This window comes from Triturus cristatus, chromosome 3_2 (assembly GCF_964204655.1).
Source record: "Triturus cristatus chromosome 3_2, aTriCri1.1, whole genome shotgun sequence".
Taxonomy (NCBI): Eukaryota; Metazoa; Chordata; class Amphibia; order Caudata; family Salamandridae; genus Triturus; species Triturus cristatus.
The window spans coordinates 924,285,580-924,357,668 of NC_140584.1; positions in this window are offsets into that span (position 1 = coordinate 924,285,580).

A 72,089-nucleotide genomic window follows, 5' to 3' on the forward strand; every position below is an offset into this window, starting at 1 on the left:
TGCCCGCCCCTTCCTCGCCCTCTTGTCCCTCTCGTCGCGCCTTGCCCGCCCCTCCGCTTACCCAGCAGACGGAGGTACAAGGAAGGGGGTTAGGCTCTCTAACATGTTATTTTGTGTTGCAGGAGGAGTTACAGGGCGATCCAGAGTCTGCATATACCAAGGGGTACTTCATGCAGCAGCACAGCGTGGTGCTAAGCCAGGATACCCAGGGATGTCTAGAGTGTCCCCTGGAAGAACTACGGCGCCCCGTTTAGTCCTACGGGCGGTTGTGGGTCTGAGCAACCGGGGGCTGCCAGCATACGCTCCGCCCACCTCTTTTGGGGGGGGGGCGTGAGTAAGCATGTGGACTGGTGGTCCACGGATGGGAGGGGTGGCCCCTCCCAAGGTTTGGTATGCACCATTCGGCGACTGCCATGGTGTAATTTAGGCTTATCAGACGGGCAGGCTGCTAGGGGTTGGCCTGCCCTGGGATCGGATCGCCCGTAAGATAACCCACCATGTTTGCATATTGGTTATGCTAATAAACCTGCAGCAATATTTCTCCACTTACAAAAAGTGTCGTGTGGTTTATTTATGTATTTACTATGTGTTATGTGACAACAGTTGCCGATATTGGCACTATGTGCAGTGGCAACCACAGCACAGAGAAAGGTAGCGCCAGGGGACCAGGGACTGCAGTAAATGTGGGAGCTGTGGAAAGGCTTCATTCTTATGCGGCAGGGTATGCAAACATGGGGCCCTCATGAGCAGTGAGCACAGGAGATGCAAAAAGCCCTCAGTCCAGGAATTGCAGGGAGATGTAAAGGCCCAAGCTGCCGTAGGGATATTTGAAATGGCAATGAGAGCCAGGGCCCTCGGGGTGACCTAGAGCTGTAGGGGGTGCAGCGAGTGAACCAAGCGCTGCAGCGGCAGGGTATGAGTGCTGGAGGCCCATGAACCGCAGGGAGAACAAGGTCTGAAGGGAGGACACGAACGGCACGAGACGAACAGGAGAGCAGGGTCCCAGAAGATGCAAGTGCGCAATAAATGGAATACAGCTCACAGCCTAGGACCCTCCACGACTTCAAAAGCTGAAGGGGAACCAGCAAGTAAAAGTAGGCCAAGATCTGCAGCGGCAGAGCAGCTGCGAAGGGCACAGCGAAGATTCAGGTTAGAGAGGCTCACAGGGGCTCCGAAACCAAGCATCCCAGGGTAGCCTAGAATCTGCATTGAGCTCTGGATTAGCATAGAGGATCTGAGTAGCAGTGAGTGGCAGACCCGGCACAGCCACTAACAGCAAACAGAGCCAGGAGCCGAATGGAGGGCTGGAGTGACCGGGAGGCCAGGAGGGATCGGGAAGAAAATAACTGCAAGCTGGATGCACGCGCAGCGTCAGCAGCCCAAGTGTTGCATAGAGTTTACAATTTGCAAGGAGCCCAAGAGCAGCAAGTGTCGGACAGGTGAGCAGAGGCCAAAGCTATGGGTGTCGCAGGGATCTAGAAACTGCAGGGAATGCTGGTCATTGGAGTGCAGGTTGTTGCAGGCCTGCTGTCTGGGCATTATGCCTCTTCACACAGGAGTGAGCATTGTGCTATATTGCATGAGTCCGCAAATCTTTGTCCTTGTGTTTATTATTACGCGTCTCCTGTCGATTCACGTTCACTGGTATGCAGTATTCCGTTTCATGACACTAGTCAGTGCTCTAACAGCTAGGCCTCTGAGAATCTCTTGGTAGGATCTGCATAATATCCTGTGTGCTCCATTCCCCGTAGGTCTGAGTTGGGGTCTGGAATGCTGAAAGTGAATGATGTAATAGAATGTTGGTGTGTAAGGTGGAGGGGAAGTCAAGAGGTAAGGGCATCTTAAGGGGTGAATGGAGCCTGGCAGGACCTGCCTCCTGTTACTATAACCTACGGGTCTAACATGAATAACTCACAGCCAGTGGCAGTTGGTGGCATATAATAATGGTGAGGCACACAGTCAATCTCACAAACACACACACACATACAGTCACAATCAGAAACACGGCCACACAAACACACAATCAAAATATATAGCGAGTTAGGAAGGTATCATATTTAACAAATAAAAATAAAAGTTTCACTTACCTCTGCCTGCAGCACATACTCATGTTCTCCAGTCTGTGGCTCCAACTCCTCCGAGCTCGTAGTGACATCCCAAAGCAAACTACATTATCCAATCCAGACGTTGCTCTCATGCTGTGAAGCAGCATGAGTGAAGCCTCTAGATTTGCTGGAGCAGGCTAGCTCAGCCTCAAAAAGGCCCTGGAGGCCTGTGCCTGCTCTCCAACCAGGCGCGCAACACCCATTGGGCTCACCGCGCTTCAGCCCCCCCCCCCTCATGTGTGTCAGCCCGGCTGAGACAGCTTCGGGGGCTGGCGTCCGTCTAATTGCAGCCGGACCCAAGTACTTCACAGGTCTTTAAAAGACCATTTACTCGTTAATGAGGCTTTTGTTGTGTTTTCACCCTTTCTTACAGCCACTCTGCCTATGGCTCGAAGACTTAGCCCCCCCCCCCCCCCGAAATGTGGCTCTACTTGCCCACCTGTCTCCAACCCAGATGTCTAACACAGCTGGGGCGGAGAGTTTGATTTGGGCATGTCGGACTGGCCACAGCAAGCTAGCCGGCTGAACCGGCATGCGCACTTTAAACAGAAAGGGGCCACTCCTGCTTGCTGCCAATCAGCAGCAATGACACACTGGTCCCACCCAGCCCTCACTCTCCATTGGTTAGAAAGCTGTAAAAATAAAATGGTAATAAAATAATTCTTTTTTTCCAGCTTTCTGCGCAGCAATGAAGGGGGGCAAAGCTCCTCCGCTCTTGCATGATGACCCTGTCTTCTAACTTCAACATTCTGTCTTAGGCTGGAGGGCACCTCCGTGCTCCTATGGAAACCTGCATGGGTTTTCAGAGGGCTTATTTCACTCGCCCACATGACTGACCTTCTGAGCCCGGGGATTATATTCATTGCCACTTCAGGTAAAAAAGATCCTGGAGCCGTGCCTGGCGACCGCCAGTTTGCAGATGCATCTGCATCGATCCATCCCCAAACCCATCTTTGTCATAGTGATATCTGTCGTCAGTGCTTTAGGACTTTAATGAATTAGCCCAATAGAAAAGATCCATTATTATTATTACTTTATTTTTCTGTAGAAGCCATTAAAGCTGAAGGAGATGTTCTAGATGGCGGATGAAACCGAGAGGCCTCCCGGCGCAGCAGCGGGGCTCGGGTGACACATGTACACGGTGTCTGGCCTAGTCGCGACGTGTCTGGATGCGACAAGCGGAGAACAGCGCTGGCTGTGTCTGTCAGCAGGGAGTGCGCTAATTAACCATACACCGTTCTCCTATTTCAACAGAGGACGTTGTCCCACAGCTCCCATTGTTGCAAAGCACAACAACATCGCGTGGGGGAGGGCTCAGGACAGAAAAACATGCTGTATGGTCAGAATGTATTTTTGGCAGTGTTTGCATCGTGGGCCTCACTTCCGTTGTCTTTAGTTCTGGGTTGACACTGGAGCTGTCGCCCCACATAATGCGATCACCAGAAAAGGAGCTTTAAGAACCACTACCGACCGAGGAAATTCGACTTGCGCCCAGATGTTGATTCCGCAGAAGTTGTGTGCTTGCATTTTTTGACTCGTATGGAAGGCATATGCTCAAACATACCAGGGTTATGATGACAAGCCATTGATCCAGGCTACAGGCTCATCTGTATGGGTCTGAACAGTTTATTATGAAAAGTTACAACAACAGCAAAAGACCTGATTTATTCATTGGCAAAAGCATATGTCAAAGCCTATGTTAAAGCTTTAAGGGTGGATTGTCAATTATCCCTTAAGCAAACTGAATTCCTTAAAACTTGGGCAGAGGGGTGGCTATTGGAGGATGTATGGCGCCTTCGTAACCCTACTAATCGTGAGTACTCCTTTTATTTCCTGCCGCATCTACTTCACACTCGACTGGACAGAATCTTCTGTTCTGCCGCTATCACTCCACAAATCCACTACACCACTTATTTAGGCAAGACCCTATCGGACCACAACCCATTAGAAATTACGCTGGAATGGGGGAAGATCGCCACCTCTGTCCCCACCTTGAGACTGTGGCCGCAACTACTGGAGGATTCGGTCTTCAGACAGCGACTAGACACAAGTATTTCCGATTACTTCAACGAAAACTCTAACTCCGCCTCATCCCGCTCCATTGAATGGGATGCATTCAAAACAGTAATTAGAGGTACATCTATAGGGGTAATGGTGGGGGCAAGACAGGAAATAAACAAGAAACTCAAAACACTAGAAGCCACTCTACAAGAACTGGAACGGAACGCAAGTGACGCCGGTGCCAGTCAAACCCCACTACAAGAAGGTAGGATCAGATATGCTGAACTCCTTGAAGACCTACGTTTAATAGATTAAAGGGCATACACCCAACGTTCTCACGCTGAGGCAGATAAGTCAAGCACATTGCTGGCTCGCCTTCTGCACAACGTGCCTCCCCCGTTGGCTATATCAGAAGTATCGCTGCCGGATGGCTAAAGAGTGCACAAACAGCGATAAACAAAGCACTCAAGGACTACTACGAGAAGATATATAGCGCGCCAGTACCAGTGCCGCCAGACCAAACGAACAGATTCCTGGATGGCCTACCCTACCCTACCCTATACTGACTAGGGCAGCCCGGACAGACCTGGAGGGTCCCATCACTAAGATAGAAATTAAGGAGGCCATAGGAGAACTCCCACACAACAAGACACCGGGATTTGACGGATTGCTGGTGGAATTTTACCACAACTACGTAGGAAAGTTAACACCACACTTAGAGCGCTTATACGAGGCAGCACAAGAAACAAAGACGCTCCCGTTGTCAACGATGCAGGCGCTAGTCATATCTCTCCCTAAGCTGAATAGGGACCCACGGGATATGGTGGGATATCGCCCCCTGTCCCTCCTATCCACGGAATACAAGATACTTAGCAAAATACTGGCCCGCCGACTGCTTCCCTATCTTCCTAAACTGATACACTTGGACCAATGTGGCTTTGTCCTGGGACGTAATACGTCTTTGGACATACAACGTCTGCATTATGTCATGGAGGCGGCAGCCAAACTTTCTGATAAAAACGGGATGCATCTCTCTTGATCTCCAGCAGGCGTTTGACACAATACACTGGGAATACATGTTTCTAATACTGACCAAATTTGGCATACCATCTAAATATATACAATGGGTCAAACTCTTGTTCACTGTCCCCACAGCCCGGGTACGTATGGGATCTCATATTTCTGACCCGTACCCGGTGGCGAGAGGAACTAGGCAGGGGTGCCCCCTCTCACCAATCCTGTTTGTCCTGGCCCTGGAGCCCCTCCTTCTAAAACTCTGGATGGATGCCAGGGACAGGGGGATTCTCTTAGGGGGAACTCAACATGTGGTATCAGCCTATGCGGATGATTTCATACTATACCTCCATGACTTGACAGGGGGACATTTAGCCCATCCCCTCTATTTTTCGGCAATTTGAATTCATCTCTGGGTTAGCAATTAATGCTATGAAACCGCATGCATTTTACATGTCACACAGGGAAAACCCGGAACCTATCCCCTTTGGCACTATAAATCTGAATGTTGCACCACACACCTTAAAATATTTGGGAATCCAAATATATCGGACATCTCAGGATTTGCTTGAGGGCAACCTCATGAAAACTATCGGATCGGTAAAAACTCAGATCACGTTCTGGACGTCACTTCCCCTCTCAGTGATGGGGAGAGTAGCTATATCCAAGATGGTCCTACTCCCCAGGTTGCTATATTACTTTGCTAGCCTGCCGCTCCTAATCCCTTACAGCATTTTTCACACGCTAGACGCCCTACTCACGGACCTCATATGGGGGAGGGGTCAAAGGAGAATCAGCCTAGCGAAACACAGGCTGAGGCCCGAGGAGGGAGGACAGGGGTTCCCCGATTTCAGAGTACAGTGCATAGCCAACCAGTTGCCATGGTTATCGTATTGGCTGGCTGGGCGTAACCTGCATGAAATTGACTACACGCCACAGACACTAGCCCAGATATCGCTGTACACACTTCTCTTGCCAGGTGCCCGGTTGCCTCCTGCGGCCCCACCTTTACCTAAAGTCGCCCTGGTCTACTGGAAACGGTCTCTGCAATACACCAAGAAAGTTACCCCCTACTCTGATAATATCCCGCTACTAGGCATACCAACCACCACGGGACTGATAACAAACCGTTGCATCCTTCAATGGACGCAGAAGGGGGTGGAAACAATAGGTAGCTTATTCACAGATGGCGTGCTATCAGATCACAATAACTTTGCTCAGACCCAGGGAGTCCCCCAGACACTGTTCCTACTCCAAGCTGCAATCACACATTATGTTAAAAAACATTCGTCCCCTAATGGGGTAGAACCCACAAAACATGAACTGGTACATGCAATACACTTGATGTGTAGGGGAAGACACTTGATCCGTTGGCTCTACAGGGGCACTCGGGCGCACGCAGGAATTTCACTGGACCCTCTGCACGCGAAATGGGAAGGGGACATTGGGCAGAGCCTCACTGATAAGGAATGGGCGGCTGCCCTAGAAATCCCCAAGAAAATATCCCGAAATGTTAAATTCAAATAAATCCCATATATGGTGCTACACAGAGCATATCTCCCACCGCACCGCCTGAACTGCATATACGCAAACGCCCAGCTTAGTTGCCCTAGGTGTGGGACGGTAGATGCGGACTTACCTAACATGCAATGGAGCTGTCCAAAATTGTGGATGTTCTGAGCTAAAATAGGAGAAATACTACGGGACACAACAGACACATTGATATGGGTTGCAGCAGAAAGCTGCCTTCTGGGCATACACCCTCGCCCGAAGAACCAGAAAACGCAATATAGATTTACGGACTTGGCCATATTATTAGCAAAGAGGGCCTTTACCATGAGATGGAAATCTGCCTTCCCTCCTCAGATACACTCATGGCATGCAGAGATGGTCTACTGGGAGAAACGCTATCTATTGGAACACTGTACAGAATAAAAGGTGGCAACAAGTGTAAGGGTGAGCCTTACGGGAGGGTGGAGGTAGGGAGGTCTGTTTTGTTAATTCAAGATTGTAACGATGCTGTAAACGTGGGCAAGTTTGTTAACCCGTTACCAATACGAGGGTCACCATGGGGCATGGATGTGCGCCATTGGTTTTAAAAAAGACTGTTTGAAGGAATGGGCATGCAGACACAACAGAACTCTATAGCAGAATACAGAACTATCTGTATGTGTCTTGTATGTGTCTTGCCAATGGCCACTGTCGTTTATACCAGTGTAAATGATATGGTTGGATGTATCATTAATAAGTAAAAAATTCAATAAAATTGTGTAAAAAAAAAAGGGTGGATTGTCAATACACTGTCTTAACACTTGCAGACAGGTGCAGTAGATTTTACAGGTTACTATTGCAGGCAAATACTTTGATGTTATACCCACCATGACAAACATTCCGGGTATACGTTTTTCACTGAAAATCCTTACTATACCGTTTAAAGAAGGGTTGTATATTGGCCAACTTCAATTTTTTACATATTTGTAATTTTATGACTACTGAGCGAGTGGCTGTGCCTAAATATTGATACCCTTGGGTACCGATTTTGTATTGAGCAGAAGCTGTGTGCCTACACTGAAAAAGAGTGCCGGAGCTGCATTTTTTGCCTTGTGGGAATGCTTATGCTCAGTACAGCAGGACTGAGTTGGTTACGGTAACAAGCCTCGGATCAAGGCTGTGGGCCTGATCTGTTTATTATTCAAAGTTGAGGTAAAAACAGTAGTCCTCACTTATTTTATTGGGAAAAGCATATGTTGAAGCCAATACGCCTGTAAATGTGGATTGTCATTAGACTATGTTAAAGATTGTGGACATGTATGTTTGGTTCAGAGAATCGCACAAATTTCCATCGTAGGCAAGGATTTGGGAGTTAGTTACCTGTAACAAAATCTTGGGGTAGAAGAGTTGCACTTTGAGAATCTGTGTTATGCCGTTAACTGTAATTTTGTACATATTTGTCATTTTCTGCCTGTATACCAATAGTTGCCTTGAAGGAAAGCTTATACGACAAGTTGTAGACTTGAGCTGGGTATGGGGACAAGCCGTTGATAAAAGCTAAGGGCCATATTTATGAAAATGTAACGGAGCACAGCATAGCAAGTCACCTAGCTGCGCTGTGCAGCATTACAGGAAAAGGGCAGGAATGCGACATATTTACGGCACATTTCTTCCTTTTCTCAGTGCTGTCGCACAATGGGCGGCCTAGCACAAAAGCAGGCACCCTTACACTTTGGTGCAAGGGTGACTGCGTTGCATGCAGAATCGTTTTTGTGCAGTAAGGGGCACCTTTCTGCACAAAAGCAACCCCCTGAGGCATTTTCCCTTATCTTTGTGTACTGCAGAAAGCAGCACACATAGAAAGAGGAAGTAACAAGGAGAAATAAAGATATCATATTTCTCTATCTTACGCCTCCCCTGGGAAGGCGAAGCATTTTGCCACATTCCTAGGTCTACCAGTAATGGTAAATCTGGGAATGCCAATAAAGTTTTGGGCACGCACCACCACTTGGTCAATCAATGTTTAAACAGTTCAAACAGTTGTTGTGTGCGAGCTGGGGCTTCGCTGTCTGGACAACTCAGCGATTCAAATGAAGATCAATACTGCAACTCCCGTTGGGAGTTGTCCCCCTGCGCACCACATGATATTACCCGTTGGTATATCCAAATAAATACAAACTCCAAACAAAATTTTGAAGAAAATCTTTAGTACTCCATTTCAATTTAAGTTCATTGAAAATGTATTCAACTTATATTTTCATTCCATCCAAAGGATTAATGCAACATATCCCTATGCATTTCGGGCATAACTTGCCCTTCGTTAGGGAAACATTCTGCGGAAAAGTAAAAATATGGGCTAATTAGGATAACATGTCAACCAACTACCCCAACATTGGTCTTCCTCTCCTGCTATTTCATTATATGGTGCCGATGGTTCAAAGTGTATGTTAAAATCCCCAGCCACAAATCAAAAGATGAAGGACAGAGGAATCAGCTGATTTGGAGCCACTCCTGCTATATACATTAAAAAGAAGAATATTTGATTTATCAGAGGTAGAGATCAAATACCCAGCTGGTCTGGACAAATGATAGGTAATTGGTTAACATGGTACCCTTACGAAATCTTAACCCAAATTAGCAACCCACGAGATGGTCTGCCTGGTTAATACTTGCATGCTGAGACATAAAATGGTTTTAAAACCCTGCCAATATGAAGGGGAGATCTCCCAGGTTTCTTGAAGCATGATTATGTCCGCTGTTTATATGAATTCTGCAGAATCCTCTTGAACAAGCTTACTACCCAGCTCCGCAATGTCCCAAGAAATCATTGTCAAGTTATTCGTAGGTATAGGGGGCATTTCGGCAGGAATCCTGTGTGTTAGACTCGGACGGCAGCTACTTCCCCTGCATGCTATAATCATTCCTTAGAGTGTTGAAGCAAACCTCCCTCTGCTCATGCCTTTGATGAATAGTAATGGGCCTTGGGCCCTCTGGAGTTGGGGGTCACACTATGATTTCCCCCAACTGCACCCTTCAACACACAGGCTGGGATTTGAGCACGGTGTGGTTTTAAAAGAACATATGGAAATTTCACTGGGTGGGGGGATGTGAAGATCGATGCCCCTTTCTTCAAAGACAGCCATATCAGCCCATACAGCATTCCTTTGGACTGTTCTTTTCCAGATTGTCTTGGTCACATCCCCAGTTGAGTTTAACAGAGATGGTTCAAATTTTACTCAATCCAGGTCGTCTGTGGTTATGTTCTTAAGTGCTGGGATATGAGCAAGCACCCACAAGTTCCCTTTATTGAAGTGATTTATCCCTTCTGTTTCAGTGCGGCCGGGGGGACTATGATGGACGTTTGGCTGGGGAGCGGGGGTTGAGGTATTGTCTGTGTTGGAGGGGAAGAGATTGGAAAGAGATTTCCAGAATTCGTGGGATCTTGTACTTTATTGCTACTCGGTGACTTGGGAGGCGGAGAGGTTCTTTTAAGCAGGCACTGCTTTTTGTCTGTTTTTTTAAACCTTTCTTTGCCCTTCTTGTCAGGCAGGAAGATGAGAGTGGCTCAGGTTGAGTTCGCTTTCTGATACGGCTTGTACCCCTCTTGCGGTATCATTATTGTATTCCTGCTGTAGTGAGTGTGGTGATCACTGCCGAGATATATGTATTATTGCTAATGGTCCTTCATGCTATAACTCTCAACATGAGAGCAGTGTCATCCTATCTACTGCATGACAATAAGAACACAAGTCTAAAATAGGCTCTCACCTCTCAGTGTGATTAATAAAGAACAGACAAAAACGATCCTTGGGAGTCCGCACAAGTTAACATTTGTTGTAGAGCTAATGGTGCATTAATGCAAGATGTTCACTGGAGCAGGACTAGGGTACTCTGGGGCAGTGTTTAAGTTACTTGGATGTTATGTGCCCTTATCGAACACCCTTATATGAGGCGGGAGCTCAGGGTGGTTTTCAATGACCAGAAGTACCTCCCACGACGCAAAAGGATAGAGACCTCTGATATGCACCTCTGGGAGGATACGCTTGTCAAACATATTGACGATAGAGGTTATTTTTGTCAATGAACTTCTGACATACATTCAAGCTCCTTTGCAGCTTTAGGTCCACAGGCTGGAAGCACAAGTGTTCTTTGATGTGGTTGGGAAACTCCCGCCCAGGAGATCCCCCACTTCCCTCTCCATGGTAAAAGAGCCAGGCTCTTCTTCTCCATTAGGTGACCTTTGACCCGCCTTTAGCAGAGGAGGGTTTTTTGTGGGTTTACAGACAAAGCGTAAATGATGACACTGTCCTGTGATTTTATGCAGTTCCTCATGCGAAAAGCTCAAGGTTGGCCGAGCAGCGTTGTTCCCCATCGCTGCAGCCATCCATGTCTGCCATGGAAAGCGGCACCCCACAGCAGCCCTTACTGTGGATCAGTTTGTATTTCCTGGTAGCCAGTTCACCCTAAAATAGCTTCCATTTCGTGAAAAATATGGCTGGGCAATCAGGTGGCCCCACCCAGACCCCTAACTCCAAAGGGACTGCTTTTCCAAACACGTAGGGAGGGAGCTCGCACCTGCTGGAGCTGGTCTGCTCTCAGATTATATGGACGCCAGTTTGGGGTAACGGGCCTTAATCCAGTTACGGCAACATTGGGCGTGGTCTCAGCCTTCGCTTTGTGTTGGCCACCCTATGAGTCACAAACATGGCAAGTAATCGCCGTGTTATCCAAAGGGGCAATCAAAAATAAAGCACCTGAAAAAGCAATACTTACTGCCATGCTTATCATGCATCTGTGACAGGAGCAGAGAAACCTGCTGAGGGCAGGGAGAGGGGAGGTATTGGACCGTGTAAGGAACGGAAGGCCACACTATCCATAGGATTTATTTCCCTGTGAGCCCAAAATTTGAGGGACCCTAATACCGAGCCCCCCCAAGTACAAATAGAGTGCAGCACAGTGCTCCCCGGTACACTCTTGTGCCCTGGGTACCTGGGACCGCTTTGTATTTCTGCGTGTCGATGAACAGCAATACAAGCAGCGCGCAACACCCATTGGGCTCACCGGGCTTCAGCCCCCCCCTCCCCCCCCCCCCTCATGTGTGTCAGCCCGGCTGAGACAGCCTCGCGGGCTGGCGGCCGTCTAATTGCAGCCGCACCCGAGTACTTCACAGGTCTTTAAAAGACCATTTACTCGTTAATGAGGCTTTTGTTGTGTTTTCAGCGCTTCTTACAGCCACTCTGCCTATGGCTGGAAGACTTGGCCACCCCCTCCCCCCCCCCCCCCGAAATCTTTTTCAGCCCCCCCCGAAATTTGGCTCTAGTTGCCCGCTGAAGCAATCATTATGGGGTTGCATTCACACCGATACACAAGTTGAGACATTATCACGACAATCTCCAGTGCACTTGTTTAGGGTGTGTGTAAATGAAAGGCAGATGCTATCCGCGGAAAAGACATGTACGGATCACGCAGCACTTCTTCTCCCCAAGCCGTGTGAGGGTGGGACACACAAGACTTCCCTGACTTCTGCAACACTGCCCTCGGATCGAAACAAGTCTGCCCTATCCAGCAACGACAGGGGAGAGCACACCTGCCCCAACCTAACTGGCCTGGCTGCAGATTGTAACTAAATATGCACCTAAACTGATTGGCAGTGGGCTCCTAGCCAACTATCAAGGAACATAAACTGGGGCCCCGCTCAGCACTTTCAAGATCAACATCGAAACAGACCTGAGGACCCTGCAAGGGCACTCCCTGAAAGGGGGACTGAGTGTGGCCCATTTACCCAGGGGTAGGATTAAGCTGATGCCCTGCTACAACTCTGCAGCTGACTTTGCTGACATGGAGCCCCCTGGCCATCCCACAGAGTCCCAACGAGTCCACAGACACTGACCTAGTCCTCCAAGAAGCACAACCTACCTCCTAACCAGGGATAAAAGGAGGTCTGCCCAAGATCAACCTACAAATGTAGGCGAGCTGAGAGGTGACTGAGCTTGGAAAGGAGGCTCTTCTCCTGCTTCACACTGACGGTACCCACTCCTGGTACCCTCAAGCATGTGTCCGGTGTGGCTTGGAGTGCAGGCCCTTCCCCATCCCTTATGGCCTCGTTGCTAGAAGTGCCCCCTGACCTCTACCTGGGTTACATAGAATAACTCATAAACCCAAACACTCAGTAGCTTCATATGTGTTAAGGTACTGTAGATGTTTTCCACTGGATGTGCTCACTTAGGGGCATATGTATGAGCCCCTATCGCCACCACAACATCACTTTTACGGACGTTGTGGTGGCGATAGGGGCTGCGCCTTATGTACAAGGCAGCGTTAAGCCACTTTATGTGGCTTACCGCTGTCTTGTACATGAGGCACCCTTTGACACTATGGTTAGCATGAAAGGGGTGTGCAATGGGTGTTGTGGTGGGCGTTCCACCGCAACACCCATTGTATTTGACGCTGCCCCCTATGTACAAGGGTGGCATAAATAGGAGGCAGCGCCAAAATTAAGACCAGGAAAACCCTGGTCTTAAGTTGACAAAACAAAGAGAAATGCTTTATTTCTCCTCTTTATTGCTTTTTCCATGTGTGCTGCCTTATGCAGCACACACATGCAGCATACGTCTGTTAATGTACAGGAAGGGACACCTTCAGGAAGGTTTATGTTCAGGAAGGTGTCCCTTCCTGTACATTAACAAACCTTTTAAAAAAATGCCATTTTGTCACTTTCATGTGTGCTGCATGAAGCAGCACACATGAAAGTGACAGACTGGCATTTTAGGATTGTTTATGTGCAGGAAGGGACACCTTCCTACACATAAACAATCCTCCCCTGCACGCAGACACCCTTGCACTCTGGTGCAAGGGTGCCTGCGTTGGCGCTAAGTTGTTAAACTTAGCGCCATCACAGGTGGAAACGCAAGGCTGCACCACATTCTTGTAAATATGGTGCAGCCTTGCGTTTCAGAAGTGGCGGAGAGTGTCGTTAAACCAAGGAGGCTAACGAAACGCTCTGCCACTTCCTAGTACATATCCCCCTTAGTTTTTCTTGTACCTTTCCTAGCTGATCTCGAAACACACAAACAGTTAGACTTTTTTGGCCGGAGGGTCGAGATCATTGTTTATAAACAGCAAAATTGAACAGCAACACCTTCATCATAGTGATCTAGAACAGTATATTGTAATACTTTGATGACAAATTGACTACCCAATGTTGCTACATTTGATTCGTTTGCATGTTTATTACATTGTATTTTTTTATTGTTTCGTTCTACTTATTGCAGGTGTGCGTTTGTTTCCACAGTCAACTTTGCCACCGCCTCCCTTTGAACGAAGCCTTGACCGCTTCTTCTAGCTGCCGCGAATATTCAAGGATGCTTTAGAGGCAAAATTTCTGTCTCAGACAAAGACCATTCATCCTGTTTTACACATTGAGGGGCTTATTTGCAAGCCCCTTGCACCGCTGGTGGGTCCCTTTAAACATTGGAAAAAGTGACATACCGGCATCAGGGGCTTGTAAATAAGCCCCTGGGTCTGCTGAGATACTGCTGGGTGCTACAAGGCATAGAGAGCTTCATGTATCTGGGAAGAAGCCGGCCCTCAAGGACGGCCTTCCTCCCTTGGGCGCTACCTAATCTGTCTTTTATGTTTAGGTCTCGCCTGAGCCAGCGCATGCGCTGCTATGCGAGACATTTAGTAAGTGGGGTTTTCAAAGTGCTACCAGACGCTTTTGCTGGCCTAGCGCTTGCGGTTATGCGCGCGTGCATGCGCGCAGCCGCCAGCTTTCAGCGCCCGTGGCGCCATCTGGAGCGCGATCACGCTTGTTTTTTTAACTTTCACTTTTGCCGCCGCTACACAGCATTCCTCATTAACTTTCGCGGCCGCGGGGCCGCGCCTGTATTACAGTGCTGGTTATTAAAGATATTGTTTTACATGTCTCCTTTCTAAATTCACCCCGTTCGAAAGTTAATCAAGGGGGACAGTCACCCCCCTCTTTCCTGCTTCAAAATGTTTGTTGCATACTCACGAATGTTAAAACACTCACAAATTGTAAAACACGATTATTAAAGCTTATGTGGATTTTTTAAAATTTAGAATAGTGGTTTGCCGTTGAGAAAGTGCACGCATTAATGAACACAACACAGAGGGCTCCACATTTTAGTTCAACCCTTGCAGGCACTTACTGGTCTACAGTGCTAGGAGGAGTCTGTGCCCCCGCTGCCCCCCTTGCCTCACTCCTTTGAAATATAGTGCTAGTCCCCTCGGACACTGCCCCTTTAAGAAGCTCCTACTCCTCCGCCACAGACCTCTGCTGCTCGGTGCTCCTCGGTTTCCCGCCCGCCTCTCCCATCTAAAGTCTGGCAGTACACGGCAGAACTGGAACCCTCTTCCAGCACTGGCAGTACCCAGTGCGACCACCCTCTTTACCAGCCACTGCTGTTTAGCATGCTCCACTCCACGTCTGAGCCCAGGCGCCTCTTCCTTCCACTACCCATCCCCACTCCCCGGCAGCACCGTCCCCTGCACTGCTCCCTCAGCGGCCACCACCAGCCCTCTCCCTTCCACTGAGCACGCGCCCTTCCCTCCTCGCTTCCCACCCGCCAGTCCCTTCTTCACATTCTGCAACAAGCCCTTTTCGCGTCGCCCCTTCTTCACGGCTGGGTCTGCCTAGCCCCCCTTCTCCTCCCAGCCCTATCCCCTGCACGACCAATGCTCCACCCCAATAGCCATCTTCCTCGCCTCCTGCCAAGCCCACTCCTCTCCGGCAGCCGTCTTCCACCTCCCCGCAACCAAATGAACACTTCCACAGCTGCTAGGTAGAGTCCAGCTTCCTGCAAGAGACAGCTCTCTCGGAGTATGCTCCCCCAACACAGAGCTATGTGTTGACCCAAACCCCCCAAGCAAGCACCCTCAGAAGTGAAGATCTGTTATCCCATCGTCCCTGCATCAGGTCATCACCTGGGGGAGGGGCCAGTGGCTGAGCCGGGACTCAGAGAAGCTCCGACGAGGGAGGGGGTTGGGATGGAAGGTGGGGCTCTTGCTCTACTTTGGTTAACCTAATCTACAGCGAGTGAGGTGCAAACAACAGAGCATGGACGACAGAGAATGGATTTTTAATCCGCCCTGAGTAATGATGGTGCACAGGGGTCTTTGCTTGCAGCCATAGACAGTGCCCCCTGCAAGTCCGCCAGGATGTGCCGGTACCCCCGATATCTTAAGGGCACAAACACAGGACTATAAGTTAATATTTGACCATAAATGCTAATCCCTGTTGAGCGCCTCACAGACCTGTCCCGTCCCCATTATATCAGATTTACACACACCGTGAAATGCTTTCCAGGAAGCCAAGGGACTCGCTCACAGCAGAGGTGTAGATTTATAAAGCACAACAGTAAGCGTCAGGATGCGTGCAATAATAAAAATACAAAACTGCTAATTATCATAAAATACATACATTCAGCAAATACAAACATACAAGTTATCTAACAACGCTTCATTGGTAGAAAAGAGACCTAAAATCTTGCTCCAGACCTAAACAAGCATTTGCAATGCAATAGGTCTCTCATTTTCGAAACTTTAACCTATTGGTATTGTAAACAACAATGCCTTTTATTACTGCAGGTTATTTAAACATATATAAAAGGCATTGTCAGTTACAATGCCAATAGCTTAATATCTCGCAATTGCGAGACCTATTGCAGCAACCGCATCTTCCTTGTCCGCGGGGTCGCTTTGTTTAAGGACTAAGGAACTGGCATCTTTATTATGCTTCAAAACTGGTTTCCTCTGCTCCGAGGTTTAAACAAAAAGTGCTTTCGCATTGCAACAGCTCCCAAGTGGCCACCTTTCTAATGTAACATTTTCAGTCAGTTCTAGCAATTTCTCTTGAAGGGACTTACAAATCCCCACTTGCAATCAGGGAAGCCGGAATTCCTTTTTAACTTTGCCCCTGGGCTTGCCCCGCCTACTCAAGCCAAACCCTCAGGCTCGCAGGTAGTTTAAAAAAAAATAAGTAAAAAATAATATTAGTCCCTCTCTCTCTCTATACTACACCTCACATATTCAGCCTCACCCCTCTAGCTTTACCTCACTCTCTACCTCTCTCTACATCTCTACCCCATCTCCATATCAACTCTCCTTAGCTCACTTATGTCTCCTCATCACTCACTATCAAAAGGCCTCTTGAACCTCAGTATGTTTTACCTCACACAACTTCATTTCTGCCACTTTCTGTGCCTACATCTTTACCTCTCAATCTACCCTCTTTGCCTAAACTCTCCCTCAAACCTCTCGCTGCACCTCTCTCCACCCACTCGCCGCTTCGCCATCCTCATTCTACTGCTCTTCCCTCTACATCATCGCTTTTACTGCCTTACTCCTTTCTTAGTGCATTTTCCTCTCCCTGTCTCTACCTCCACAATCTCTCTCTCTCTCTCTCTCTCTCTCTCTCTCTCTCTCTACATCTCTGTTTCTCTGGTGTCTCCCAGATATGCATAGTTCTGAGGTTTAGAGGGGGCCCTGTGGGGTGTGGGGGCTCCCTGGCCCGCTGGGCCTGCATGATGTACCTGATCACCCTCTCTCTCTTTTTACACCTGTATCAACCTTACCACTCTTTCTCTGCCTCATCTCGGTCTCCCTGCTTCACCTCTGTCTCTCTGTATCCCCTCCCCCTCTTTCTGTTCATCAGCCCTCTCTCTCTCTCTCTCTCTCTCTCACTCACTACTCTCTCTACCATGTCTGTGTATGCCATGTTCCACTTTGCCCTGCTCTCTAACTCATTACCCCCAGGTCCCTACGTCCTCGACACCGTCATGGACAAGTGAGATGTAACTATCTCACTGACAGAAAAAAGAACAAAGGAATGCTGGACCTACCCTTCCCCCTCCCACTGGGAGTACATAAGGAGTACCGGTCCCAGTATTCCTCCTGTTCTTTTTTCTGTCATCCTGACAGTGTGTGGACGTGGTGGGAGCGGGGGCGCTCCTGCCTTGTTGCTGGACTTACGTGGTGGCTGCTGGTTCCTTCCTTCTACCGGCGGCCCTTTGTTGGAGGCCTCTCCCTCCCTGCCGGGCTTGGGGGGAGTGGCGCGGGCTTCTCTTGTTCTCTTGGATTCCTCAGCCGCGCGGCGGTGTAATACTGAGTTGGCTCTCTCTTGGCCCGATGGCCGCCCCTCCTGGCCTGCCGGGCTTGCTAGGGGGCACGGTCGGTGTGCTGCGGCTGGATTGGTTGCGGCCTCCTTCCCCTTCCGGGTTTCGTCCTGCCTGACTTCCGGGTTTGAACGTCGGGACGGAAGTCAGGCGCCTCGAGGTTCCCGGCTGTGGGAGGCTCGTTAAAACGAGCCGATGGGGTGAGTACCGCATAGCGGTTTTCTGCTGTTGCGTTTTGGCTGTGTTTGGTGTGTTGATCTACCATGGGGAAACGTTCTAGGAAACGTCATCACCGGGAGAGATCTTCATCTTCATCTTCCTCTACTGCTTCCAGGTCTCCTTCCCCTGCCAGGTCCAGGCACCGTGATGCTGGTGGTGATGCGCGTATTAAGCGCTTGATCAGGGAGACTTTGACCGAGATGGGAGAAGTTGGGTCCCGTCGCAAGTGCCCTGCTCCAGTTTCTTCGGACTCTAGTGGCGATGAGTCTGCGTGGTTGGGGGACGGCGAATTGAAGGGCAAGTATGTGGACAAAGACGCATTGCTCAGTATTCTGAAGCATGTCAAGGAGAACATAGGGTTCTCTGACGAGGACGCTCCTAGTACCTCTAGGGGCCCTTTGTTGCGACAGTTTCAGTGTGCTGCCACAGTTGATGTTCCTGTCCATCCCTTCATCAAAGATGTTTTGAAGCGCGAGTGGGCTGATCCTGATCGCATTTTGATTCCACGATTCATGGCTCGGCTTTATCCTCTGCAGGATATGGCTTCTGCTCTTCCGGATTCTATTCCTACTGACTCCTTTGTGGCTAGTTTGGTGGGGCGCACTTCCCTTGCTGAGGACGCCGTGCTGAAAGATCCTGTTGACAAGAAGGCGGATGTTGCGCTCCGAAAGGTGTATTCTGGTTCCCACCTGGCCTTGCGGGCTGGCATCTATGGGACTTATGTTTCGCAGTCCCTGCTGTCTGACCTGAAGTCGCTCTATCAATCTATGGACAATGCCACGGACTGTTCAGGTTTGCTTGAGCAGATCGAGCGTCAGGTGGAGCTGCTGTCTGATGTCTCCTTTGACGTTGTGCGTGCTTCTGCTCTATCCGGCGGAGCTTGTGTGGCTGCGCGTCGCAGTCTTGTTCTTAAGGACTGGAAGACTGACTCTGCGCAGAAAGCATGCGCGTTGCGGTTGCCTTTTCAGGGTACTATGTTGTTTGGGGGGGAATTGGAGGCCAAATTGCACAAGCTGTTTAAGGAGAAAAAGCATTCTTCTTCTTTTAAGGTCTCTACTTCTGCTCCTGTACCTTCTAAATCCAGATCTTTCTTTCGTCCTGCCTCTCGTAGACAGTTTGTGAGACGCCAGGGTCGGTTTGCTTCTGGCCGTGGTCGGGATCGTAAGGCTAAGTCCCCTCCGCCTTGTTGGTTGGAGGGCAGCTGCACTTCTTCCCGGCTGCCTGGGTTCAGTCTTGTTCCGACGTCTGGGTGTTGGAGATCATTCGCCAGGGTTATACTCTAGAGTTTTCGGTTCCTCCTCCAGACTCCGGTGTTCGGCCGACTCCCTGGCCTTCAGGTCGTGTGAAGCGGTCTCATCTTTCTCAAGGGATTCTGGACCTTCTTCGGAAGGGTGCCATTCAGGAGGTTCCTCCGTCGGAGAGAGGGGTGGGCTTTTATTCCCTGATCTTTCTGGTTCCCAAGAATACGGGGGGTTTCCGCTTGGTTTTAGATCTACGGGTTATGAACAAGTGGGTGACCAGGATTCCATTTCGCATGGAGACTTTGCAAAGGGTGATTCCTTTGGTGCTTCCGGGTCACTTCATGTGTACACTGGATCTTCAGGATGCATATTACCATGTTCCGATCCATCCGAGGTCCCGCCGGTTTCTGCAGTTTTGTGTACAGGGGCGTCATTTTCAGTTCATGGTGTTGCCCTTCGGTCTTCGGTCGGCACCAAGGGTCTTTACGAAGGTGGTGGCTCCTTTGGTTGCGTGGCTTCATCTCCAAGGGGTGATGGTATACCCATACTTGGACGACTGGTTGGTCCATGCTCCCTCTCGGGTCCTGTTGTTGGAGGCCCAGGAGGTGGTGTGTTCGGCGTTGAGGCCCATGGTTTCCTGATCAACATCCCCAAGTGTCAGCTGACGCCGTCTCAGGACATGGTTTTCATTGGGGCCCACTTCCGTTCGGATCTGAACCGTGTGTTCCTCCCCGAACCTCGGCTTGTGACGTTGGTGTCCCTTGCTCGTCAATTCAGGGTGGGGGGTGCCTTTCCGGTACGCCTTTGGTTGCGTCTTATGGGTCTGATGGCGGCGACGGTTTTTACGGTGGCCTGGGCGCGTTTTCATCTGCGGCCCCTTTGGGTGTACCTCCTGTCTCTCTGGGATCCCTTGTCCCGCGATTTGGATGTTCTGATTCCTGTGTCTCTGGTGGTCCTCCCGGTTCTTCTCTGGTGGTCTGTGAGGGATCATCTGTCGCTGGGTCTGCCCCTGCAGTCTTCTCCTTCTCTGGTCTTGACGACGGATGCCAGCGCCTTGGGTTGGGGTGCGACCTTGGGGTCTCGCTCCCTTCAGGGTCGTTGGTCCCTCCTGGAGAGCCGCCGGTCTTCCAACTGGAGAGAGCTCACGGCGGTGTCCCGGGCTGTGATGGGTTTTTGGGGTCTGTTGATCGATCGGAACGTGTTGGTGCGGTCCGACAATATGGTGACGGTGGCTTATCTCAATCATCAAGGGGGGATTCGTTCGGCCTCTTTGAATGCGGTGGTAGTCCCTCTGTTTTGTTGGGCGGAGGGCCATCTGCTGTCTCTGACGGCTGTTCATTTTCGGGGAGTGGACAACTGTGTGGCGGATGTCCTGAGTCGTTGCTTTCCAGATTCTCCTCTAGCCGCCATCGCACGCCAACACAACCTCAACATCATCTCCTACGCCGATGACACCCAGCTGATCCTCTCCCTCACCAGAGACCCCAACACCGCCAGAACCAGCCTACACGAAGGGATGAAAGACGTCGCCGAGTGGATGAAGAACAGCCGCCTGAAACTGAACTCAGACAAGACGGAAGTCCTCATCCTGGGACCATCACCCTCCGCCTGGAACGACTCCTGGTGGCCCCCAGCCCTGGGCAGCGCCCCAAAGCCAACAGACCACGCACGCAACCTGGGCTTCATCCTGGACTCCTCCCTCTCGATGACCAGACAAGTCAACGCCGTATCCTCATCATGCTTTCACACCCTTCGCATGCTTCGCAAGATCTTCCGATGGATCCCGACCGAAACCAGGAAGACGGTCACCCAGGCCCTCGTCACCAGCCTACTGGACTACGGAAACACCCTCTACGCCAGAACCACAGCCAAGCTACAGAAAAGACTCCAACGCATCCAGAACGCCTCCGCCCGACTCATTCTGGACATCCCCCGACGCAGCCACATCTCCGGCCACCTGAGGGACCTGCACTGGCTCCCCGTTGACAAGAGGATCACGTTCAGGCTCCTCACCCACGCACACAAGTCTCTCCACGACCTGGGCCCCAAGTACCTCAACGACCGCCTGACCTACACGCCCACCCGCCAGCTACGGTCTACCAGCTTCGCCCTCGTAACCGTACCACGCATCCGAAGAGCCACCGCCGGAGGCAGATCCTTCTCCTACCTGGCGGCCAAGACATGGAACTCCCTCCCCATCCACCTCCGGCTGACCCAGGACCACCTCGCCTTCAGGAGACAACTCAAGACCTGGCTGTTCGAGCAGTAGCGGACCCCTTCCCTCAAGCGCCTTGAAACCCTTCCAGGTGAGTAGCGCGCTATACAAATGCTATGATTGATTGATTGATTGATTGATTCTCTGGAGTTGTCTCTCACCCCGGTTGCGTTTCGGCTTGTGTGCGGGAGGTTTGGGCGTCCCTTTCTGGACCTCTTTGCCTCCCGGCACAATGCTCAGCTCCCTCGCTTCTGCTCCCGGTTTCTGCAGGAGGGGTGCTGGGTGTGGACGCTCTGTCGCTTCCTTGGCCGTCGCGTCTCCTCTATGCCTTTCCTCCTCTGCCTCTGGTTCCCCGTTTTCTGGCCCGTCTGTGTCAGGAAGATCGGGAGGTGGTGACGGTCCTGCCGTTTTGGCCTTGGAGGTCCTGGTTTCTGACGGTTCGTCTTCTGGCGGTGCAGGGTCCCTGGTTTCTTCACCTGTCTCCGTCTCCTCTACGATCTTCCCCGTCCCTGTCTCTTCTCCGATTGAGGTTGTCGGTGTGGAGGTTGAGAGGCAGGGTTGGAGACGGCGCGGTTTCCCGGAGCATTTAGCGGTGGCTCTTCAGCGTTCCCGGCGGCCTTCTACCCTCAAGGCTTATGATCGGCATTGGGGTAATTTTGGTCGTTGGTGTTCGGCGTTGGGCGTCTCCCCTTTGTTCTGTTCCTTGCAGGTTGTCCTTCAATTTTTGTGGGAGGGTTTCGAGAAGGTTTTGGCTGTGTCTACTCTGCGTGCCCAGTGGGCAGCTGTTCGGGCTTTTTGTTCCCCGTGGGGGAATCTTTCGGATATTGAGGACTTGGTCTCTCGTCTTCTCCGCAGTTTTACTATTTCTCGGCCTGTGCCTCGTCCTTCTTTTCCCCTGTGGGATTTGCCTTTGGTTCTTCGGGTCTTGATCAATCCTCCTTTTGAGCCTTTGAATGAGGTGGATTTGAAATTTCTCACTCTCAAGGTGGTTTTTCTAGTGGCTGTCACCTCTGCTCGTCGTCTTGGGGAGTTGGGGGCTTTGATGGCGCGTGCTCCTTTTCTGTCCTTCACGGAGGGTGGGGTTGTGCTGCGCCTTGATTCTTCTTTTGTGCGGAAGGTTTCTTCTCAATTTCACAGGTGCCAGGAGTTGGTGTTGCCTGCCCTGGGCTCTGTTTTGGATTCTCCTTGTGGTCCCCAGTGGTCCTTGTTGGATGTGTGCCGAGCTTTGCGCGTTTATCTTGCCCGCACGGCGGTGTTTCGCAAGTCGGACTCCCTTTTTGTCTCTTTTGGGGCGGCTTCGCTTGGGGGTAGGGCTTCTTCTGTGTCGATTGGACGTTGGCTGAAGCAAGTCATTTCCTTGGCCTACTCTCTGTCTGGGTCTCCTCCTCCTTTGGGGGTTCAGGGTCGTTCTACGAGAGGGGTGGCTGCATCTTGGGCGGAGGTTCGGGGTGTTCCTCTCTCTGAAATTTGTAGAGCTGCCACGTGGGCCTCTTCTAATACTTTCATCAGGCATTATCGGCTCCTCAATCTGTTGGGGGATGATGGAGGTTTTGCATTAGGGGTGTTGAGCTCTGTTTGCTCCTGATGTTTTTTTCTTATATGTTTCCAATAAATCTCTGGGTTTGTTTGCTGTCCTGGTGGTTTGTTGTGTTTCTGGTATGAATGCCGGTGTTTGCTTTGGTATTTCTCACTTGTCCATGACGGTGTCGAGGACGCAGGGACCTGGGGGTAATGTCCTATTACTTACCGGTATCTTCATTACTCCGGGTCCCGTAGTCCTCGACACCGTCATGACTTCCCTCCCTCCCTCCCTGTCTGCCGGCCTTCATTGGGGCTTGGTATTTCAGGAGGAATGCTGGGACCGGTACTCCTTATGTACTCCCAGTGGGAGGGGGAAGGGTAGGTCCAGCATTCCTTCGTTCTTTTTTCTGTCAGTGAGATAGTTACATCTCACTTGTCCATGACGGGGTCGAGGACTACGGGACCCGGAGTAATGAAGAATACCGGTAAGTAATAGGACATTGGTGTTTTTACCTTGCACCACCCTGCACATCCCTCACTATTTTACCTGTCTGCTTCTAACTCACCTCTCGTTCTCTACACATACCTTCTAGGCCGCACCCTTTGCCCTTTCTCGACATTACCGTTTCCCAATCTCTAGCTCTCTCTCTCTCGCTCACTTAAACCTTCCCTAGCTCTCTAGCTCTTTTTCTATCTACCTATTTGGTTTAGGTCAAACACTAGAATATATTTCGAAATTGCAGCCAAACCACAGAATACAAGGTGCAGACTATGCCAACTGCAAGAAGAAAGTTTGACACATATTTTAACGGTCTGTCCGATTTTATTAATTGAACGAAAAAAATAACTCAAGAGAATTTTTAACTCGCATGGCATTAAATCATGCCAACATGCCTTGCTCTTTTGCATGAAAGGGGAGACGCCTGAAACAGTAGCAGCCTTTATAATTTGTTTTACCCTATAGCGTTTCGGCTATTGACTTAAAAGGGACTGATAGCTACTATGTAATGTTGGCTCCTTATCTAAACATCCAGCAAGTCACCGTGACCATGTGTTCTGCTACACTGGAAGTTACAGGCTGAATTCTATATCAAATATTGTTGTTCCAAGACCAATAAATTATAGACTCAAGCAGAACAAGCATTGGCATTGCCAATAGGTCTCGCTTTTGGGACCTTATAAGTATTTAGTTATCCAGCACAATATCATTGGTGCAACAACATCAACTATTGCATGGCTAAATACTTATAAGGTATAAGGTTTAGCCATGCAACAGCTGATGTTGTTGCACAAAGGATATTGTGTTGCAAAACTAAATACTTATAAGGTCACAAAAGCGAGACCTATTGGCTATGCCAATGCTTGTGTTCTTATGACGTAATTCCCGTGAGGAGGATTCACTATAAGGAGGAAGCTAATTGTTTTTCACATAGAGCTTATACTTAGAAGTATCCATAAACAATTGTACTTATTGTGCAATTCACCCGTTTCTTTTCCCTCCTGTCTTCAGCGCCTGGGTGGCCTTTAGTAGATAATATACTTCGATGTGCGCCTGGAATTGGCGTACCACTCATTCTATTGACCTCGCGTAAATGAAAGAATTCTGACCCTCAGGCTGAAACTGATCTCGCAAAGTAGGGTCAGGGGCGCCTGCGACCACCCTGACCTTTACATGCATCCCCCATCCCCCCTACCCCCTAAACAGGAGAACAAAGTTAATTGGTGTCAAAGAAACAAAGTAACGTGGGAGTCCTGCACTTAACTTTAGAAACACCTTCACTTTTAAAGACATCTTGCAGCAAAAGTGTACAATTACGAGTCTCTTCAAAATTCAAAAAGTGTATTTAATTAACATGCAGAATCTTTTCACCGTAGTATAATTAATGTTATCAGTGCATTGAGCACTATTAATTTAAAAGTGATCGTTTTCAAACATAATTTAGAAACATTACTTCTTCCCATTGCCCTGACAACATCACCAACAATAATCTAAAGAGGCAAGTTATGAGCACTTTTTGATTGGCCTGGGTTCCTATTATACATAAACCACATTATATTTTATCAAGTCAAACACAGGAGCAGGTTTTGTACAGCGCACACGCTGAAATCATGTATTTTGAGGTCCTCTTATATGTGATAATGAAGAAAAAGGAGGGAATGTGAAATTAAACAATTGTCTAGGATCACACGATTTGGAAAAGTGGGGAAGTCTGGATTAATCCCAGGTTTTCAGGTTTCACAATGTTCAGCCCAGCCACTACATGTATATCCTTGGCTTTGCCTGCACCTACTTTACCGCCAATCCCCCCAACCATGTTTCCCGACCACCACCAAGATGGCATCAATGCGGCTCTCAGGCACATCACAGACCAAACTTTTTGGCCCCAGGGAAAATGATTGCGAGTACCTATGCTCTATGGGGTGAAAAGAGCAAAACATAATCCCAACACCTTCCTGAAATGAATCCCTGGGAACCAGGAAGTGGCAGCTGGGCTGAGGGGAGCTGGAAGATTTATGGGGCAGGCCGGTGCCTCTGAGAGCCAGTACTGCTTGTGCCTGCCTCCTGACTGCCTCGTCCCTTCTCCCTTTCAGAGGCTGCGGCTTCTCCACCTCGTCTCCGGCCTCTTTACTGTAATAGGTGATATCATGCCTGCAAAGGGACCATGGCAACCCACTCCATAGCAAGCGATTGGAAACTGCGTCATAAACTAATTAGCTACAAAGCAGGCCGATTTGCATGCACGTCAAATACGTAATTAGCCCATGGCACATTATAATAACCAGATTAGCAGTCCAGCTGTTTCTTGTGACACCAGAAACAATCACATGATTTAGGAGCAGCAGAAGGTGGCTGGGGGCAGCCTTTGTTGCAGAAAAGCGTGCGCCTCTTCAAAGACACAGCCGCCAGGGCACAAAGAAAACATCTGCAGCTAGAGGCGGTAATTGGATGTATTGTGCTATTAGTAGAGATGCCGAGTCATTCATGAGCTGTGGAAAACAGAGAGGCTAAAGCTGGGCCGCCAGGAGCTTTTCTTTCATGTTTCCTGACCTGATTTGCACGCAGTCGAGCTGGAACTTACTCATAGGGATTGTGAAAAATCCAAGCGTGTAGCACATGCGCCACACTCATTCAGCAGGAGAATGGTAAGGGTGTGGTATGTAGACAGTCGTGCATTTTGTAGCACACTGGCAAATATATCACTAACACGTGGTCTCCTAGATTTGTAGACAGCACATTTTCCATTGAAATTGCCACTACATTTTCACAGACATATAGTTTAACTGGTGAAACTATAGAGAGCACAAATGATAATCCATGGAAATTGTGTTTAAGCAAATAGTCATCATTTGCGCATCACTAAGTAATCAGTCCTGATTAATTAGAACTTTGTTTTCATCACACTTTAGAATGAATTAAAAATGTGCTTCATTTGTGCTTTCCTAACTGCTGACATATTTTGAAATATTTGTAGAGTTCATTCACAGGTATATAACATTTGTTGTGTGTTAAAAAATTGACATCCTACAGCCTTTTCCGTTCCCTTTTCCCAGCAAGATTGTCAGAGTTTACTTTACAAAGTACTCTCATTCTGCAGTCATAGAAACGTAAACCCCCATCTCCATGTTAAAACAATAAGCAGCAATTTGTCATAAGACCGCCTAACATTTGAACTCTTGAACGCACAGCAAATGTGAAAAAAAAAAAAAATGTAAAGGCCTCTTTATTGCTCATTCACCTTCTGAACTCCAGCATGGTTATTTTGGGGGTGCTGCAGCACCCCCGCACTGCACTTTCCAGCACTTTTGTTTGCCAGGTTCCTTGATTTTATCAAGCGGATTCTGAATCAAAACCCGAACAAGATAGCAATTCTAGGCCAGGGTGCTCCATTTGTAAAATAAAATAGTGCACTCACCTAAAGTATTTTTAGGAGCTTCACCCGTGCTGCCCAAATGTCAGGGTTGCCGAATACCAAGGCTGACTAGTCTTGATTCTGTAAAGAACAATGGGAGAGCTAGGGAAAACAAGGGGGGTTGTGTCCGTATCCCCTGGATGTAGATAAGCTTTGTCAAAGGTGGACAGACCCAATGTAGTGTGGTACGGTCAAAATGAAGCAATGTTTGGGAACCCACGAAGTGGGTTAAAAGGCCCCTCACACACCAACCTGGTTGGTGTCATGCTTCATCATTGGGGCCCCAACCGGGTGGCCGAATGCCCCCCGGTTGTGCTGCGACGCCTGACTACAGCGGAGCTGGTGTGGTGCAAAAATGTGATGTGGTGATGATTAAAAAATATCGCTGAGAATCCTTGCCATTAGAAGATTTATTATTGGCGGCTCAGGATATTGATTAAAAAGATATGTGATGCAACTAAATGGAGAAATAATTATCTGTTAGTTGACTATGTGGTGGGTCTACATGTTTCAGCTCACGAATAAAAGTAGTAAGGAGCTTTCGTCAGGACCAGTGTATAGTGAGTGGCAAAAGGTGATGTGCCACGTGGTGAAAAAAATTAAAAATATTAGTTACCTACACACTCGCTAAGGACACTGCGGCGCAAACCTGTAGGAGAAAACAAGACAGATAGATTTTAAGTGCTGTGACTTCGCAGAAACTGCAGTGACCCCAAAGACTACAAAATACAAGCCAAAGACCTTTGCCATAAACTGCACCAACGCGGCTACCCGAAACACATAGCAGCATGATACACCTCAAATGTATGTGTGTCACCTACGGTACGTTCTCTGAAGACAGGTTTGATCATTCACAGCACTTAAAATCTATTTGAATGTTGCCTGCAATCCAGGGCACCAATGTAACTCTCTTATGTGTCTTGTGTGCTGTCTTGTTTTCTCCTACAGGTTTGCGCCGCAGTGTCCGCTATTGTGTTGACACTGTGTCCACACACCTTAGCGAGTGTGTAGGTAACTAATATTTTTAATTTTTTTCACCACGTGGCACATCACCTTTTGCCACTCACTATACACTGGTCCTGACGAAAGCTCCTTACTACTTTTATTCGTGAGCTGAAACATGTAGACCCACCACATAGTCAACTAACAGATAATTATTTCTCCATTTAGTTGCATCACATATCTTTTTAATCAATATCCTGAGCCGCCAATAATAAATCTTCTAATGGCAAGGATTCTCAGCGATATTTTTTAATCATCACCACATCACATTTTTGCACCACACCAGCTCCGCTGTAGTCAGGCGTCGCAGCACAACCGGGGGGCATTCGGCCACCCGGTTGGGGCCCCAATGATGAAGCATGACACCAACCAGGTTGGTGTGTGAGGGCCCACTTCGTGGGTTCCCAAACATTGCTTCATTTTGACCGTACCACACTACATTGGGTCTGTCCACCTTTGACAAAGCTTATCTACATCCAGGGGATACGGACACAACCCCCCTTGTTTTCCCTAGCTCTCCCATTGTTCTTTACAGTTATTCGCAGCGCACAGCTGTGAGAGCAGTTTTTTCCTTACCTTGCGCAAACACCAACCCTCCCCTTTTTTTCACTATGGCTGAGAACCCTGGCTTAGGGTTCGCCCTGGATAATGTCAATAATATTCTTGACAACCCCCCATTACTGGCTGACTTCAACTTGGCAACCTCGATCGCACAAACAGCTGATTGGGACAACCTGAATGAGAAAAAGCGCAACCGGATAAGAACCATACTCCACGGGGTAATTCTCACTGAATATCTGAGGAATAACACCGCGCCAAGAGGCCTGATAGTCACGAATGCCCCCCGCATCTTTCTAGAGGATCCCGTCTTTCGGAAAGATTGGGCCCAAATAGCGTGGAGATGCACTCGTGACTGGATGATTCTTATCATCCAAACATCTAAACGCCTCTCTGATGCATTCCTCATCGAAATACAAACCACGGAAACGCATTTCAAAGCCACTCTCTCCTCCTTCAAGAAAAAACTAGAGGAGACCAACAAAGAAATAAACGAATACAAAGAAGGCCTCACCCAAAGCAAAATCACCAAATTTCAAAAGGATCTCAAAAGATTCTCCTATACTAAGACCTACCCCTATGCCGCAGCGGACTACCAACCACCCAATCGGGCGGACATGTCAGGGACATCATCAGATGAAGACTCATCCGGAAGCAGCGGCTCCAGCAATAGCAGCTACCGCCGACGCCAGCAAGGCAAAGGGGGCTCCATAGGATGGCAACAACCATGGACCCCGGGACCCCGGGGACCCAACGTACTATACCCACCCATGTATCCCCCAATACACCCACAATTCGGGTATGGCTGGAACCCACCATTTGGTCCACCACCACCATACATGAACCAAAACCAACCACAGCCTTTTTTAGGAAGAGGCCGGAGAGGTCGCGGAAGGAGACGCAGAGGGAACACAGTACACTGGCAAGACGACCCTCCATAGGGAGCACAGACGAGGAGCCAAACCAGAGACCAACAACCAGGCCCGAGCACACGCTAAGTCTCATCACCAACCTCTCCCAATACATTTTAACACCCACAGAGGAAGCCATCCTTGAAAAAGGCCTCGGCTATGCACCCACGACCAAGTTGGATAAATTCAAACTACATTGCGAACTAGCTGAATTCTTTCGCAAACTAAAACTTAAGGCATTCTTCGAGAACACTCCGATTCTCCCTGACCCCAACGACCAGGGGGACACCACCCTCCAGGTAAAATCTACATTCATGCCCCCTCCCAGCTCTATCCCACCAGAAATCTTGGTCTATGAACAAGTGTTCAAGGAAATCGAAGCCCTCAAAGAACCCCACACATTCCAAAACACTAGTAGACAAGAACGGCTGGCCCTACAATCATTGAAGAACAACCCTGATATAATCATCAAACCCGCCGACAAAGGGGGAGGCACGGTAATCCTCAACAAAGAGGACTACCACCAAGAATGTCAGCGCCTACTCAATGACACTAAGAACTACGAACTGCTCACTCATGATCCCAGCATCTCACTCAAAGCGAACATTCAAACCCTAGTAGGAGAAGCTGAACAGAGTGGGCATATTTTAAAAAGTGAGGCTAAATTCCTCACCACCACCCAAGGGAAGATACCATACTTTTATACTGTTGCCAAAATCCATAAGAATAGGTTCCCCCCCCCAGGTCGCCCGATCGTTTCAGGCATCGGGTCCCTTTTGGAACCCCTCTCACGTTTCTGCGACCACTTCTTACAACCCCTGGTCCAGTCCACCAGCACGTATCTCAAAGATACTAAAGATCTACTAGGACTCTTAGCTAACATTCACTATGACCCTAACAGCTCTTTTTTGGTGTCACTGGATGTGGAAAGTCTGTACACCAGCCTCCCCCAAGATGACACCCTACGCGTACTAGAAGAGGCCCTCAATGAGACTGATTGGCAATACCACACGCCTCCCTCATTTGTACTGAAGTGCGCCACCCTCGCACTCAAAGAGAATTACTTCGAATATGAGGGCAAGCTCTACCTACAGAAGTATGGTACATCAATGGGGAGCGTTTTCGCTCCCAGCATAGCGGGCCTGTATGTTTTCAACTTCAAGACCAAACATCTGCTCAGTAACAACCAGCCACGTATCCCACAAATTAAGTTCTACAAGCGCTACATTGATGATATCCTCCTCATCTGGGAAGGATCGAGCGAATCACTCACCGCCTTCTGTGACTGGCTAAACACGTGTGACCCAAACCTACGTTTCACACACAGTTCTGACAGACACCAGACCACCTTTCTAGATCTCGACATCCATGCAGTTGCAGGAGGACTCATGAGCAAAACACATTTCAAACCCACTGCACGTAACTCCCTCCTTCACTTTTCCAGTTTCCACCCTCGGGCCCTCCGTGAAAACCTCCCGTATGGCCAATTTCTGCGACTTCGCAGAAACTGCAGTGACCCCAAAGACTACAAAATACAAGCCCAAGACCTTTGCCATAAACTGCACCAACGCGGCTACCCGAAACACATAACCAAGACCGCAAATAAGAGGGCCAGAAATCAAAACCGAGATGGTCTACTGACAACGTACCCCAAAGAACCTACCCCCCCTCCACTCACATGTGTCACCACTTACAACACGGTGACCAACAAGGTTTCCCAGATCATTAAAAAGAACTGGAAGATCCTCAACACAGGCCACCTGAAATGGGAACCTCCCCTTCTCTCAACTAAAAGAGCTAGATCCATCAAGGACACCATAGTATCTACTAGACCAGGGGTCCCCGCCAGACCTTCCAACACGGTGCTCAACGCCTGGGGCCTCCCCAACATCAAGGGGCACTACCCTTGCGGTAACTGCAGCGTATGCCATATCACAGAGACAACCAAATATCTGAACTTGGAACCTGGAAGGACATGGGAGTTACGCAAACATACCAATTGCAACACAGAGAATGTTGTATACCGGATCATTTGTCCGTGCAATCTGACCTACATTGGTATGACCACCCGCAAAGTCAAAACCCGAATCTGTGAGCATCGCAGCACTATACGCTGCAAGAAAAATACCACAAAAATGACCAATCACTTCTTGGAAAAAGGCCATACGACCAACGATATGAGATGGGTCATACTCGAAGCCCTGGACAACAACCTTCCCAACATTCAGACCCGCCTCCTGGAACAGGAACAAAGATGGATATATCGTCTTTCGAGCCACATCACTGGTTTGAACGATAATATCCCTTGGAACTGCCTGAGAAAGTCCTGACAAACTGAAACCACTTGGTTACGCCTAACCAATAGCTCGTACTCACTACATAGGCACCCCCATCTTCCGTTCTAGTTCCGGCTTATCTTGCCATCTGACATTTCGACTTTCCCACAGGCCCTGGCTCCTACTACTCAGCTGGCCTCAGATGCTCATGTCCACTCCTGTGACTCTCCCACAACACCATTCTCGTGCATTATTTAGAATTGTCCTGTCTTTATCCTAACCAGGCTCTCACTTCCATATGGGCACATGGTTTTTGCTTAACTTCCCGCCCTATCAGTTGTTCGCAGCATCTCTAGCCTCAGCGCATTCCTGGGTTCAATTAACACCCATCGCGGCTTTTTTCATCTTCCACGCATGCGCGCAGGACTCCCATTGCTCCTCTGAGCAGGCGCCCCTAACCGCTGGTTACCTACCGCGCATGCGCGTTAGCCTCGCGCTACACTCACACGCATGCGTGGTCCACTCGGCCACGCCCGAGTTTACCAGCACTGACGCACGTACACAATGGAGCTCCTTCCTATTTATTCTCCGCTTCCCCGGGGTCCGTCAGCATCCGGGACTTCGGGAGGCCACAGTAGGTGCAAGGCGATGGTAGCTTCACAACCAAGTAAGGTGTCTCCCACTCGCTCACCCTGGATACCGTTACTTTCCTGCCTACCTCGCATTCTAATCTTGTTATTTCTTTTGCCTACAGAATTGTTGTAAGAAGCGCCCCCCTCCCTCTTCCTGCATAGCGCCTTCACTCAGCCATAGTGTAATTATCCTTTTTCCCTTTTCCCTCCCCTTGCTGTTCCGCGCATTGTGTTCCTTTCTTTGAGACTGTGCCCACCTCATACCTCTAGCGCTTAAGGGCTATATTCAGCCTCTTCCCACTAGCGCAGAGTGGGCCTCTCACCATATACACACCTCATGTAGAGGTTTCACGACCATTGCCAGTATAATCACCTGGCGCTATTCGTGTGTAGTTCACCATTAGTTTATTGTAGTGCCGTACTATTTACCACTTGGCACCCTTAGTTCACATAGCGCTTTGCGTCTTACCTAGCATTTCTAATGGTCTTGCCTCCGCCTTTTCGCATAGCAGCATGATACACCTCAAATGTATGTGTGTCACCTACGGTACGTTCTCTGAAGACAGGTTTGATCATTCACAGCACTTAAAATCTATTTGAATGTTGCCTGCAATCCAGGGCACCAATGTAACTCTCTTATGTGTCTTGTGTGCTGTCTTGTTTTCTCCTACAGGTTTGCGCCGCAGTGTCCGCTATTGTGTTGACACTGTGTCCACACACCTTAGCGAGTGTGTAGGTAACTAATATTTTTAATTTTTTTCACCACGTGGCACATCACCTTTTGCCACTCACTATACACTGGTCCTGACGAAAGCTCCTTACTACTTTTATTCGTGAGCTGAAACATGTAGACCCACCACATAGTCAACTAACAGATAATTATTTCTCCATTTAGTTGCATCACATATCTTTTTAATCAATATCCTGAGCCGCCAATAATAAATCTTCTAATGGCAAGGATTCTCAGCGATATTTTTTAATCATCACCACATCACATTTTTGCACCACACCAGCTCCGCTGTAGTCAGGCGTCGCAGCACAACCGGGGGGCATTCGGCCACCCGGTTGGGGCCCCAATGATGAAGCATGACACCAACCAGGTTGGTGTGTGAGGGGCCTTTTAACCCACTTCGTGGGTTCCCAAACATTGCTTCATTTTGACCGTACCACACTACATTGGGTCTGTCCACCTTTGACAAAGCTAGTCTTGATTCTGCCCTTGTTCTGTCTCCCTCCATCTTCCACCACACTGCACTTCCTGTCTATTTATCTCACCTCTCAGGTTTTTCATCCCTTCTTTTCTCATTTTGTCACTGCCTCCCTATATTTCCTATATGTTTCTTGCTTCTGTCCCTCTTTTCTGCCCTTCAGACCCAGGACCTGCTGACCTTCAGGAGACTTCTCAAGATCTGGCTGTTCAAGCAGTAGCAGCACCTCACCCCCCCCCCCTGGGCCCCCCCCCACCCTCAGCGCCTTGAGACCCTCATGGGTGAGTAGTGCGCTCTACAAATGCTCTGATTGATTGATTGCTCTCCCTTGCTCTGAGTCACAGTCTGATAATGAAAAATAGGTCCCATTTCCAAACAAGCATTGGCATAGCCAATAGGTCTCGCCTTTGGGACCTTATAAGTGTTTAGCCATGCAACAGTTGCATAACTAAATACTTATAAGGTCCCAAAAGCGAGACCTATTGGCTATGCCAAGCGGCCGTGCAGACGCAAAAGTGATCGCAATCGCGATCAAACATCAAAGCGGCCGTGCAGCCCCGAAAGTAATTGCGGTAAAAGCGGCGCTCGCGCACATGCACTGTAGCGCTAGGCTGGCCTGGTAGCACTTTTTGGAGCCCTCTCAATAGGTCTCGCCAGACCAGCGCATTCGCTGGGTCAGGCGAGACCTAAAAATGAGTGCCATTTCCACCTTCAACCCCTGGCACAAGTTTAGTACTTCCCAGAGTGACCCAAGGTGCTTGCTATCCCTGCCAAGTTGCCCTCTTGCCTTGCTGGCTGCATGGTTGCTAGGTGGTTGGTGGCAGAGGTGTGGGCATACAATATCAACTTCTACTTCATCCGATAGGAACATCTCACACTAGGGGCTTAGTGAAGCCCCCGCTTCAGAGGGGACTGTCACTGGGCTTGATTGTCTGGTGAGCTATGTCCCACTAAAATGTTAATTAGTTGTTTATGGTCTGACAAAGTGTTCATTAATAATACCGTGATAGATGGGTGTAGGATGTGGGTGGGCATACAAAGTGAATGAAACCGAAAATGAGAAATGATTAAATAATGCCAATAGGGTGAATTACAGAAAGAGGGCAAAACAGAAAAAGTGAGTAGAGAGAAAGGAAAGAAAAAAAATAAGGATGATAAACAAAAGATGGGTAAATAGAAAGACGACAGAGAGAACAGGAGGAGAATGTAATGTTAAATGGAAGAAGGAAACTTGAAAGGAACGAGGAAGAAATGGCAAGAGGCAGCATGGAAATGAGCAAGTAAGGGTGAGAGAATGGATTAAAGTGTGAAGGGAAGGCTAGGTGGTAGGGTGGACGAATACATAGAAGAGTAAAAGGACTGATAGGTGATAGGATGAATAGACAGAAGAATGAAAAGTAGGAAGGTAGGGAAGGGGAGATGGGTGAAATGGCGGGTATATGAATACATAGTGGCAGGGCTTTGAGTGGACTGGGTCCTGTCGGCAGTTCTAAAAATGAAGTGCTGAGACGGGTCGCTACCGGGCTCTCTAATTTTGCCCTCACCCTCAGGGTGGAAAAAAAATCTTAACTCTGCAGCAGTTCCACCCTTCTCTGGCCTTTGATGTAACTTCAAAGCGACGTTATAATTCTTTCACAGTCTCTTCATGTCAGAACTGAAGCATATTCAATGATATATGCAACAAAGCCATAGTTGCTGCTCATTTATCGTATGCAATTAACAACCATTGACAAAGCCAGTAGTCCTGGCTTGGTGTAGGAGTATTTGTTACTTGTTTTATTATATATCTGGATGCATGAAATGACAAAAGCAGCAAAATACCAGTCGGGCGAAACACTATGCAAAGCACAGATTTTTGGTTTATGTGTTTTAAGCCACGCCCTTAATTACATCGGCCACGCCCCTTTGAGAGAACCCCCCCACCCCTAGTTTTGTCATCCCACTTATAACCCTGCATAGAGGTTTTGAAAAGCAATTGCATCAAAAGATAGACGTATACATGTAAGGGTGACAGATTGGATGGATGATAAATAGGTGTTGGAATGGTAAAGGGATGTACAAATGAATGGATGAATAGATAAAACGGGGAACGGATGAAGGGAAGAAAAAAGAAAGCGTGAAATGAACTTTTCTGCTCAGTATGTTAGTAGTATGGCTCAAGTGGGGGATATTTTAATTTTCTGGGCCCTCCCTTCTCTACTAACCACTCTTCTTAATATCGAGGAGAAAACACCAGGGCTGGAGCGGGAAATAAAATCTCATAAAATCTCTTCTGGACATTGTTTTCATTCCAGCCTGAGATTGTACCAAACCAGAGGGTGCAGCAAGCTACTGCGATGCCCTAGAAACGTTTTTTTGGGGGAGTGGGGTAATAGGATAACATTCTGCCCCTACTCAAAGTATTATTCAGTTATATATGACCCAAACCACTGGGGTAGAAAAGGTGCTATGGCTTGTAATGGAAGCATGGAAAATGCCAGCCTCCCTGTCTGTCTGTTGTGTAGTACAAGCCAGACATTAATGGGGTGCACAGGTCTCCCCATGGACCCCGATGCCACTCTAAATGTAGTATTTAGAATACTTAAGCTCCTTGGCCAAACAAATACTGTCATAACGCAGTTTCCGAAACTGCTGCAAATCCATATGTTTTTGATTTGGCTCCGGGGAGAAACCCATGAAACTTTTCAATAATTTTGGGCTTGGCACATTAACCAGGACCATTACTTTCCCACAGCAGCAAATCGTGTACTTTTGTATAAGAAAATTGTATGCTCTTTAACTCCCTGCAGTTGGACTGTGGCCATGGTGACTTGATGGGCGAACGAAACACAAGGCGTGAGTCCCAAATGTGACTTACACTTTTGAGTAAGTTTACACTTGAGTAAGTTTACTACTTTTCGGTATTTACAAACTCAGAGTGTAACTTACTATTAAAAACAAAAACAGTAGTAAGTTCAAAACTGCACATCGCAAACCACTATTACTGCAGCACCCTCCCATAAAAGATAATGGAGGTTGGCCATGTGTATTGCTGGACTTACTACAAAAGTGTAAGACACTGTAACAGTGTAAGTTACTTAAAAGTGCAGTTTGTGAATACCAAAAAGTAGTAACCTTACTCAAAAGTGCAAACTTACTCAGATGTGCTCTTTATGAATCAGGCCTAAAGAGAGGAAATGGCTTACCCAGAGATATCTAGAACAGGGACTGGCAAACAACAGCCAGGTCTCATCACGCTTGCTCATGGCGTGCAAGGTTTTTTACACTGAGAGAGAAACTATTCATGCTTCCTAAGGCAAAACGAAAGCACAGGAGGAACATGTCCCAGTATATTACCCGAATCCCCTAGAGGAACGTGCCTCAGCCAAGTCACAAATAAGAGGGCCTCTGTTCATAAACCCAAAGCTGCTGAAATGAAAAACGATATTGAGATGAGGATGACCCTATCACAGCCCGGAGGTATATCAATAGGAAACAAATCAAACAGCAAGTTTTTGGTTATAAAATGAACAGACAAGTCGCACCGAGAAAGAACAAGCATTTGCAATGCAATAGGTCTCGCATTGGTAAAAGTTTGAGCTTTTGGCATTGCAAATAATAATGCAACACCAATAGCTCTAATTTTTAGTGATGCGAGGCCTATAGCCAACAGACAGCTACACAAAAATAATGATCAACACAAAAATCACTCTCAATAGAAAGCAACAAGCTCGAGACTCCAATGCCAACCAATGGAATTGCTTAACCTCAGGGTGACGGGGTGCCAGGTCGAACCAAAAATAAGCGTTGACAAAGTCAACAAGCTTTAGGAAACTGAACAGCACGTGCAGCCAAACATTATGAAAGTGGCGGGGGTGGTGGTGCAATAAGAATTATTTAGCAGATTCCGGGAGGGCATCTCTACGCCTAAGAAAGGCGAGACCGGGGAAACGCAGGCTAGTTTCTGTTCTTGCTGGATACTCCAATGAGCTTCACAAAATTGACACCCGAGGTTCCGTGCGTTTAACTGCTTGGTGTCTCCAGTACGCTACTCTGCTGACACATAATACACACACTTGAAGGTGGCTCTGTTTACACAGCGAGGCAATGTCTTACCGGGGAAACGCAGGTTAATTTCTGTTCTTGCTGGATACTCCAATGAGCTTCACAAAATTGACACCCGAGGTTTCGTGCGTTTAACTGCTCGGTGCCTCCAGTACGCTACTCTGCTGACATATAATACACACACTTGAAGGTGGCTCTGTTTACACTGCGAGGCAATGTCTTTGCAACAAAGCCCGCACTTGTACATATTATCGCGCGAGGCCTTGTGGAAATCAATCAGAGCGTCTGATGGAGGGAATGAAAGTCAAGGCGAACGGCGTTGGTTGGAACTTTAAATCACAGCGACATGTTCACCGCTGTGCAGGAGGCTTGTGAGAGGTGCGAATCAAAACTAGTAGTGCGCGCGCACCACAGAGGAACGGGGACAAGCGAGTGCGGCGGCAAAGCGAACGTGCATAATTAAAAGCAGATGCCGCTGCTGCGCGTAACAGACACCAGTGGGAAGTGGGCGGAGCAAAGGCGGGACATGCGCCCACCTTTGCCCAATTGCATGCTGTATTTTTTTTTAAAACGCACGCAAAAGGCAATTGCAGTCGACAAAAACAAAAGCACGAGCATGTGGTCAGCTTTCTGAAGCCCCTACATGAGGTTTCGTGCTGCGCGAACAGTACTATGCACTGCAACACTAGGCGCGAGACCTAAAAAGGAACTCAGAACTCAAGTGAGGTTTAAACCAAGGCCATTTTTTGGTCACTTGTTCCAACTATGGTTTATTTCATTTTTTTTTCAGAGTGAGGTCTTACATGTTTTTAATATTGCCCTATGTCACGTGAACTTTCCCGATGGTGGTAGTTATGATTACCCAACCCGTGGTAGAACAGTCCCAAACACAAACTGTCTTGGGAAAGTTCTGGTAAGCTCAAGACGTTTTTATCTTTATCAATTATTGAGAAACAAATGATGAATAATAAAAATAAAATTAAACAACAGCATTCAAAGCAAGACATACAGTAAGGGCCACTGGACAAGATCATCAAAACACTAGTGTGAGTGTATCCCACACTATTCGGGCCTGCCTTTTAGCCCAGGTGAGTTTTATAAACTAGGGGCCTCATTTACAATGATTTTGCATAGGGCAGTGCTGCAAGTGTTTTTGCTGTGCTGCCCCATGCCATATCGAAAGGACAGGAATGCACGGTATTTACGAGATACAGTGCATTTCTGTCCTTTCTGCCAGCGCACAATATCAGCAGCAGCTGTTGCAGGTAAGTGCGACGGAGAGGGGGCGGGGCAGGAGCAGGGGGGAGTTAACAGACGACGGAACATGGAAAATTAAATAAATAAATCTTATTGCGTCACCTGTCGGCCTCCTCCATCATGGTGCAAGGGTGTCTGCGTTGTTGGCAGGATTGTTTTTGTGCAGGAAGGAATACCTTCCTGCACAAAAACAATTCATGGAGGCGTTTTCCTCTTTCTATGTGTACTGTAAAATGCAGCACACCTAGAAAGAGGAAAAAATGAGGAGAAATAAAAAAATTTCTCCTCGTTATGCCTGTAATGGGGAGCCGCACAGTTTTGACTTATTACCAGGTTTACAGATCCTTGTACATCTGGGAACGAGGCAAAACCCATGGGTTTTACATGGGATCGCAACGCCCATGGAGGGCCTCCCTGGTGCAGTGTAAGGCAATGCGCAACTTGCGTGCATTGCCTTACATTATATCTACGAGCCCATGAAAAGCCATGCAAAGTGGCTTTGCGTGGCCTCATAAATATGGGTCTGCACTCTGCGCAGCCAGAGTATCACAAAAACTGACACATCGGCAGTGCACTGGGCTTTTCAATAAGCCCCTGGGAGCGGACCTGGTGGAGAAGGCATTTTGTGAGTGGAAGGAGAAATGTTAATGAAAAGGTAGAGCTGCTTGGGCATCAGCACCATTTTAATGAGTCATTTTCCGCCTCCCATTGTCAGAGGAGGAGTAATCAGTGGGACACCATCTTCGCAATCTTTATGTATTTAGAGTCACCAAACCAGTGGTGGAACAGTCCCAAACACAAACTGTCTGAAGAAAGTTCTGGTAAGTTTTTTTTCTTTATTATTATTGAGAGACAAAGAACAAATAATAAAAAATAAGTGTCATGTTCCACCCCATTCTCGTCTATAATATACGTTATGGTTTTGGCAGCCCATGGGCATCTAATCATGTTCACTAGAGCTCTCCCCGGGCACGCCATGTCTCCAGAGTCCCAGCTCCATTATACTTTCCGCAAAATGTAACTTTTCTGTCGGCTACCTCCATGTATTCTTTAAGTTTATCTCTAATGCTCACCTGGGGGAGAGATCTGTGCATTCTCTCCCCCACCAAAAGACGGGAGAAGGCTTTGTGCCCGAACATCTCCAGCAGCATCTTCTTTGTGTTAGTAGGTTCTTGCACACCTGTTATGTGGAAGTTGTTATGCCGGAGTCGGGCTTCTAATTCTCCGTTTTTGCTGCAATGAGTTGCAGAATTTTCTCCATATTGTACAGTGTCTCTCCCCTGGCCGCCATACCATCTTCCGCTAATGATATTTGTGTTCTGCTTCTGTGAGGTTGTAGAGAGCCACTCGGGCTCTTCACTACAGTGTTGCCATTCACATGCATCCCCACACCCCTCGGGGCGGGCTCGACCCGAGGGGATAAATAAATGGCCGGAGACCGCTCGGGGTCTTCCGGCCACGATAGCGAAAGTTACAGTCTTGTGTATTTGGCGCTGCTGAGGCCTAATCACTCCCAGGCCACACCGCGCTACATTGGCGACGAGGCCGGTCGAACCCCACGCGTGCCCGCTCACCTGGTCGGCTCCTGCGTGGGGGGGCACGCGTTGCCTACCTGCGTGGTTCTGCTCCGCTCTGCTGCCGAGTTGGATTCCTGCAGGGAGCTCGTGGAGTCCACCCGAGCTGCTCCGTCCTGGCCGGCGCCTGCCGCCTTCTGGCCCTGCGATCTCCACAGCCGCACTACCTGTCCTGCTGAGATCGCCTCTATGCTCGCGCCCGCCCACGTTTCTCCCTGCCCAAACGGGCGCGCGGTCAGCTGGCGGCGCTTGCGGAGGCTGACTGCATCCTGGGGTAAGTGCCCGTTGCCCCGCCCACCCGGAGCACGACCTACGGCCGTGTCCACTCCTGCACCTGCTGCCTGCCCTGTGATTGATCCACCGGCTCCTCGAAGACAAGGCCCCCTTTTCCTTGGGCTGCCCTATACACTGCCTGCCCCACCAGGACTGAGCCTGCAGAAATAAGGACAATAAAAGGACTCAACCTCTCCCTGTGCAGTAGGCCTGCAGAGTGGAACTATACTGAAGTGAAAGCACCTAGTGGCATGCTCTTGGCCCCTGAGTCTCTTGACACACAAAAAAAAACCAAGGAGGGGGCACAACAGAAGAGTGGAGGGGAGGTCACACACCTGAAAGGAAAATAACATAAATAATAAGTGAAAAGGGCAATAGTGGACATCAGGGCACACAGACGCCTGCCACACCCACGCCTCTCTTCCACCACGGGACTGCGCCATGGGGCACGTCGCCTCCCACGCACGCACGTGTTGCCACAAGTCAGCCAGTGGCACGTGGCCAAGCGTTAACACGCACACCCAGCCACCAAGTTTGACATCCAGGCCCCTGACTCGTGCCAGGACCCCAGCACACAGCCACCATGAGCAACCCGCCAGCAGCTAGCGCTGCTGCTCAGCAGGATGGCGCGAATAATCCACGTGGGGGTGCCAATATGCCTCTCCCGGGACACAGCCACACGGCAGTTGCGCCTCTAACCCCCTTCAGTGAAGCCTCAGATCCTGCCACTGCCGCGCCGAGATGGAAATCGTGGGTTGGACAGCTCAACCACTACTTCAAGGGGACAAGGGAAACGGACGGCACCGTTAAACGCTCACTCCTCATCTACTATGGAGGTGCAGAGATATATGACCTCTTTGAGACGCTCCCCAACACGGGCAATGACGGCGGCTACGACGCGGCGGTCACTGCACTTAACAGGCACTTCGACCCACAACTCAAACCCGATTTTGAGAAGTTCAAGTTCAGAAGGGCGTGGCAGTTGGACTCAGAGTCAGTCAACATGTTAGGTGCACATTCGCGGATCAGAGGGAGGAGATAAGAGACCAAATCATCCTGGCATGCAGTTCTAAACTCCTGGGGAAGCTGATCCTCTGGCAACCTGGAATCTCGCTGGACGTGATCTTGGTCCTAGCTCGCTCCCATGAACTGTCGGACGTCCCAGCGCAGGAGATGGAGGCCGCTTTACACAAGCCGGTCGCCGCGTCGTCTGCATCCCGACAACCGCCGATCAAAGAGGAAAGAGTCGAAGCCATCCAACGACGCCCCTCGGCGGCTCGCCAATATCCCAGACCGCAATCAGCACCAGGGGGACCGTGTGGATATTGCGGAGAGGATCACCCCGCGACGGCTGTCTGCGGGGCAAAAGGGAAGACATGCTCCCGGTGCGGAAGGCTAAACCACTATGCCAAAGTATGCTGCGGTGGGGCGTTTCAGGCAAACGTCGTCGAGGTCCCGGGGCATGGCACAACGCGTCCGCCAGATCTCTCGTGACGATCCGCCAACGGTTGCGGACAATCAGTCACAGGGGCGACGGCCCATGTACGAAGACGAAGATGACGAGGTGTTTGTAGTGTTGTACACTGGCAGAACAGATCGGCAGCGGCGGCCACCTTCCATGTGTCTCAGTCGCCGTCAAGGGCACAGAAGTACGAGCCCTCATCGACACCGGAGCATCTGTCAATGTGATGGACTCAACACAATACGACCGCCTGTCACCTCGTCCCCCGCTAACACCCTCTATAGCCTGAATATACGAATATGGAGGGACTGACCCGCTTCCTATCCGTGGGATCATGCAAGCAAAAGTCATGAGCGGGAACAACTCAATGGAAACCCGGTTCTACATCACGGAGGGACGAAAAGGGACACTGCTGAGCTGCCACACGGCAGAAGATTTAGGACTCGTATTCTTTGCGAATCAAGTCCATGACTCGTACGCTGAAGCAATACTGCAGGAGTTCCCGGCTCTCTTTGAAGGACTAGGAAAGCTCAAAGGCAAAAGGTTTAAACTACATTGACCCCTCGGTCAGACCACTAGCCCTCAGACACCGTAGAGTGCCATTCAACCTTCGCCCGCAGGTCGAGCAAGAACTAAAGAAACTCGAAGAACTGGATGTAATCGAAAAGGTTTCTGGCCCAACCCCCTGGGTTTCTCCGCTGGTCGTAGCACCTAAGCCCAAGCAACACAGAGCCATCCGGCACGGCGTCGATATGAGGAAGCCAAACACCGCCGTGAAGAGAGAACGCCATATCACGCCCACGATGGATGCCATATTGGCTGATTTGAATGGAGCCAAGTGGTTCTCCAAGTTAGATCTCAACGCTGGCTACCATCAGCTGGAACTGGGGCCGGAAAGCCGGTATATCACAACCTTTTCGACCCACATTGGACTCTGAAGATATAAACGGCTCAGTTTTGGGGTGTTGTCGGCAGCTGAAGTCTACAGCTGACTACCTGTCTCGTCACCCGGAGCCCCCAAGGGCGTCAGACCTGTCGAAAGATGCATGTCACACAGAGGCCTTCGTGAATATGATGTCTCAAGGGGCGGGCCCGTCGGCCATGACACTGGAAGAATTCGTCAGGGCAACCCAGGAGGATCACACACTGTTCTGGGTAAAGGAGGTACTTGAGAACAACGGATGGACACACTTCATGGATGGGGCCCGTGTCCTCCGGCCGGAAGTCAGTCACGCCCGACAACAGCTATGGCAAATACGCCACAAACTCAGGGTGGGTGAGCAAGGAGTGGTTCTGAGAGGTCACCTCATAGTGGTCCCGGAGGGTTTACAGAAGAAGATCCTCGCGCTGGCACATGTTGGCCACCAAGGAAGGGCGAAAACGAAAGCCAGGCTGCGGGCCAAGGTCTGGTTCCCGGCAATGGACTCTATGGTGGATGAAATGGTAAGGCAGTGCCATGCCTGCACGATCACCGGAGGCGATCCTGCACCGGCACCAGTGATCACGGAAGAGCTGAGCATGGCCCCCTGGACTCAAATCAGTCTCGACTTTGGGAGCTTCCCGGATGGATGACACATGCTGGTCATCGTCGACTCCTTCTCGAAGTTTCCCATAGTGGAAATAGTTGCGTCAACGGCATTTCCACAAGTGAGGGTCCTCGAGAGAACTTTTGCAATGATGGGGCTACCGGAGGAGGTCAAGTCCGACAATGGACCCCCATTTCAAGGCCGAGACTTTCAGGAGTACCTTGAAAACAAAGCAATACAGCACCGGAAGATCACCCCGCTATGGCCCCAAGCAAATGGGGAAGTAGAACACCGAATGAGGACTCTCAACCGAGCACTGCGCATCACTGTGGATGGGAGAGAAGACACCCAAACGGCTCTCGGTCAATTTCTGGCAGCATATCGACAGACCCCACACAGTACGACCAAGTGCGCGCCGGCTCATCTATTGTTCAAAAAGGCACCACGAGACAGCATCCCGTCTGACCTGATGTGGATGCCCATGGAACGGGACAACGACGCAGTCCAAGCAAAGAGAGAGACAACAAATTGAAAGGCCAGCGAAGCCCGAAGGGCACAGGAACATCATCTGAGAGTAGGAGATCGGGTGGTGATTAAAGACCGACACCCCGGTTGAAAGTTCCGGACGCCCTATGAGCCGGAAGCATGGGTCGTTGTAGGCGTTCAAGGGACCATGGTTACTGCTTGAAGGGGACAGCACTCTGTCACGAGAAATGTGTCCAGCTTTAAGAAGGTGTCCGAGAGGGAGCTGGACCAAGAAGCATCTGACCATCAGGACACCCTTCCGAGTTTCTCCCCACCTGTTTCTTCCAGCATGGAGAGCCCACCATTGGAGACACCACGGCAAGCTAGCCAAGGGTCTAGTGATGCTGCCAGGTCGACTTGTCAAAGCACAGCAACTGAGTCATCTGAGAGTATCCCGTCCAGTGCTCAGGCTGGTCCTAGTTCCCGGAGCCAGAAGTATGATCTCCGGCCAAATCCTGTGCCAAGTCAGAGACTGAAGGACTTTGTATATATGTCTCTGTGAACTGAGAGGACTTGATGGTCTAGAATCGAAAGAAAGGAGGGATGTAGAGAGCCACTCGGGCTCTTTACTACAGTGTTGCCATTCACATGCATCCCCACACCCCTCGGGGCGGGCTCGACCCGAGGGGATAAATAAACGGCCGGAGACCACTCGGGGTCTTCCGGCCATGATAGTGAAAGTTACAGTCTTGTGTATTTAATTTGGGGCTGCTGAGGCCTAATCACTCCCAGGCCCCGCCGTGCTACAGAGGTGATCTTTGCACTTGCCGAGTTTCTTTTAGTAATGGAGTCCATACGAGCGTTTAGGGTATCCAATTTTAGAATGTATGGATGCTAGGCTCTCCTGCATTACCTGCAGCAGGGCCTTCATCTCCGCCCAATCTCTAATGGGGCCCGGGGCTGCCTCCGAGAAGTCGTCCAATGTCTCGTCCTGCGACTCCTGCCTAGGGCCCCTGCGAGGCTCAAAGGGGAGGCGGGACAGTTTATTATAAGTTTTCCCAATGGTCACACTCTTTCCCAGTTTTGGCGTCTGCTCCAGTGGCAGCTTTGTTATATGTTAGCCATGTACTCAGGGAGCTTGGTTTCCCCTACCGCTGTCGACAATATCAAAGCGCCGCAAGTAAGCCTCAGGTAATGTGCCCAAGTCAATAGTGCTGATTGCGGGCCAAAAGCAGCTTTTTTAGGAGGCCTGTGATTGCTCAATTCATCCCGCCTTCTCTCTCAGGACTTAGACTCACTCTCTGGCGAGGGCACGAGCAGACCAAAGGCCCCCAGGCATTCCTCACCTTTCTCTCTTTGAAGTGCTGCAGTGTAGGCGGGGCCTCACCTCCAATGTGCCAGTGAGGAATTCTAGTATCCAGTGAGCAGCCCAGGTCAAAATGGGTCCCTTTCCTGGAGGAGTGCACTCACATGTTCACAAGATGATAGTGGCACTCCAGCTGCACCACACAATGTGAAGGCCACAGCCCACTCTGTCGCGCAGGTGGTCTTACCTGTCAGCCATGCAGGGTTGCTCCCTGTCCACCAGGGCCTCAAACGTCATACTGCTGCACATCGTGGCATGAACAGCCATGTTCCCCCGTTATTACCCAGGTTCCGGGAGGATGGGTCAGCAGCAGGTTAAGCAGCATGGCACCTCCGCCACTCAAAGCACCACCCCAGCACAGTGCTCCTCAGGCCTCTGCACGCTGGTCTGCAGTGACCCCAATCATGCTGCTCAGGTCTGCCCCGTGGCAGCTAGCCCCATTCGGGCCTCCTCACTCCAAATCGTTGCCCCTGCAGATGCGGTGGGGATTCACTGATTATGGCCTATGATTATCAGCAATATTTTTATGGGTGGGTGGTGACTCGATTTGAGCATATCCCATGGATATTTCCCCCAACCAGCAGTTCCTCACTGGAGCCCCGTGGCTATGGTTTATAAATGCCTATGCAGTTAACATATTACATAAGTAAGACATGTGAGGCAGGTGATCAAGTGTAAGATGGGGTGACTAAGGGCCTGATTTAGATTTTAGGGGATGGGTTACTCTGTCACAACGGTGACCGATTTACAGTCCGCCAAAATATGAATCCCAAAAATATCCTATGGGACTTATATTTCAGCAGACGGTATACCCATCACTGTTGTGACAGAGCAACCCGTCCACCGAAATCTAAATCAGACCCTAAGTCTTCCCAGTCACGGCACAAACATTTTTAGCACTTTTCCAGAATCACCAAGGAAGACATACAGGAAATTCTAAAATCAAAGGTGGAAAAGTATTCAGCATAGAAACACGCCATTATTAGGCCGTTAGATAAAAAAAGCCATCGCTGACCCCCTAACATGTGAAAGCCATTGCATGATTTATCGCCCACCAGGACCCAGTAAAATTCTGGGAAACTTTGTCAATAACATTTTTCACTATATCTGGAGACAAATAGAATCTTACAACCTTTTCAGACTGGATTTAGACCAGGTAGCAGCACAGAAACTGCCTTGCTTGCAGCTACGGAGAAACTAAGGGCTATTGTGGATCACGGTGGATGCACGGCCCAGAGCCTACTTGATTTGAGCACGGCCTTTGACACCGTCTCCCACCCTGTACTGGTCAAAAGGCTGGAAGAAGCAGGTATTTCTAGAACAGCATTGAATGGCTTACCGCCTTCCTCCAAAACAGAACTTTCCATTTGTATGAAGAAGCCACACAGTCGGAAGTTAATTCCCTAAAATGTGGGGCGCCTCAGGGTTCCTCACTAAGCTCCACTTTGTTCAACCTGTAGGTCTCCCATTGGCAGAGATCATAAAGGCATTTGGTTTATCCTCAATATCCTACGCTGATGACACACAAATGAACATCTCCCTCTCTCATCAAACTGAAAAGACCTTCACCCATCTCAATAGACTGGATGGCTGCAAGCAGTCTTTAAGTAAATGGGGAGAAGAAAGAGGTAATGGTGGTGGGAGACAACCCTGCCAGGTGGATGGAGCTGAATTGGGCAGACTTTCTTGGCAGTCAACCTATCCTGGCTCGACAATATCTTTCAATGGAAATCCAAGCTAAAAAATTGGCGGCAACATATTTCGGCCTTCTCAGGACTCTGAGAAAGCTTTTGAGATGGCTGTCTGAACTCTACGTAGAGTGGTGGTGCAAGGCTTAGTTATCTTACAATTTGGCTATGGGAACTCCCTATACTTGGGAAGTCCCAAGTCTGTTGTAAAAAGACTCCAGGTTACACAAAATCCCACAGCCAGAATACTGTTGAAAACTTCTAAACATCAATCGGCAACTGCGTCCGTAGCAACCTTGTACTGGCTACCAATGCTCAAAAGAAATCACTTTAAGTCGAGCAATGTATAAAAAAGGACCTAGGCTGATTCAAAGGCTGATAACAACCTATGACCCCACAAGAACATTGCGCTTCACTAACCATCGAATTTTCATAGTCCCCAGGATAAAGAAGACTAGGAATGAGGACGCTCCTTCGCCTTCCTTGTCCCCAAGCTATTGAATGCTCTCCAACTGCAAATCAGAAGATACGAGTCGGAACCAAAATTCTGAAAATTGTTAAAAACTGTTTTTTCAGCTAATATGTTTGGCCAAGACGTGAAACCTGAATACTCCCTTAGCGCTGAGAGGCCCTCCTGAGCTTTAAAGCTATGAGCTTTAGAAATCCACTAGAATAGAATAGAATACAATATTCTTGAAAGAGTTGCATTTGATTATTTTTCAACAACTTGATTTATTTTAAAACAGAAATTTGTAAAGTGCTTACCACTTGGTCCTTGAGGCATGAAAACACTGTAAACAGAATTTTACTTTAACAGCAACCTAAGTGAACAGCCTCGTGCAACATCCATGCAAGCAAGAAAGTTATAGAGGGCCTTTCCGTGATTAGAGCCCATCACTGTCTGGTCCCACACAGAACTCGGACACAGCCACTCAATCGACAAGTATAATGCACTAATGCCAGCAGACAAAGAGAAGACAGAAAACAGTCATGGTTGGAAGAACAAATCCTTACCAGCCCTGTTACATGGGGCCAAGGGTAAGGTACCCCAGCTGCTAAAGCAACAAGACCTCCTAGGTAGGTAGCCCATCCAGCTGGGAAATGTGGTTCATTATGATAGACAATGAAAAGTCATTTTCAGTGAGAAGAAATATGCTTACAGCACCCTAACCTTTAGAATGAACAGACCTTTAAGTGGAAAAACAACACAGGATAATAAGGATTCCTAATCTTATAACCTTCTGTTCTACAGGAAAACACCTTCTCTATTGGGCCACAGGGGCTCCTGTCATAAGAGGATAAGCTTCAGTTAAGCTACGTGTATTACTCTAACTGACCTCATTACGGCATGTGCTAGTGATGGTGTCCCCCACCCACTCTAAAGAGCATCGAAACCTGAGAAGTTTTGGGCTGGTGAACTGGTTCAGTCATGAGGTATTTTGGCACAGTCTTCAGATCAGGAACAGTACAAAAAGGGAAAAGAGAGCACAACGTTAGAACAAGAAACAAGGATCAGTAGCACATCACTGAAATGGCCATTTCACAAACTTACAATGGTTGTGACCAAGATGCCACGCATGCTCTACTCTCAAGCAGGCAGGACTATGGGAACACCCTGTGTGCTAGGATCAACAAAAGACTCACAAGAAGGCTGCAGACCATTCAGAACTCGGTGGCCAGAATCACTCTCAACCTCCCACACCACATTCACATCACACCACACCACACCTGAAGGAGCTTCACTGCCTCCCCAATCACAAAGAGCACAATTCAAACACCGCACCCACACTTTAAAGCCACTCCATAACACTGGCCCAGCATACCTCAATAATTGCATCTACTTTCTCAAACCTTCCAGACACTTCCACTTGTATGGCCTCCTACTTGCACAAATCACACGCATCCAGAAAACCAGATCTGGTGGTCGAGCCTTCTCCTACATCACTCTGAAAGCTTGGAATGATCTGCTGCTATGCATTAGAGCTTCCTCGTCACTTCTTTAATTGCACAAGAAGCTGAAACCCTGGCTTTTCGAGTAGTACAACTAGGCCCCAAAGTGTGCCTAGACTCACACCTGCTCAGCGCCAGGATACCCTCCAGGATGATAGTGTGCTTTCCAAATCTACATAAAATAACATAGCATAACTCCAAGGCAGATGATGCTATGATGAGCCCTCGTACTGGAGAGCCAAGTGACAAACTAATCGACAATAGAGAAGACATATTACCACAAGATTAATTGCAAGGCACTTAGCTATGGCACTGAAGGGTTTAAATACTTGCGTTGCCATTGTCAACCCAGAAGTGAAGGCCCAACCCAGAAGTGAATGAATCGCTTTTATCTCTCACTCTCATCAGATTGGGCACACTGGGAAGGGGTGACGAGAGTTAAGGGCATCACAGGGAACACTTGGAAACTCTCCTGGGGATCGTGTGAGAGGTGACATGAGCACTGGGTAATAACAGCAGAGAAAAGAACGAGGTAGTCATTACTGTGGCATGGCTCGAAAAATGTACTCACCCACTCGCAATTGCAAGTAAAAGTTTATCAGGTCGAGCTTTAGCATCTTCTAGTCCCATCTGGTGAGTAAACGTAGGCTGGAAAGGAACAGGTGTTCTGTTCATTCAGAAAGTGATTGAGAAACAAAGATGCCATTAAAACTTGTTTTGATCTTGACACATTTACTGTGTGCTCAAGAAAACAGGTCAAATGTCAGTTTGTCTTTTAACTAATTGCTGCTTGGAAAATCAGGTTCATTTTTCTATCTCTTACTAGAGTTAGAGTATTTTGTCATGTGAGCTGTCTGAAGATGTCCGTTATTTTTGACTAACACATAACATTTAAATAAATAGCCTGTAAATTCATATTATAAATATTTAAAATATATAAGGAATTGCAAACCAGAAAACTTTACTTGGTGATGTGCAAATGACACATATTTGCAGAAACTCTATTTCCAAACATTATTGTTTGTACACTATATAGTTTAATCAGTAAAGCTGCATGTCAATGGGAACGTTTGTGGCCATTTCAATGTAAAATCTGCTGATTACAAAAAGGGCTCCTGGTTTTATGGTATGTAATTTTTAACATTTCCGTCTGTATTCATCCATATTTATTTTTTGATCATTTTATCTGTATTTATCCACATTTTATTTTGTCACAAGCAAAAACAGAAGATGCAGCTAGTATTTTTCCCACTTATTTCAATAGACAATGCGTGCTTGGTATGTTTAGACAGATTATTGTAGATGAGTAAATGGGTTACTGCTTTTAACAAAGAGATCCTTTTGTTACTTGCAGTTAATACATTGCAGTCCTTCTAATGTAACCCTCACTGTCTTATTCAACACGTCATATACATTGATTTACACACACATGATTTGTTGTCAATGTATGATGTAAAGAGTTCTGACGCCTTGTATTATGATGAGTAGGGCTATAGCGCTATAAATGAAATAAAACAAATTGGTGAAATTCAGATTATTTGTGTAAATATTGAGACACACCAACACATCTAACATTCCTACAGTGCATGCATATCTCTTGGCTCCAGGCACTGAACAAAGTCAAAAGACGGCCTCTCTTAAGTACAGGGTAAGTGATAAGCTGTGTGCATTTATTTTCCCTCCATTGGTTTTAGGTATGCGTATTCCTCCTCACCGCCCCCACCCTCCCATAGCTCCCAGCCAGGATACTTAAACAAAAGGAGGCCTGATGGCTCCTTAATGTCGACCTTTGTTATGGGCTCAGCTGGAATTTTATAAGCCCTCTCCCCATCCTGAACTCAGACAGGCTCATCTTCTCCTCGCAGACGGCAGCAAAGGTAAACATATTTATTGGCATTTCTCTGTTTCTATTTATAAGTACAGACATAGGAATAATATTTTTCAGTATGTATTTACATGCACAAATCAGTTTAAACTGAAAACCAGGAGCCTTAATTACAAATGACAGGGTGTACCACTTTATACTTTAGGTATGTATTTATTAAAAGTGATAGTTTTTAAACATGATTTGAGAAACATTCCTGCCCTCGCCCTGATGACAATCCTATTAATGAACTAAAAGGCAAGTTAGGGGTCATGTGCATCCTATATGTGGCTAGATTTGTATTATATATGGAAAATACCTTTAGTCTATTAAATCAAACAAGAGAGATTTTTGTACAGTAGACATGCTGAACTCACACATTTGGAAGTGCTCTCATTTGTGATGATGAAAAAATGTCGGCTCAATGAATTAAAATATTTTCACACAATCGCATTATTTGAAGCCAGTTTATTGGTCAAGAGCATTGCAAATAGGTTGAATAGATTATTTAAGTCACTAGACCTGCAGGTCTAGTAAAATATTTATGATTTTTCCAAACCTGTGTGATATTCCTTCCCTTTTACTCAGAGGGCTGCATCCCTTCCTTATGGTACCCAGGAACCAAAACTGAGAGAAAGAAGTAAGAACGTACTAGAGATGAACCCATATGAGGAAAGACCTGCCAGAGAACAAATTCATTATATGACAATATTGGAAAATAAAAGAAACTCAATCATACTATATCTAGTGGTTGTGTTGACTGCGTCGCAGGTCACAGTAGTTTTAGAAGAGGGATCCTGTGCCTACCTTCATGACAACCTATAGCTATTGAAGGCAAGATTAAGCAACTAGCTAACATAAATTACAGCTGGTTGTGGAGCAACAAGCTCAAGTAGCCCAGCAAGACCACATAAATGTACAAGCAGTGCTCAAAAGCAGGCCGCCCTCTTAATTAATAATCAGCAGGTGCAAGACACAGTTATATAATGCCTAATGATCACAATTGCTAGTGCCTGGGTACACCCAAAAGTTTCCAGCATGGTACTACTAAAATACCAGGAGGGGGATGACTTAGATTTCCTTTACACTAACTTTGAGATGAAGTCATCCACTGCTGTTGGCCACCAGAAAGATGAGGACAGTATGTAGCCCCTCTGTTGTCCAGTAAACTAAAGTCAGCTGATCAAGCGGCCAATCCAGCAGGGGCCACCTCATACGCTGACATAAAGTAAGCCATTCTGGAAAGATTAGTATATGATGCTGGATTTTACAGAGCTAAGCTCCACAAGGAAAAATGGACTGTGGGGGATAGTCCCAGGTCATTGCACTATAGGATTCAGAACCAAGGGAATTGGTAATGAGCACTGATTTAGGATATTGTGACTGTATCAGCCTTGATTTAATTGATACTCCTAGTTTTGAAATTGTCTTGGGAACTTGGCTAGGCCAACAGAACCCAGCAGTGGATTGTAAAGCCTCTAAAGTGCAGCTCACCTCAGAATACTGCAAGAAACATTGCTTTCCAACAGAATTGCCTCTGCCAATACATCCATTATAGAGATACTCCATTGTGTAATCTATTGAGACTGAGTCATATCCTGGAAGTTATATAGACTTCAGGGAAATGTTCAGAAAACAAGGGATGATTTCCTTCCCTCCTCATAGGGAATGTGATTGTGAAATAGAATTGGTTCCTAATGCTAAGAATCCACTTGGTTGGGTATGTCTGCTCACTGTGGAGGAAGATGATCATTTGAAGAAATGTATTGATAAGGCTTTATTTGAGAAATCTATACCACCAGCAGGTGTGCCCATATTTATGTCGCCAATTCAAATGGTGATCTCAGACTATGTATAGTTTATTGAGAATTGAATGCCATCACAGTATACAATTGGTACCCTTTGCCATTGATTTCAAACTTTTAGAACATGTCTGCATTGCTAAATTATCACCAATTAGACTTAGGAGGGGCTTATAACTTAGTCCAAATTAAGTCTTGTGTTGGAAGGAAAATTGTTTTTTTTTTAAACACAGCATGGGCACTTCCAATATTTCATCATGCCTTTTGGTTTATGCAACACATCAGCCTCTTTTTAACACTTAGTGAACAACATATTTAGAGAGATTTTGGACACGTTTGTCATCATTTATCTCAATGGCATTTTGATTTTTTCCCCAAGATTTAAAACCCCATAGACAACATGTAAAGAGATTTTATGGTGCTTGAGAACTCATTCTTTTGTATGAAAAGTTGGAGAAGTCTATATCCGAAGTTCACTCACTCTGTCATTTCTGGGGTACATCTTATCAGACAAAGGAACTAGCACAGATCCACGTAGGGTAGAGAGGACAATAGCTCACAATGTATAGGATAAACAGAGATTTTTAGGATTTTCCACCCTTTATCAACACTTTATCGACTCTTTCTATACATTGTGGTACCCATCATTCAATTGACCTGGGAAGGTATTACATTTCAGTAGAGGTCAGCTTAGCAAGAAGCCTTTGAAACACATTCACTACAGCTTCTATTCTTAAGCGCACAGATCAAATGTTGCCGTTCAATGTGGAAACTGACACATCTTCACTTGTCCTGGTAGCTAAATTGTCTCAAAGAGATCCTTTACCTGAAGGTGTGCATTTTGAAGTGTTCTTTCACAAACTCTAACTAACATTATGCAGAAAACACCAACTATGACAAAGAACCACTTGTAATCCTAGAAGCCTTTCCTAACTGGTGTCATTATCTGATCTGGAGGCAGTCTGGAATTAAAGTAACAGTATGGACTTTCGATAAAAACCTAGGATTTCTAAAGGCTATGAAATATACCAGATCTCGGCATGCAACGTGGAGGCTGGTCTTCTCGAAGTTCCAGTACCTATAGACCAGGAAAAGGGCATGGCAAAGCTAACGCCTTGCCTAGACAACTGGAACTTGAAAAATCCCAAATGAAGGCACCTCATAATTGGCTGGTTAGACTTGTCACTGGATCTGATTTAGAAGGGCTTGTGTATTGCTTAAAGTCTGTGCTCCTGGTATCAACATCAATTGATTCAGATAGTACCTCATGGCCAAACCATAATGAAGGGGTTGGTTTTTCATAAAAACAAATTGTGTGTGCCTTCCTCAGAACTGCCTGGAAGAGTACAGTTCTGATCTCATTATACTCCCATTACTGGGAATCCTGGGAAAGAAATCTACAATTTGGTGGTTAGACATTTCTGGTAGCCCACTATCAGAAGGGATTTGGGCAGGTATGTGAAACAATGTTCTATTTGTGCTTGGATTAAATATTTTTATCAAAAGCCTTCAGATCCCCCACCTCCCTTAATAACCTCCAAAAGACCCGGAAAGAACAGTTCCAGGGACTTCACTACTGACATGTCCTCTTTAAAGAAAAACATAATATGCTAGATTAGTACTTCACTAAATATGCTCTGTTCCGTCTGTTACATAAACCAGGCAGTTACGCAAGATTTTGTTGTAGGAGACAATTAGTCTTCTGAAATAGTTACTGACAGAGATACCCAGTTCATTTGGAAGTTTCAGAACACACTGATTCGTAGGTTAGGTACAGTCAGTTTCAAGCTTACTAGCCATCACCCCTAGACTGATGGTCAGACTGAGCCAATTAATAAATCTCTAGAACAGTTTCTTCAATGTTACTCCATGAATCAACAGTAATAGTATGTGTAATGGTTACCATTAGCAGAATTTGGTGACCCCTTTTCTGTTCATTTGATATTCACCCTCAACTGTTTCCTGAGATTGCACTGTTAAATCCAGTTCCATCAGTTACACCCCTATTATCCTAGATCTTGTGTGTACAGGCCAGCACTCCACTTCACTTTCAGCAAGCAAAAGCTGATTACAAACGGTTTGCTGATTGTTCTCAAAAGCCTCCCAGTTACAAGAAAGGGGAAATGGGCTGACTGTCCACTTGTTTTCTGACTTTGCCTATTTTCACCCTAAGTTTGCAGCAAAATATGTGGACCTTTTTTCCTGTGCTGCGTTTAGTAGGACAAAGTGCAGTATGTTCAGATCTTCCCAAGGAGTGGCGGGTATGTGCAGTCTTCCACAAATCCGCAATCTACGCTCCCAGTCATCAGGGAGACGTCTGTAGAGTTTCAAGGTGAAGCTTTAAGGGATTCCATAAGAGTGAATCAGCAATTGTAATATCTGGTAGCCTGAAAAGGTTATGGACCAGCAGAGCGCTCCTGGGAACCTGACACATTTCTTTATATCCTTAGATTATTAGATGAATTTCATCACAAATATCCTAACAAGCCAGTGTGAAAGGGGAAGAGCCTGGGATGGGGACTGTCAGAAATAAACTAGGTGTGCGGAAACAGGAACTTGTTGTGGGAAGAAGACACAAAGGTATCTGCACAGGAAACCCTATGAGACTGTGGCAGTCTGGCCTTTGGCAACAGGGAGGGCAGGACTACTAACCTGGAGGGTCAAGTGGTCTTCCAGGTTTCCTGGGAAGGTGCCCGGCAACTTGTATTGTACTGGATGTTTCGCTGTCACTATAGCCCCTTGACCATTTAACCACTCCTTCACCCGTGAGGGTATCCAGGTGCTGTTCATATACACGGGGAGATTAAGTGATTTTCCCAGAATCACAGGATGTTGAGCCGACGCCGAGATTCAAACCTGGATCCCCAGCTCTAAAGTCAGCAGCTCTAGCCCTTATTTTGCTCCTTGTTTCAGTTTTCACAGTTTCCTGATTTTTTGCCTGAACTTTGAACTGCTTGCATGTTCTGATTTGGCCTAGTTTGCTGTATTTTGGACCTTGCTTCCTCTTGAAATTTTTTCTGGATTGCTTTCAATCTCGAGTTCAACATTATCGATATCGGCTTCCTCCATGTCAGTTTAGGTTCACTGTGGCCTGCCATTCTGAAGCTGTTAAGCATAATGATGTAAATCACGTTTGTTATTTCATTGCCTTTGACTATGAACTATAGTAAATGTTTGTTTGTTTCTCACATATTAGGTGCTTGAATTTAACCTACAAGAACTTCACCGTGAGTTACCTGAAGTTTTAGAGATACACACCTGACGAGACTGTAGTGCTCCAGTTGTGTCTTTCCTCTCTCACTTCCATTCCCCTTCCCTCCGCAAAAAGTGGTCCTGCTATCTGTGTTTACTCAGGGAAGGCCAAAATGTTCTAAAGAGGAGGGCAGATTGTCATCAGTCTCTGCCGTTCAAGTTCCGACAACTAGACACTTTTTCTACCCATAACTATGGAATAATCTTTCCCTGTCCCTGGTAAACCCTTTGTAAAAAGAAGAAACGGAGTCTGCTGGACTTGTAGCGCCAAGATACTTGGATGCTCTGGCCTAGATATACTATGACATTGTGTTGGGGCTGTGTCATTTTAGTAGTGCAGCCCTGATGTGAAATCCTTTATGGCATTTAAGAAGCCACGCAAAGCCACTTTGTGTGGCTTTGCGCTATTTTAGTAAATACAAAGTAACATAAGAAAGCACCCTGCGTTGCATTGCGTTACTTTGCATTAGGTAGGCATTTCATGCGTGGAGCATGGGTGTTCTCATGCATTCAACCTAACATTTTGACGCAAATCCAGATTTACAAAGATTTCTAAAGCCAGGTGTGCGCCACAATGATGCACCTACCCATAAAAGGCGTAACAAGGAGAAATATCCTTATTCCTCCATGTTACTTCGTCTTTCCATGTGTGCTGCATTCCGCACACAAGCTGTAGAGGGTATTTACACCTGCGCGCTCCGCAAATTTCATCATGTAAAAGTAGTCCTCACAAAAGGATTCCGTTTGCGTGAGACTTCCCAGAACACTGGGGTTTCGTCACCTATTGAACCACATGAGTTTATGGCATCAAACCTTACCAAATTTGCATTGAATGCAGATATGAGCCTTATTAGATTGACAGACTCAGCCCCCGGCTGACTACATTGCATATGCACATCCTTGAGGTTTTCCCATGAAACAGTGATTGATACATATCCGGTTGTAGGACTCTTTGCCCCAATCCCTTGATGTCTCTTGTGTATATACTTTTCAATCCTGATTTCCCGGTTATAAATAAATGTGCTTAAGGGTAGAAACGTCGACACTAACTTATGTGGACTGTGATTTTTTTTTAAATTTGATTGTGGGTTGGGGAAGCAGCCACGTGTACGCTGGTCCATCCTTACACTCCAATACAAAAGAGGAGGATGTAACGTACCGGACTTACAATTATATTATTTAGTTGCACAATGTCGCTATGTGCACGCATGGGTCCACCCAGACGCAAGAATACCATTCCTGCGGCCGGAGGTGGATCTTGTTCTCCCCGACAAACTGGCCACAATACTTCCCAAGGGCTTCCCTCGCGACCCATGCGACATACAAACGGTGTCTACCACCTGCTCGGCATGGGAAAAATTGAGAAAACTCACCGGCGCTACGACACTATATTCCTCCTCCCTTCCTCTGCCAAACGCTAGATGGTTCCCAATTTCCCGTGAGGGCCTGGTGCAGCGCACGCTGGCTACATTAGACATTGGCAAAATTGGAGATCTATATCCTGATGGACATGTATTTTCACTTGATGACGACACACGGTACACTGACAGCAGTTTTATGACCCGATTTATTATGACCCGTATGCGATCGGCTCTGCGGGCTACGCTCACCACATTTCCAATTGAACCAGAATCATTTCCTTCACTCACACTAGTGATAGAGAACCCTCACGGTGCGCGTCTCATTTCCAATATGTACAAAGCTAGCGCCAATATGAGACAGGTATGTGACACTAAACTCCGACAAGACTGGAAGGCAGACATAGGCAGACAAATAACGGACGAGCAGTGGTCCAAATGCTGTGCGGCCACCAAAGAAATGTCCCTTAATAGCAGGCACAAGCTGCTTCATTTTACATTTCTTCGCCGCGCCTCTTTTACACCTGCCAAGGCACACAGGATAGATGCAGCTAGGCCACACACATGTTTAAAATGCGCTGCACCTCACGCCGACTTCATCCACCTGGCATGGTCTTGCCCCCGATTACAGACTTACTGGGTGGACGTCCACTCTACCCTTGGGAAAATGTTCGGCTTGCCTCTCAATCCTATTCCGGAGATTGCACTGTTGAGGTACACAGTGAATTTTGCAAAGAGGGTCAGACGCCTTGCCTCGCAGGGACTTCTATTGGCCAAAAGGGAGGGTATCATACACTGGGGTAGGAAGACTGCACCCAAAGTACAGGACTGGCTGCACAGTTTAGCTTATTGCGATGTCGATGCAGAGACCTATACCAGTATCATGCCGTCAACTTCCCGCCCCCGAGATATATGGGGTCCATTTTGGGCATATATAGCAGCAACTAAGCAAGCCTCAAACTCTCAATCAGGAAAGGGTATTGTGTCTGAGGGATAGGGATGATTGGACCAGACTTCTTAACATATGCACTGACAGACTAATATTCGGAGTGTTGTATTAATACGTATCTAGGCTAAATGTCATTTTGGGGCGGAGGGATGTGCATCTGAGACATGATATATGGGCGGGCTGGAGGTAAGTCTTCTTGATTAGGATAAGTAATGACACGAGGCTACATTATACCTGCTGTTCCAACTGCAACTGTTACTGAACTATCAAGATTGACATGTAAAACTTGCGTAGTGAATTTATACGAAAGTATGAGCAAGGTGCTTCATTTACAACATATGTATGTGTTCCATATTTGAAAATAAAGTAAAAAAAAAAAAATTTGATTGGGGCTCTGACACTCATATTATGAGTGCCGGTTATAACATCATATTTTCCCGATCAGTCACTTGTACATATTCTTGTATGTAGCACAAGCACACTCTCTATTCACTACATATCACTTTGACTGCAACATCACTTTTTAGGGGCACCGTGTGCTTTGAGAAATGTAAATACTGTGTTATACTGTTGACATTTGCATTATGGGAATGGGATTTGGCAAAATAAATGTACTAAATGCATAAATAAAACTTACTCGCACAAGAGGTTATTTAAACACTATTAAACCAAAAGCTACGCTTCCCACATAGGGACCACTTTTCTTGATAGAAATTGTCCAGCCCGGTGCCCTGGGTTACTGGGCTGCCCCCTTTTTTCTAGAATACTATTGATCCTGAGTAACTGGGCCAAGTACCCCGTTTGCACTTGACTCTCAGTGGTAGCTGTGGACGAGCACTCAATGGCTTCCTCGGGGGATAGTGTAAATACAGGTAAGTGAACATGGCTATTAACTCAAAGTGCAAACAGTATGAACAATAAAAGTGTCCAGTTAAATACTTGCTTTAATAAGAAAAATAAGTATTTTATTTCTAGCTCTACACATGCAAAGGAATAACAACATTCAGAAGCAATAACACAATCCCCTTGAGGTCGGGGCTCTAGTAGTTGTCAGGCAAATCCCTGCCACACCCTCTTCCTTCTAACATGTTTGGTTATTCCCCATTCACTGGTGGCCGCATCCAAGGAATGCACAGTATTAGGTCATACTCAAGAGTTCCCCTTTGACTCTTCAGGAATTAGTTAAAATTGTCAATGGTGCGGCAGCACCGTTAGCAGCGTGTCCCAGTTCAAGTCTTACCTGCTCCTGCAACATGGAAGCAGTCAGGGTTGTAGCAAGTTCCCTCAGCACGAGGACCCGCAAGTTCTTATCATACTCAGAGATGTTGGACTGCTCCAGGCCCACACAGCAGCACCCAGAGGAGCAGGCTCTCTCTTCTGAGCGGTGATGCTGGCGTTCTCAAGTTATTGGAGAGGCTCCCAGCTCGTGAAGATGTGGTAAGTGCTCTCAGAGAAGCTACTTCTGGCATACGAGGTCACTGCAATATAGAAGTACGGATTTGGCAATTCCTGTGCAGCACTATCTCATGGCTCAGTCCACGGTGGCCCTCTCCTGGCATACGGGGGTCTCCGAACTGACACTCCTGCTGTTCTCTCACCTCATTCAGGAAGTCCTCTCGGCTGTGCTCCCCACTGGACCTTGCTCCCTCCAATGCTCTCCTCTTCCTCACAAGGCACAGTGGTCTTTGGAAGCAGGCAGACACTGATGCTACAGGCATGGTATTTCTGCGTGATGTCCCCTAAACCAGGAGGGAGACTGACAGGCCTTTGCTTCCAGTCCTGGCCACAGGCAGGCGTTTTTCTGAGCTTCACCTCCTCAAACAGCCCCTCTGGCTGCTTAGCAGATGACAATGTTTTGGGATTTCAACCTCCCATTTATAGTCCATATCCAGACAAAAAAATGTTGTTTAGGTGGCAGAGACAGTTGTATATACTAGCACATGCTGCCCTAACAAGAAGAGGAAGATCTTGGGTAAATGGAATACTTATAGGGCAAGCCAATGTACCAGCCCCACTGCATTTTCCTCAAGGGCTGAAGTTGTTGATTGTGCTACACCAGGATTACTTCAACCTGTAACTGGGATATAATACAGTTTAAGATGTTGATTGAGATGAGCTTGTGCTGAATATACTTGTGATCCTCGTGTGTAATTGTTGTGGTGCTCGCATCCACTATTGTCTTATTATGTGCCTAATAAAAAGCTGTTTCAAAATGTGATTTAGGGTCTGAGTTGGGGTTCTGCTTACTTTGAAAGGAAGTCTGTCACAGCAGGCAAGACTCTGAAGATTATTAAACCACAACACAGTTCATGGGAGTGATCAGAGTTCACACCTGGATGTCAGCCACAGTAATATGTGCATTAAAAGGTTAATCTCAGGCTCTCAGCCCTACTCTTTCTGGTTACCTTATCAGCCCCATTGCCTTCTTGAGATGTATTGAGGCCAGTGCTTAATTTGAGCCAGTGCTTTCCGGTGCTCAGCACCGGCACTTAATTGGTTTCCGGTGCTATGCACCGGCACCTAATTGCCAACACCATACTTAAAATATGGTGGCGCTGCTCATCTAATTTAGAGATGAGCAGAACAACGGTAGTTTAAGAATAGAATATACATTAAAATTGCTCTTACCTGCCTCCCCAACCATTCCTTTAGCTTTGGGGATCTGGAATAATCTGACCTGTCGCATTTACCTGCACGAGAGATGGCTAGTAGTTGTTTTGGTAGCGATAACAAGGGATGGGTGGTGCAAGCTGCATTGGCCTCCTGGTCAGAGCCCTGGCACTTAATATTTTATAAATTAAGCACTGATCCAGACCCCTTTATTGCGACCTATTACTTAATCAAAGATCAACATTTTGAAGTGCAAATGGAGAGTCTCGTCATCCCTTCCTCCAGTGTGTGTCCCACCCAGCTCACAGGAATGCAGCAATACACAAATCTGTCTGGGGTGGTTCCTCTCCTCCTCATGTCTTCACAAGAAAGTCCTGGGCTTCCCAAAATGAAACCTAAGGTCCTCCATGTAATATACCATTGCAGACACACTTGCACTATGTTTACATTCACAGCACACTTACCCTCCAGAATTGTTACCTCAATGCATTGTGCCACTATAGAAACACATACATTCAGCACACTGCTCAGTACTGTAGCTTTCCAGTATTGTACCACGGTGTGCTATTTACAGACACACACTGCTAGCACACACACTCACTATGTGCTCGCTGCACAACACTTCACCCTTCACGTATTGTGCTTCAGACAAATACACACACCTATCACATGCTTTCATTACGCACGCACTGCACAGCACTACATCTTTCATTTCATGTATTCCTTGCAGGCATACATACACTCAGAAAAACCAACTGTGAACTGGTGGTCGTGCAAAAAGATACAAACATGAGAAAACCAGAACAGAAGAAAAACAACCAATAGAGTGTTTCTGAGATCTACAGACCAAGGTAAATATATAGAAAACAGAACATGATAGATTAGGATTTCCATCAACTGCCAAGAGAGGCCAGTGTCATCACTTGGTCATCCTTGATTCTTGTTACTACTCCTCCAATCCAAGAGGCAGATATAGTAGCCAAGATTATAGTAGAGTGCAAGTTGGAGAGAGAAATCGACCAAGAGCGGCCATATGTATTTCAAACGATGGAAACGGTGTACAAAATTGCAGTGCAGGTGAAAGTTAAAAAGGGAGTTGGAGAAGAGAAATTATGTTTAATATATATCTCTATACCAATCCGGTTTAAAAGGCGTGTAGCGGCAACTTTTAACTAATAGGTTGCATTACAGAAGGGTCAACTAGTTTCAGCCAGAAGGGATTGTGTTCCCGGCTTTCTTCAGGACCAATACATAATAGCTACTGCAAGTGATATAAAGAAAAGAAAAAGTGACAAGTTGTCCAACAATACAACCTGATACCAATCGACCTCACGACAAGTAGGGTGTATTTCACTCCTGTTGGAAAAAATAGGAAAATACAAACATATAAAGTCCAATATATTGGTTGTGTTCTGTTCTAATGTTTCTCATAATTTTCAAAAATCTCTAATGAACACCATGACAGTACCATTAAGTGAATCTTGTATGTGGAGAGCATCAACTCACCTTACTTGTGTGGGTGTCAGACCTCACCTCACCCGGTAACCAACTCAGGTAATGGAGACCCCGCCCTGCAAGCATTAATCATACAAGGCGCATCATTTAACAGACATATAAATGCCTAAGATTAAAACAATATCTTATCATGTTAAAAAGAGCGATTTTAGGACAGTATTCTAGTCAGAAGTTTAATTGGAAAGAATCACCAAAAGGATTATATATGTGCCGCAAATATCGGCATCTTTTTATCACAGTTGCTCAGTTGGAAAAGACTTATTAGCTTGTTCAGCATAAAACTGACGCAATGTTCTTGAATTACCTATACAGTATCCCCAAAGCTTGTCCATAAATTACTGGGGGTTACCAGGTAAAAATTGTGTAACTATATGTACACGGATCACTCAGTGTCACAGTCGTGTATTGTATTTCAAACGTATCAGACGTCTTTTACCGGTGAATAAATAGCCGGTCGTGACTCCAAAAGACGCGTATGACCAACAATCTCAGGCTGACTCGGTAGCGTTTCAACCTGTCTATAGTTCTTGGAGGAGGACATCTGTGCACTCTTACTCGTCCGTAATACCAATTGTGTCGAGGCACGTACGTCTCGCAATAGAGAGATGTAGATTAACACGGGGGCAAACGCTATTGCGGTTCTATCACAAAAATCCCCCTTTATTCTTGACTAAATTTTCCTTGACAACTATGTTGGAAACTGTGTTAAGAGCAAGGGAAAGCATGGGAAAAACGGGAAAAGCATTCAAGTGTCTGTAAACAGTCATCCTCACCTCTCCGTCGGTGCCTCGGTCCTTCCTGTGTTTGTGGGAGGTACCGAGACTGCATCTGACGAGAGTTTAAACGTTTGGCGAGTCACATGACACGGCGTACTACGTGTCTCCAACGGCGCAGGGTAATGACGATTAATGACTACAAAATTTCGTCACCCTACCCGGAAGTGGTAGTTCATAGACCCCGATTCAAATAGATTCAAAAAGCTGGCGATGTGGATACTAGCATCTAAAAAGATATCCCAGCCAGTGTATCAAAGGGTCAGAATAAGACAATCAATGTACAGAAATACCTCTTCATATGGGAACCCTGAATGCAAAAATGACACAATCAATGTGATAATTACACATATGAACACTCCGAGTACAGTGCTAAAGAATACAGAGTCTGAATGAAAGCTCTTATGTTATGCAGAAAATCATGATACATCCCATGAGATAAGTGCCTGACTCTATATAATCTCTTCATCAAATTATGGGTCAGACATCAGACTTATTACAAAAGAGTCCATGGAATTGAATCATTCAGACCTTTTGTGTCGCTTTGGAGTCTGAAAACCCAACGTTGCTCTTTGATAAATAAGAATCTGGCCTTGTCACTGTTATGGGACGGTATAAAGGGCTTCTCCAAAACAGTCCAGGAGAAATCATCTGCCTGGTGATTAAGCTCCACAAAGTGCCTGGTGAGTCTCGTATTCTCCTTTCTGCATCTGAAGGTGCTTTTATGTTCAAGCATCCTTATTTTAACTTTGCGCGTCGTCATGCCAACATAGTTCAGATGGCATGGACATTGTAGTAAATAGATGAGATTATCACTATTGCAGTTTGAATAGGTCTTCTGAGTCCAAGGTCTGGTCATACCCAAATCTAGAGTTTTGGATTGTTTAGTTTGTGGGCATATTGAGCAGTTACCGCACGGGAAATGTCCCTGGACTGGTGGAAGGTCCCAAAGAGTGCCTACTCTCCTCGGTTCTAGTTCCCTGGTTCGTGTATGTACTAGTCTATCCCTCAGATTGGGTCCTCGTTTAAAGGCAAACAGTGGCAATGGAATGCTTGTCTTTGAGGTATTCAAAAAACGCCAGTTCTTCCGAATGCATTTCTGGATGCCATGTGTTAGAGTACTGAAGGTATTAACAAAGGTTAGGCGACCTGATGACGGTTTGTCTATCCTCTTCTCTAACAAAGCCTCTCTATGATTGTTGAGGGCGCGTTTACGTGCGTTTTTGACAAGCTTCTTAGGATAGAGCCTAGCTGAGAGTTGGTCGGTTAAGACATTAGCATGATGTTTGTAAAGATCTGTTGTTGAACAATTACGTCTCAAACGTAAAAATTGTCCATATGGCAGATTGTCGCGTAATGCCTTAGGATGCTGGCTGTCGTATCTAAGCAACGAGTTGCGAGCCATAGGTTTGCGGTATAACTCACTACCCAATCCCGTACCTGTTGCAAAGATTGATAGATCCAAGAAGGCTATCTTGGATGGGTGCATCTCCAGAGTGAACTTTAAAAATGTGTTCCGTGTATTAAGCCACTCTTGGAATCGCTTGACAGACTCTGGATCACCCCGCCATACCACAAGGATATCATCGATATATCTCTTCCAGAGTCTAATAGACTCATGGAAGGGATTCACTTCATTTAGGACATGATTCTGTTCGAACTTATGCACATAGAGATTCGCTAGGGACGGTGCAAAGACGCTTCCCATGCTCGTACCTGAGACTTGTAAAAATATCTTATCCTCAAATTTGAAAAAATTCTCCTTCATGGCCATACGTGCCAGATCCATGATGAAGTTGACAGGAGTGATGGAATTGAGTTCTGTTTCTCTGAGGATGGAAGCAATAGTGTCTAGCGTTTCATCTTGCGGAATTGAAGTATATAGCGATTCGACATCGAATGAAACAAGTAGGTCTAGACCAGGGTCGAAATCAACTGTAGGGAGCAGACGTAATACGTCTTTCGTGTCCTGAAGATAGGTAGGCATCAAACTTACCAAAGGTCTGAGGAAGAAATCCACAAACGTTGATAGAGGTTCAAGCAGAGAGCCGATCCCGGAGATGATAGGTCTTCCGGGGGGTGGTCTTTGCATCTTGTGTATTTTAGGAAGTGTATAAAAGTATGGCATAACCGGATGGGTGGTTTGTAAAAAGGCCTTTTCTTGAGATGTTATCCACCCTTCATTGAATGCTTCCTCTACTTTTTCAGTAATGATTCTGCTGACCCTTTCTGTGGGATCTTCTTTCAGTATTTGGTAAAACCTCTTGTCATCTAATTGTCTTAAGCACTCTGCATACACTCAGCACATGCACTAATCTCACATATGCTACACAGTGCTGCTTTATCCCTGCACTGTGCCCTTCTCAAGCACACATACATCCTGTGCAGAGTCACTGCTCCTGCATTGTGCAGCACTTTACATCTACCTAGGGTGAGTTAAGCACACATGAATGAAACTTTATAAAGGTGAGTGAGCCTAGAGGCCCCGCTACAGTGACACAGGATAAGAAACACCTGTTCACTACTACTGAACACTACACGGTGTGCTGCCACCACTGCGCTCACGCCGTTTCATACCTGGTGAAGGCGGAATCCTTCCACCAGTATGAGGGTAGCACTTCAGGAGCCCCTCCAAGTCCAACAAGACGAAAATCCATGAGACAGGCCTATGTCATGGCACCCATGCATGACCCGTGTTTACCTATGACTCAAAAAACAACATTAGGGATCCAGACAGCAGTACATTGGGGCACTCATGATAGGGGTACACGTCTTTACCATGCAGAGGACTTTCCTGTCCCAACAGCATCCACTAACCAAATTCCTCACCCACTCACCAGGATTATATTTTTAAAAAGCTTTACTCATTGTTTCACTGATACAATGCATAAAGGTTTGTAACCTCATTTTACATACGTGTGTAGGATATGTATAAATTCTAATTAGCAGGTGCTTCAGTTGTACTTCAGAAACAAGTAATATTGTCACTGAGATCCATTGGTATGTGAGACATCATAAGTGTTTTAGAGGAATTTCCCAGCTTATTTGAACAGATCTCTTTGAGTATTTCCTTCGACACTTAATTGTGGGTCTAGCTACGACTTGTCCAGTAGGGTCTTTTCCTTCTGACAACCTGGGAGGAACCTTCTCCTGTAGGAATAGAGAATTTGCTTGGTCAATGCCCCTGATGCCAAAACCACATGCCATGTCACCCTAAACCACGACATTTTTCAAGACTTGCCCTACTCACCACACAATAGCTAAAAAGTATACAACTCAATGTACACTCCTTTCCTAAGAACCATCTGGAAATCTATGACCTGGTAAATTCATAGCAGCCGGATGTGCTTTTTCCTAGGGAAACCTGGATTTGCAGTACCTTCTCCCCTGAAAGTGCCACTGCGGTTCCCGCAGGCTATAGCATTCTAAGATGCAACTGTTCTGGCAAAGTCGGGTCGGACTGGCTGTCATCTACCATTCCCTTGTACCATGCTCCTTAATTGAGACCTCCTCTTTGCTGCTTTGTGAAACTATGTTAGCACTGGTTTAATGAACGAATAAAGAACATAGCCACACATGTTTTGTCCACAGAGAACGAATAAAGAATATAGCCACACAATTTATATCTACAGAACGGATTGAATATAGCCTTATAGCCCGCCGTAGCGGGCTTTACCGGCTGTTAAAGGCCCGCTGTAGCGTTAAAGGCCCGAGCCGAAGGCGAGGGACTTTAACAAAGCAGAGGGACTTCAAAAGCTGGTATAGCCCTGCTACGAAGGGCTATAAGGCTATTAGAACATTCTGCCACTAGAGGCCAGAATGTTTTAACAAATAAAACGAAGCCTTCAGGGAGCGCGAGGGGATTGGAATGTTGGCGCTCCGGGCTTATACCAGCCATTATAAGCACGGAGCACTCCATTGTTTTCAATGGAGCTTCCAACATTCCAATGTTCTAATAATCTTTAAAAGATGTTGATAAATAGTATTTAATAAAAATGTTATTAAAAATATAACTTTTCTGAGCATTAAAATTACTATGAGATGTGAATAGAAGGTAAGGCGGGGTTTTTCTTCATTATTAGCGCTGGTTTAAGGCTCATCTGGTTCACAAATCCAATTTTCGGCATCCTGATCACAGTTGCTAGCCCCTCATATTCTTAAATTCTCCAACTTTACCCTTATTGGTAATATCAACCATCATGAAGATAATCTGAATGATACAGCCTCTACCAGACTCATCAACGTATTTGGTTCTCTAGGCATGACAGCTTGTTTCATTCCCACCCATCAGACTGGACATTTTCTGGACCTTATCTTTACCAACTCTACAAATTCAATCAATTCAATTAAAATCAGCGCTCCACTGCCTTTTGGATAGGTTTGCACTATAAAAATACCATATACATAAATACATTTGTTCACTCTGGCTCTTTTCTCACTCGAATGGACCGACTAATTGGAAGTTCCTCTTGCCTTTCATTATTTGAAAATTAATAAGACAGCTATCTCCAGAAATATCTCTCCCAATAAAATCTTGCAACCTCTGCAAATACCTTCAATGCTTGTATATCTGGTGCACTGGAGGCTATAACGTCTTGTAAACCTCTCTATTCCCATCGCATCAACCCTTATGCACCCCAGTATTTGAAACTATAGCACAACAGAATTACAAAAAATTGGAGCAGCTTTGGAAAAAGTCATATAGCACAGAAGAAAAAAACATTTACAATCCTCTATTTAAAATAAAATGGATCAGTGCAGCATGCATATCCTCAAATATATGCCACAGATAACAAATCCCACAAAATCTATTCCATAGTCAAACGTTTTCTTCAACTCTCAGCACTTTATAATTCAATTGCACTGCCACAAAATGTTTGAACCAATCTCTTCTTTTCTTTCCATGATAAAGCTGCCACTATTCAGGCTGGCTCTAGCTGGCCCCCAGGCCTGCTCATTAGCTTGCCTCAATAGCCAGTCCAGCTCTCTAAAAAGTTTCTCTCTGACTTACTTGTCGATTTTATAATGAAATAGTAAATATGTACTATTTCGATATATTTTTGAAACATGTATTTATATTTATTTATGTTTGTAACTATTTAAAATAATATATTTTAATTTAACATTATTTCATATGGGGTTTTATTTGAAGCCCCTACCTCTATTATTTTCTATGGGAGGGTGTTGCTGCAGCAGTGGTTAGACATGTGTAGCGCTGGACTTGCTACAAAAGTGTAAATTACTACAAAAGGGTAAGTTACTACAAAAGTACAGATTTTGAACATCGAAAAGTAGTAAACCTACTCAAAAATGTAAATTTGTAAAGGTTAATTGTACATTTAATGTAATGTAAATTTACTCAAAAGTTCAGTTTCTGAACCAAGACCCTGGTGGTGATTGTAAATAATATACCAAAAAGCTGGGAACACGGTTATTTGTCAGTTTGTTCTGTGTAGTGAAAACATGTTTCATGCATATGTTTAATTTGCTGTACATGAAAATGTGTAATTACACCGAGATATCTGCCCCAGCAGTGTTGCAAGATCGCGTATTTTGTTATTGCTCTTGTGAGGTTGCGGGGCAGCCAACTTGGTGTCTGTCTGTCCCGATATGGAAAGGAGTATTACAATAGGGCAGCCAGTTTATAGTCAGGATCACCTACAACTCCTGGTTAAATAATATAAAGGTCTACTGCAAAAAATAACAGAACTAAATAAAACAAAAAGAAAAAATTATTTCTTAATTCAATGCATGTATGAGATGAATAATTTAATCTGGCATGATTCAATGTACTTTCATGATGAAAATAGTCATTGATGCATTTGCAATACAAGCATCCCATAGGAAAAGGAATGACACACAAAACAGCCAATAGCGTGAAGTGAGAGCGCAGTATCGCTCTGAGTCAGAGGCAAAGTCGTGACAAAATATTTACCATAATGGTGAAGCGGTGTAGCAAGTAATGCTTGTAGCAAGTAAAAGGTCGCGTGCCAACAGTGATAAATATCGACTTCAATCATGAGACGTTCAAGTAGGCTTATTTGAGAAAATAGTACATATGAAGTAGATCCCATCCATTATCGTCCTACCTCCCCGCTCAGATCTCAACTGGCGAAGATGCTGAGAAACTCAAATAGGAACCCAGTAAAAGCTCAATGCATGAGGCTAAACATGTAGTAAAGCACAAGGAATAGTTCAGCACGAGAAATACAACAAGTGGTCAGTAGCCATACCTAAAAAAGGGCTTTTTTATTAGTGGACGGTGAGCATTCCAGGAATTAAATTATATTTTGTACAAACAGCACAACTTCCTTGCACTGTTTCCAGCTTGGAATCACATTAGTTGCTCACTCTCTTTTAGATAGCAAAGAAAAAATAATCTCTATCATTTAATGTCTTTCTCTCCAATAGGCCACAGACACTGGGACAAGCCACAGCCTGAGACGCAAAGCAAAATATCCAAGAATCCTGTTTGACTCTGACATATCCTTTGTCCCACAGAAAAAATCCCTGGTGAAAAATACAAAACTCCAACTATCTTTGCAAAGGAAAGTTTGTTTACATTTTAAATCCAACCGCTCAATCGAAGAGCCTCAGTCCTGTCCAAATTTGATTACTTCAACATCATGAATGCGAGTACGCAAACTTTGAAGACTCCTGAACCCGACTGCCAGACTGTGTTTAAATCTTAAAAGAAATGGGCATGTGACCTCTGTGTCGATGTCCCTTAATTGGCTCACAGAAAAAGATCCACTTAATGTGCTATGCAGAAGGCCTTTTGGAGTAAACAAAATCTTTACTTGTTAAAGTTGCCTTAAACTATCAACCCACAAGGAGCTTAAAACCATTAAATGCAGCTCGTCTCCACCAAAGTAATCCCAGATGACTAAAGCGCGGAGGAAGACTCCTCAAAGTTCTAGGACCTCATGTTTGGAATACTCTTACGTTTGGCTCAACTTTAAGAAACCAAACTAGCAAACTGAATTTCAGAAAAGACCTAAGATGTATCCTTTCTTAAAAACCATAGCACACCAATACCTGATTGAGTCTACCCTTTCTCGATCCGGGACTTGGCCCCTTGGCTGAAAAGGATCTATTTAACAGCTAATATCCCTGTTACTATTGGCAGAAGGACTGTTTGGAATGATCTCCCCCTCCGCAGTCCTTTATCTTTGGAGACTTTGGGCCATATTTATGACCCGGTTTGCATCGCTATTGCTCCAATGCAAGAGCGACGCAAACCGTAAGTCAGATTTATAAAGCCACACAAAGCCACTTCGTGTGGCTCTTAGTGGCCTCATAAATTTGGAGTAGAGCAATGGATTCCCAGATTTACAAGGGTTTGTAATCTGGGAATGTGCCAAAATCTTACTCCTTCCCAGGAGAGGAGTATCGAGGAGAAATATTTTACACCATGGTGCAAGAGTGCCTGCGTTGTTGCTATGTTGCCAAAATTGTGTCAACGTAGGGGAAAAGGACAGGAATGCGGCGTATTGGATAAATATGGCACATTCCAGCCCTTACCCTGTGAGATTGGGCAGTGCAGCAAGGTGACTTGGTGTGCTGCCCTGTACCACAAAAGTCATAAATATGCCCTTTTGTGACTTATCTACAGTGGAGCACTTTAAAGGGCCCATAAAGAGACCTGGTTAGTTCTAGACCAAACTTCAAAAATAAAGAAAGAAAAAAAGAGAATTGAACGTCTCACCCACTCTAGCACCACAAATATAACCAGGAACTGACATACGTTGTGATTAATCACACCCAGAGTCACTTAAGGCACCCTTCTTGTGGACCATTTAGGGAGCAGGTACAGTCAAATAGCTTTCCAGCCATTCCATCCAGCTCACTCTATGGTAGAAATAGCAAAGGGCTGTATTTTACTTGAATGTTTTCCACTACATAGTCAGGCTGTTAAAATAGCCTATCCACTACATCATGGGAAATCACATTGTCTCAAGAGATTAAACCCAAAGGCCCCTGTGTTTTTAGGTCTTGCATAGGCATTGCTTGCACTGTCTCTTCGAGACATGCTGTATTCAAGATATGGGCACGAAGCTCCGCCCACTTTCCACCCATCTTTTTAATTGGATCCTGTTACTGTTCTTTGTAAACAGTGGCTTTTCAAATGTTAATAGGCTTAGTAGTCCCTCCTTTTTACCTCCTTTTCTCCTGTTGTAACCTCCCATAATGACTGCCTCTGTTACATGTTTTATTACTCAGTACGTTTTATTTACAGTTTTTGACTACTATTTTCTTAAATGTTTTTCTTCCAGCTGCTGTTGCAGGCACAACATGCTGTCCCCAACCCACCCTGCTATCCTCACAGCATGGCGCCTGATCATGGATGCTGCACTTTACCTTTAAAAGATGCTCCCTCCCCACTTTATGGCCAGTGGCAGTACTTTATATTTAGTACGGCTTTCACATTAGTTGCTTTCCCTTTAAGCAGCCACACTCCTTTTACTTTTACACAGGGCAGCACTCCTGCACATGCTGTGCTGCTTCATGGACGGCCGCCGCGCTTGATACTTTTATATTACTTTCTTTACGTGAATGCATGCTCGATATGGATGCTGCCCTTGATACCGGCATGGTACCAGCCCTCCTGCTCGGCCTCACTCTCTGCTGCATGGCGAGGTACTCATTGCGGGTGTAGAGAGCAACGAGGTACCGGTGCTTGGCGTCTGAATGCTTGCTAAGTGTATCATCATGGCACCAGCTTCATGGGCCGCCATGCGCATAAATATAATGAGTGAGAGAGTGGTTCTTCCAGCAGCATTCTGCGATCTAATGCTGCCCATTGGCCACTGTAAGCATCTTCAAATACTGACAGCACCCTGGGGTGTCACCTGAGATTGTTTGGGACCATTGGGGTGCCTCATAAAATCTTTTACACGCCTGGGTCCTTAACTTTACAC